This window comes from Tenrec ecaudatus, chromosome 4, assembly GCF_050624435.1.
Source record: "Tenrec ecaudatus isolate mTenEca1 chromosome 4, mTenEca1.hap1, whole genome shotgun sequence".
Classification (NCBI taxonomy): domain Eukaryota; kingdom Metazoa; phylum Chordata; class Mammalia; order Afrosoricida; family Tenrecidae; genus Tenrec; species Tenrec ecaudatus.
Window position 1 is genome coordinate 165098384 of NC_134533.1, and position 72089 is coordinate 165170472.

Here is a 72089-nt window from a genome sequence, read left to right on the forward strand (position 1 = left end):
TCTTGGCTCAAAGCATAGAATAAACAGAATGATATTTACTTTGGGTTTTTTGTTTGTTTTGTTTTGTTTTTACTCTGCCAAGGCAGTTTTACTGAGTGGTCATGAAACTATGGATAGCCTTGAGAGGTATAACAATTCCAGAACACATCAATGTGCTCATGGGGAAATTGCACATGCATTAAGAGCAGTTGGGCAAACTGTACAGAGGAACATCACATGTTTTGAAATCAGGAAAGGTGTGTGTTACGGTGGTGTCCTCTAACCATACTGATTTAATATGTATACGGAGCAAATAATCAAAGAAACTGGCTAATGTGAAGAACGTGGCATCAGGATGGGAGGAGCGCTTATTTGATACATCCTTGCTTGGATTTTAGCCTTCCGTATGGAACCAACTCAATGTAAGGAAGCCACAAATCCTCACAACTGGACAAATAGGTAACATCATGATAAATGGAGAAAACGTTGAAGTTGCAATAGGTTTGTCTTGCTTGGATCCACAATCAATATTCATGGAGCCAGGCGTCAAGAGATCAAAAGACAGGTTGTATTAGCTAAGTCTGCTGAACAAGACCTCTTTGGAGTATTACAAAGCAAAGATGTTACTTTGAGGACTAGGCACGCCTACCGAGGCTATGGTATTTTCCATTGCCGCATAAGCATGTGAAAGTTGTACCTTCAATAAAGAATTCCAAAGTGGAATCAATGCATTTGAATTGTGCTTCAGGAAAACATTACAAGTACCATAGACCACTAAAAGAACAAACTGGTATGTCTTGGAATCAGTATGACCAGGATGCTCCTGAGTGCCAACGATGGTAAAACTTTGTCTTAAATACATTGGACATCTTGTCAGGAGAGACCAGACCCTGGAGAAGAACATGAATGGAAAAGCAGAAGGGCGGTGAACAAGAGGCATGTCTTTAAGGAAATGGACTGACACAGTGTCGCCAACCATGGGCTCAGGCGTAGGAACCACTGTTCCTAACCTTTGTTTAATTAGTGCAGGAACTAGAGGGTGTTTTGTTCTGTTGTGGAGAAGGTCGCTATAGGTTGGAACCAACTTGATGGCATCTAACAAGAGCAGTCTCTGTGGATGTCTATTAGCGATCCTGTAAGAAAAGACTATGACTTTAAAAAAAAAAAAAGACTATGACTGGAGTGTGTGTGACTTCATCGTTTTTAAAACATCGAGACGGATCTTTTTTCATGCTCAGTGACTTTGGTCTGATGTAAACAAAATTCAGATATTCTTTCTCCAGTCAAGTAGGCATGTAAAAGCTCTTTAAAAATTGTTGGTGAATAAGTCCTTGTGTGACTTCTCTGTGACCTCAATTTCCTGACATTTCATAGAAACTTTATTAGGAGTTATAATTCTAATTTTCTTATTCTTTGTTTGGGGGGCTTGGCTCTAAAGGTAGAAGTGACAGGTTTCAGTCCTCTGTATCACACAGGTGAAATCAGCCACCCTTGGGTCTATGGTTTTGTGTTTCCCTTTAAGTTTTAAAATAACAATTAATATTATTATTTTAATTAACCAAGTGTTTGCATGCCAGTATTGCTTATAACTGGAGAAGAGGATGGAGGAAAAACTTACAACACAGGCTTGTAATTTTGGTGGTGCTGTCTGTTCACTGATATCATATCAGTTCTATATTAAGGATGTTTCCTTTGTATTAATTTGTCAAACTGTGGCCTTAATGTCTAAGTATTTTTCTTACATGTATAACTTAAAAGTTAAAAAAAAGTCAAAAAAAAATCTAAGCCACTGAAGCCATTGGCCTAAATATATAAAATCTGTTAAATAGGACCATGTATTTAATTTGTGATATATATATATATATACTTTAAAGTAATAACCTTTAATATTTGTGTTCATGGTTCTCATGTACACTTTTTGTAATTTTCAGTCTTAGTTACCAGATAATATTTAATATTTAACCCCATTAAATAAACTTTTTTCCTTCTGTACACTTATTAACTATTATATAACAGAAGAAATATTTCTAGAAGTTTAATCTCTAGTAACTATTGTCATCTGCTAATATTCACATCACCATTGCCCTTTATTTACAGAAACAGATTACTTTAAGAAATTAACTAACTCTTGAATTTCAAAAACTTTCTGTATCTGAAGAGATATAGAAATGCCAACCTCTGCATTTTTAGTCAAAATCTTGACAGAATTAAAACTCTTATTTGCAAATCTTCAAACCCATTTTATAACTGTAGCTTACTAAATTGCTTTCTTGTCTCTTTTCCTATAAACACCTTTGGTTGCTTAGTGTTTGCATAAAAATGCACAGGCTAAAACAAAACTGGTATTCATGTTTTCAAACACTTGAGCATTCTAATCTCCATGTGTATTATAGAATCTCTAAGCAAAATGAGAACACTATTTTAGACAAAAATAGAATATCACATCTTTTATTTATTTAGGCAACCCTTATGTAAATTTCACTTACTAGTAAGAGCCAAGTCATCTCTGTTAGGATAGCATTTGAAATGTCAAAATCTGAATGATTATACTGGACAGAAGTAATTTATATTTCAAAAAAGCTATCCTATTCAGCAGTATCAACATCTATTATATACACTGTTGGTAAATATAGTTAAGCCTTTCTGATGCATAGGTTAATATTCCATGCCAGTCACATATGAGATAAATGACATCTTTTAAAATCTTGATAGTTGGAGAGTTCCTTAGTCTATATAAAAATATGCTGTCATAAATGGCCAGAAAATGGATTGTGTCCTCCAAATGTGTGCCTTGAAAATATATGTCCTCCCAAAAAATTTGGCCTGGCCATGATTCTCAGTATATGTATGAAGGTTCTCTTTTTTGTTATTAGATCTAATTATCTTTTGTAATGAGATATGTGCTATAAATCTTAACTTCTATAAAATAATGCAGCAGGATTAGGATGGGTTTTGTTTTTAGTCACAGTCTGTCAAGAGGCAGTGGCTAAAACCTCACCCTTACCCACATCAACATTGTTTTTCCAAGTACTCTATTCTAATGATACTCAATTGTGCTCCTACATAACCTGTGCATGAATCAAGGGGAGGCTGTGTTTTAAAAGCATAAAAGATGCGTGTCAGGTTTGTATTATCTGATCGTACTTATTCAATCTGCAGACTGAGCAACTAATCAAGACAATCTGGACTATGTGAAGAAGAATGTGACATCGGAATAGGAAGGAGGCTTATTAACATCATGTGATATTCAGGACACATCCTTGCTTGCTGAAAGTGAGGATTTGAAGTACTTGTTAATGAAGGTCAGGATTGCAGCTATCAGTATGGATTATAGCTCAATGTAAAAAAATAAAAAGTCCTCACAACTGGACAAGCAGGCAACCTCATGATAAAATCAGAAGTTGTCAAGAATTTTGTCTGCTGGGATCCACAGTCAACACATATGGAAGCAGCAGTCAAGAGGTCAAGTGATGCATTTCATTGGATAGATCTGCTGCACAAGACCACTTTAAAGTATTGAAACACAAGGATGTTACTTTAAGGACTTGGATAACCTGACCCAAGCCATAGTATTTTCAATCACCTCATAGGCACATGCAAGTTGCAACTTAGATAAGAAAGACCAAAGCAGAATAGCACTTTCATATTAGCAAAAATAATGAAAGTCCTATGAACTGCCAAGTACTATGAACAACAAACAGATCAGTCTTGGAAAGAGCACAACCTGAACACCCCTTAGAAGCACAGCTGGCAAGCTGCTGTCTCACGAACGATGGGCTTGTTATCGGGAGATACAGTCCATGGGAAAGGACATAGTGTTTGGTCAAGAAGAGGGGCAGGGGAAAAGAAGGTGACTCTCGAGAAGAAGTATTCATACTGTGGAGACGACAATGAGCTCAATCCTAACAACTGTGATGCTGACACAACTCTAGGCAGTGCTCTCTTCTGTTATACATCGGTCCCTACGCGTTGGAATTGACATGAGGGCACCCAAAACCACAGCCAGGCCTTTCCTCAGATCACACCTGCTTGGAGGATATCTTTTATCTTACTGGAGAGAAAATAAAATAGAGGGATCTGACTATCACTATGATAAAACACGTGGGTTTATAGCACATTGTTTGCAACTGGAGCCATGCACTTAGAACCCCCAGAGCCAGAAGAACATTGATTTCAAGACATGGCAGTCTTCGAGGAATATGAGGCTCACAGATGTTGAAAGATGCTGAAAGCTTCTCCCACAGCTGACAGAAATAACACGTCTTCTCCTGGAGCATGCGCACTAAATTTGGACTTCCAGACTGTGGAAAACTAAATTTTGTTTATTAAAAATTATCCACTTGCATACCTATTAGAGCAGCATTAGATAGCTAAGACAGACTTTGCCACCAGGATAGAAAAAAATGCTTCTTTAAAATATACATAAAATGTGGAAGTGATTTTGGAGCTGAGTAACGATCACAAATTGGAAAAGTATTAAGGTGTTTAGTAGTAAAAGCCTAGATAAGCGTTGGTGTTATCTAATGGTGCTGTATAATTGTGGTTAAAGGAAGTTAACTTTTCTATCGGTGTTTTTCTAACTCCCACTAAATGAGTGGGTGGGACCATGCAACTAGGGACTGTGGAGCACTAATAAGGGGGGGGGGGTATCAGTTTTGTCATTCCACTGATTATCAGTGAGTTGGTTCAGAAGCAGAACAAGAAAGAGAATCTCATGAACATCACAAAAGGACCACTGTGGAGCCTGTGTGACAAGTGGTGAGGCATCAGAAGTACCAGAGGTCATAGGATACTGACACTGTGAGGGGGAAGTAAGGGGGAAGAGCAACACAAAGACGATGAGGCAGAGGGGTGCTTCCAGGCCCATGAGACAAGGCAGAGGCCCAGGGGCGACACAACGGAGAGACTGAGGCCTACAGAGACGAATGTGGCTGCTGGTGTGACTTAGAAGACACACTATTATGGACAAGAGGGCTCTAACCTTAAGATTTTCTGATACTGATTTGTAAAAATAACCTCTTAACTTATCCCAATAAACTCCATAACCTCAAATTTTGTCTGTGAGTTTTGCGTTGCCATTGTAATGAATTATTAAACCCAGCAGAGAAGTCGACTGCTTCCAGAGGGACAGCGGGTAAGAGGCCACAGAAAAATGAAGGGGGCAGACGTTGCTGAATTCTGCCTTGTGGCAAGTGGCCGAGGGCTGGTGTGGAGCTGCATCATTCTATGTTTGACAATTGACTGTGTCCTCTGAGTCTAGCTCCTCTGTCCCAGGCCCAGGAATTCATTCCTTTAAGGTGTGGTTACATCGAAGGCATTTCCGTAACTTTTAAACGTGTATGCTCCACAACGGCCAGGGATCTATATACCACAACAGTAAATACACATATACAAATATCTTCTGTCAAACCTCTCTCTCTCTCTCTCTCTCTCTCTCTCTCTATATATATATATATATATATATATATATATATATATATATATATATATATATATATATATATATATATATATATATTTATTTATTCTATCTATCATCTATCTATCTTCTATCTATCTGTCTATCTATCGATATACACTCACTCTTGCTACCACCGATGTAGCATGTGTATTTTTCTATCTAAGCATCTACCCAGAGATCATCACTATTATAGGAGTGTGGATTTTTTTAATTGTAAGGAAAAATCTGTTTTAGTAAACCTGTACAAGTCTCCTTTACAATAGAACATGATGCAAATATATAATGGCTCGTGGTCTAAAGCAGAAAATAGCAAAATGATGCTTATCTGTCTTTTGTTGCCTACGTAAAGGCATAAGATTGAATGTAATGTAACGAAGTATGGATCACTTCATGAAGAATGGAAATCCCCAAACATTTAATTATATTTATGCAGTCAGTATACATAGATCAAGAAGCAATCATTAAATACTGCAAGGAAAAATGTCATGGTCTAAAATCAGGAAATGTATGCACCAGAATTTTATCCTTTCCCCATATTTAGTAATCTGATAAGGTGGGTTATGTTAAAAATAATACTCTATCAGGTTGGAGGAAGATTTATTACCAGCCTGTAATTTTCAGACAGCACAATGTACTTGATGAATTCAATGCAAGCAAGAACATAATAAAAAAGAAAATTTTAAGATTAATAATGTCAGGTTTAAACAACACTAATTCTTATAAGTCCTCTTAACTGCTGGTTTGTGAAATATTTGAAAGGATAAAGTTGAAAATTAAGTCAGAGACAAGGATGGTGTTATAGGCTTTTTTCTTTTCTTTTTTTCTTTTTGGAGCATGAAGAAACCCTTGAAAAGCTTGAACCTTATTCTAAAAAGTCATTAAACAATCATTAGATTATTGTGCCAGAGTGTTAAAATGAGAAGGGTTAGGGAAACAAAAACAGCCAGAAAATCGTTCCAATCTCTGTACTTTGTTCTCCTGCCATTCAAACCAGTGTTCTCGGTGTTGTGGCTGGGGCCATCCCGTTGATCGAGCCTCTCAGAAATCCTGTCACATGGAATGAACACTGCCCAACCCAGAGGCCCTCCTGTGAACGTTGCTATGTTTGACCACATTACTCGCATACTGTGTGAATTCTTCTTGTTGATGTGGTACGTGGTGGAGCTTCTGTTCTGCTAACTTCATCATGTGTGGTGTCTTCCCCCGGGACTTGTCCCTTCTGATAAGATGATCAAAGTACATTAAAAAAAATTTTCTTTTAATCTCACCATCCACCCTTTCATAAAGAGCGTCTGTATTCTTCCAAAGCTGATGTGTTTGTTCTTCTGGGAGTCAGTGTTGGCCAACAGTGTCATTCAATGCATCCAGTAATTAGTCGTTCTTATGTGTCAAAGTGATCCAAGATTTCATAACTTGGATCCTCAGTTTATAACCATGGAAGTAGCAGTTAAGAAATAGTTTTTAAAATGTACTGAATTCTTAATATTTGTTTCAATAAAAACCCCTTCTTTAAGGTGTAAAAAAGCAAACATGCCATTGTGAGGACTAAGTTAAACCGGGGGGTGGGGTGGGCGGATAAAATCCAAACTAAATAAAACAACAAAAACTTGCTGTGGAGTTCAATGCATATAAACTTGATAGGACAAAGAAAAGTCACCTGTTGGATTTCTAAATTTGTAGGAAGATTATAGGAAAAGTTGAATCTAATGATATAAGTTCTATGAAAGCAGAGAATTTGTTCCAGAAAGTCAGACAACTGGATGGGGTGTGCTATCCTGCTTCCAGCTTAGAGATAGACGGGACTACATTGGTACGGAATATTCAAAGTGCTGTGAACTTCCAGATGCACTGATAAATCTGTCTTGGAAAAATACAAGCAGAAGATTCCTTAGAAGAGCGGATGGCTAGACTTCATCTCACCTACTTTGAACATGTTTATCAAAAGAGAGCAGTCCTTGGAAGAAGACGTAATTCTTGTTAAAGTACAAATTATCTCTTTACATTGATTCCAACTTACAGCAATACTATAGGGCAGGGTAGAACTGACCTTGTGAGTTTCAGAGACGGTAGCTCTTTGGGGAGTAGAAATCCTCTTTCTCCTTCAGAGTAACTGGGAGTTTTCAACCGCTAACCGCTGCACCACCAGGGTTCTTTAAAGGAATTATAGCATCACTGAAAAAGAGGAAGACCCTCAATGGATTGGTACAGTGGCTCACGAAGAACCAGAGTGAGCACTGCACTTGACCGGGCAGAGATTTGATCTGTTGTGTGCAGGGTCACTATGAAAAAAATGGTGCATTTGTATTACAGTGTCAGGATAGAATATTAAATATAACATGGCTGCCAGAAGATTGAAGAAGGTCAGCAAGAATGTTCCCCAGAAGTCAGGGTGGACATTGCAGAAGTAACTCATGCTTAGGGAAGCAGAAGGTTCAAAAGAAGGGAACACCCTCAACACAATGGATTGACACCGGGTTGTAGCGATGGGTTCAAGTTTAGCCTAGATTTGGATGGTGCCGGACCACGCAGTGTTTGCCCTATTTTACACAGGGTCGCTATTTGTAGGAACTGACCAGGTGCCAGCCAAGTCGAAATGTAGAGCCCGGGTTATTGTTTAATGTTGTACTGTGAGTGACAATTCTATAGAGAGATAGCTATCTAAACATCATCAGAATGTGGGCCATTGGTTGTGTTGATTGACCTCAAGTTGATTTCTACTCATAGTGCTTCTGTATGCCAGAGAGGAACTTCCCCATTTCACATAGTAGGCTATAACCTTGTGGAATTAGATGACCAGAATGTTTCTCTCATTGATCCCCCTATCGGTTTAGTAGCCAAGCCCTTAACAATGATACCCCCATGCCTCCTCACATAAAACCAAGTTTAGTGATTGACATGCAACTGCTTTGACCAATAAAAATGAAAATTTCTTATGGTTTAAGCTATTATAGAAAGAGGCCTAAGAATACACTAAATTATACAACAAAGTTTTCCATTACATACAATTGGGTTTACATTGACAATGCTAAATATCCTAAAGTTCACCTTTTTAACAACATAATCCATCTACTCTATAGCCGTTTCTGTTAACAAAGTTAACATCAATAGGAATTTTCCACTAAGTAAATATTCTCATTGGATGGAGAATATGTCGTATTTAAGATTAGGAGTTAATTCATTGGATTCTAAACATATTCAATGGACATCGATAAAGGATGTAATAGAAGATATGGGTATAGTATTGAGGGAAACAACAGGCATAAGCATCATATAAAAATTGAGAATTTATAGTGATTTTCAAAATGATTCCAAGCATGTCATTATTTCACTATGTAAGTAGAAATATGTAGAGGAGATCCTCATTTCAAGAAGGATTTGCACATTTCAAATAAAACACGTTTAGTTAAAAGTTCATTGAGTTACAAAATTGAGGGGGGAAACATCTGAGTTATCAAATCAAACTTGGCTTATGATGCTCTTTCAGGAAAATGAGACTGTTAAGTGCACAGTTTAAAAAAGTACATGGTCAGACTTGGCCTTTTGAAAGGTCAAAAAATAATGAGCAGGTCTTTACTAATTGATATCGGTGTGCTTGTTGTAGTGGCTGAGCATGGGTGAAAGAATCAATGATGAGCAGTCTGGGGGAAACTCCCCAGACATATCAAAAGAGATGTCAACTTTCAGTGAGCATTGAAAGCAATGCACAGGTGGAATAAGAGTAGGCGAGCTCTGGCTGTTTGCTCAGTAGGGAGATGTTTGCGGAGACCGTGCAAATGTACAAAGAGGGGATAAAGCAGATTTTGTTTGTAGACAGTGTAGAGCATTAGCATAAAGTTCTTTAGTTGTAATTTTAAAAATATATACTACTTCCAAATAAGACTCAAAGCAGATTTCAATATTCAAATCTATATGCGAAACAAGGAGGAGCATGAATATAAATTGTAGGTAACAAATCCCTGAACTAGACAATTCCTGAAGTTGAACAATCAGTGCCTTTAGAGTCTGTTAGTTCCAGCTATGAGTCACTCACAACTTAGAGCTTTTAAAAAATGAGGTAGCTTAATAAAAATATTATATGTTGTAATTTCTTCTAAAATAATGAATCCAGTTTACCAGTAGTGTTAAATGAAGTCGGAAGTAATTGATTCAATGGAGATGACTAAGTATTTAATACTTTTTTTTGAGGAATCAAAGGAATAAGAGAAGGGAGTTTCTATTGAATAAGAAAACTTAAAAACAAACAGATAAACTTACTGTACTTTCATTAAGAAGTATCACTAGGTTTGTTAACACCACTTCCTTACCCCCCCTAACCCCCCACCCCAAGTCCCCCCGGAACTGTCGGTCCCGTTGTTTTTCATCCAGATAGTTCATCTAGCCTGTCCTATTCAGACAGACCTGTGGAGTCACTAACATGCACGAAAACTAGACAGAGGAAAACAAAGCAACAGTGTACAACCAGACAACAAAACAACAAAAACAAACCACTGAAAAAGAACAGAACAAAACAGTTCACAAGAGAAAAGCTTGTAGTTAGTTCAGGGATCATTTGCTGGCCCTTAGGAGCGTTTTCCAGTCCAGTCTGTTGGGGCACCACGCCCTGGCCCCAAAGTCCACTTTCAGCATTCCCTGGGGACCTTGCCACTCCATGCCCTTGCTGTTCCGCTGCACTCCCCCAGTGATTTGCCTCGGTGTGGTGGGATCAGGTCAGGTGCAATTCCCACACTGTGTCTCCGGTGCTGTCCCCTGTATCGCCCTTAGTCACTGAGGGGCATCATGTCTCATAGTAGGGCCAGCCATGTTGTTCTCTCTGTGGACTGGCTGCTCTACTCAGGAACATCATCATCACGGCCTGGTGGGCCAGGCTGTGCTCCACTCTCTCCTCCTGCCCCTTCATCTGCTCCCGTGTGCTCTGATCAAATATGTCCAGATATAAGTGTGTGTATGTATGTGTATATATGTGTATATGTATGTGTATATATGTATATATATCATATTAAATGAAGGGGGAAGTGCAGAGTGGAGACCCAAGGCCCAAGTGTCGGCCAATGGAGATCCCCTCATAGAGGGGTTTAGGAGAGGAGATGGGTTAATTAGGGTGTGAGGTAGTATCGATGAAGAACACAGCTTTCCCCCAGATCCTGGATGCTTCCTCCCCCCAACTACCATGATCCGAATTCTACCTTGCAGGGCTGGATAGGACAGAGGCTGTACACTGGTACATATGAGGGTTGGAGGTACAGGGAATCCAGGGTGGATAATACCTTCAGGACCAAGGGTGTGAGGGACGATGCTGGGAGAGTGGAGGGTGAGTGGGTTGGGAAGGGGGAACTGATTACAAGGATCCACATGTGACCTCTTCCCTGGGAGAGGGACAGCAGAGAAGGGGGGAAGGGAGACTCCAGATAGGGCAAGATATGACAAAATAACGATGTATAAATTACCAAGGGCATATGAGGGAGGGGGGAATGGGGAGGGAGGGGGGGGAAAAAGAGGACCTGATGCAAGGGGCTTAAGTGGAGAGCAAATGCCTTGAGAATGATTGGGGCAGGGAATGTATGGATGTGCTTTATACAATTGATGTATGTATATGTATGGATTGTGGTAAGAGTTGTTTGAGTCCCTAATAAAATGTAAAAGAAGAAACGAGAAAAAAATGATTAGGGCAAAGACTGTACAGATGTGCTTTATACAACTGATGTATGTATATGTATGAACTGTGAAAAGAATTGTATCAGCCCCAATAAATTGTTAAAAAAAAAAAGAAGTATCACTAGTCTTGAAGTATTACCTTTTCTGCTTTGACTGTTAAAGTATAATAATAGAAAAGAGATCATTGCATGGTTCCTCAATTGTGGAGAGCCTCCAAGTTAGTAATGACAAAGACTAGTATTGATAACTAGCATTGAGTGTTTCCTATGGGATGACATATTTTCCTGATTAATCTGTACAGTTATCTCTGTTAGATAACTCTACTATAACTGACATATATATCTAACATGTTATACAGTACAAATAATACTAATTCCCTCACTGGAGAGAGAAGACTAGTCACATGTATTTTCTACCACATCCTCCAATGGTTTTGAAACAAATAAAAAGTTTAAAAGTGGTATAAATAATATTTTGTGTTAAAAAGACAAATATTTGTCTTTAAACTAGTATTGTGTGTACATACTTTGTCTGAATACATGAAACTTTGTGATTATTTGGTGTTATGAGTTTATTCAGTCAATTCATTCTATTGTAATTTCACCCATTCATTGACTGTTATAAAGTTACTAATATATTCTCCAGCTTTCTAGAAATAAAAATTATTTTAGAGAGTAAAGGCTCTAATAAGAAAACTCCAGGAATCATTTTACCTTCAAATATTTTCCCAGTGACTTAAGCACAGCTTTATATATGGTACATAATTGTATCTAAAGTTCCATCTACAATGTAATTCTTCTTTATAATTAATATGTCTGGCCGTTACATAATCTGTCAACTTGCAACGGGGTAGAGTCTAGCCGGTCAATCAGGCCACAGCCAGTGCGGCCTCTGTGTAGGCATGGCCTTTTCCTGAGGATTCTGGGAACTCCTGTTTTCCTCGCTGGACGTGGGAAACACTTGCTGCTACATTTTCCTGCTGACAAGCCACATGGAGCTATGATGCTGGAGCCAGAGCCTTGGAGCTGGGGGAGCCACATGGAGGCACACACCACTGCTGACATGTTTCCACAGCCACTAAGGCCACAAGGTTTTCCACCCACTGGCCTATGATCTTCCTGCATTCAGCGTCACTGTATGTGTTGTGTGAGTCTAAAGAGGGATTTAGAGACTGGTATCAGGCATGTGTGCTAATATCAGATTTATGTGCTTGATCTGGCCTGAGATGTTTTCTCAATGTACAATTGATTTTGAATATAAAGCTCTTTCTTATACACATATGGGTGTCTCTGGATTTTTTTCTCTAGTTGACCCAGACTAACACAGTATGTGAAATGTTTAACTTTCACTCTGATTTTAAACCATGTCAACGTGCCATTAATAAACGTAAATGCCCACCAATACAAAATATTATGTAGTTAATTAAAGTCAATAAAGCAAACGTGGCTAAATTTCTGCCCCACTAGATTTATTTAAATCAAAATGATGACAATCTTACACTTTGAGTGCTTTGAAAGCCTTACTGCTTCTCCTAACAGTTTAAAATAAGTGAAAAACTATTTTTTGTTTTTAGTTTTAAATCCCTGACTATTTCCTTTCTGATACACACAAATCTCCAATATCAACTTAAAGAGTGGTTCAGTGGCAGCTATGTAAGCATTCAAGAAGAAATGCAAAATGTAAGCAAGTAAACATAAAATTAGAAATCATTTTCATTTCCTATTGTCTACCTACAGACAGGTGTCATCAATATACACGAAAGCAACAATGAACTGTGTATATATATGTGGTCCCATAAAGTTGTTTTTTTTATGTTTCAAAGGGAAAGTAATCCTCTTACTATTTTCCCTAAAGGCTTACACCCAAACGAAGACTCTTCTTGAAGAACTAACCACAGATGGGGTATAGGCAGGAGACACAGACGTCATGTCTTTAGCCACAGCTGTGGGTCACTGCAAGGTCAGCAGTTCAAAAGCTGCTTGGTGGAAGAAAGATGAGCCTCTATATTTCCATAAAGATTTGCAGTCTCGGGATTGACCTGGGTGTTCCTACTCTGTCCCATTGGTGCACTGTGAGTTGAATTTGACTGGAGGCCAGTCGTTTTGTGTTGGTAGCCTTTCATATGGCAGGCAGGTGGACTCCAGGACCTTGGTGGTTCCAGCGAATCAGGCAGCCAGAAAGGTGACCAAGGCTAGACAACCTTACCTATCTTCCTGTTCATTTCCTACAATTCTGTCCCCATTACTATCCTTTACCCTGTCACTGCTGTCATTCATTACTCCAGTTTCTGCTGGAAGCTGTAGCAGCAGAAGTGGAAATAGTAGCAACAATGATGATCTGTAAGGAAATACCATATTTTAATATGACCAAATCACATATGTCCTATTTTACATAACATATCCTGAAATTTCAACACACCTATATACAGGTATACAGATCTATTTATCCACCTATTTACAGATATCTATCTTCTGTCTATCTATCCATCCATCTATCCATCCATTAATCCATTCATCTATCAAAAAGATTGTGAAAAAAATTAAAGAAAAAATCGTGGGATTATAGTTGACAAATGGTGTCAAATTAGATTCCAGCTCCTGGCAATGTTATGTGTTGTAGAGAACTGTGTTCTACAGCACTTTCAATGACGATGGATTTGCCGAAGTAGATTATCAGATTTTTCTTCTGAATTGCCCTAGGCATATTTAAACTGACAACTTTTTGGTAAACACTGTGCACTAAAAGAGGTGTGCTTCCAGGAATTCTGTAATATGAATGGTAATTCTGTTAGACTGGGTTGATTCGCAAAACAAATCCAGTGACACTCATATAGGTATTAGAAAATATATAGCAAGAAGTAATTATATATCAAGGAAGTGTCTCAGTCCAGTCCGTCTCAAGTCTATAAATCCACCACTAGTTCACACGTCCCTTATAGACTCCCTCAGCCACACACAATGATGCAGAATGCAGGAAGATCACAGGCCAGTCGGTGCAGTGTTGTGTCTATCCCAGGTCAGGAGTCCTAGGACTCTAGCAGTTCTCAGGATCAGTAGCCAAGAGTCCCAGCAGGGGTGAGACAAAGTAGCAGAGAGTAAGGAAGTTCCTAAGGTCTTCCTTATGAGAAGTTCACAGCCCCATAGCATCTGACTGTGAACCAATTGATGAGTTTGACTCCACCTCTAGGCAGGTATCACCCCCTGTTCGCTTCTGTCTCTTTTATACATTCTTGATTGTACAGCTGTTCCTGAGAACCCAATCAGTGTTGGAGACTGGTTCCTCTCACAATGTGGATCACAATGTGGATCACAGCCCAAGTATAATCATTATACCACCAGACATGTCTAGTTGACATAAATTAATCTAACCATTGATAAAAATGAAAAATACTCAGAAATTTGAGGCTTAAATTTAGAAGTGACCAGTAAAATAAAATAACATAGAATTGTATTTTATCTATTTTTCATTATTGATTGAGTTATATAACACTGATTAATATATTAATGGCACTGAATAAAATTCAAACGATTGGTAGACATATTATTTTCATTCCAGAACCATTTCAGTATTCCATACAAATAAATGACATGTTAAGTGATACAAAAATCATTTCACATTTGATTGACATAGTAAAACCTATGAAAACCAGAAGCTGTATCAGTTAAAAACTTAGACAAGGAACATTCAGATATTTTCCACAATCATGAGCAATAGAAAAGGTGATAAGACTGTACCTTTCTAGTCTTCTATGTGAACAATATAAATTTTAGGAGATATTAACTTTGAAGAAATGGCTATTTTATGAAATTTGAATAGAGTATGTTTTTTAATGTATTTTTATATGGAATTGGGCAGAAGGTTTATATTTCAGACAATCAGCCCTGAGTTCATTATTTAAAACCTGTTTCACCCCTCATCCTGTATTCTATCCCACACCTGATTTTTCTTCTCTCATCTGTGACTGCCATCTACCCTTTCATTCAAGTCAGTGCCTGTCAACCATCCCATCCTCTACTTCATCTTCCCACTGTTGCACTCTTTACCTGGGGAACCTCCAAAATTGATTCCCTTGGTATGCAAGCCTTTGTCTAGGTTTTCATCTTTGTAACAGTGGTTTTATAAGATAGTTGTTCTTTTATGATCGATTAACTTCACTCAGCATAGTGTTGTCCAGGTCCATTGAGCGCTTTGTAGTTTCACTATTGCTTTTTAGCATGCAGAGTATTCCATTACATAAGAGTGCCAAAGTTTCTTTACCCACTTTACTACTGATGGGTTTTGGAGCTGTTTCCAAATTCTTGCTATTGTGAACTAACAGGAGAGTATATATGTTATGGCTCTTACATTTTTAGGATACATGCCAAGCAGAAATATGGCTGGATCATATGGGATTTCTATTCACAGACGCTTTATATCACTTCATTTTGGTTTCCACTATGCTGGTACATATCACAGACCAACCAGCAGTGTATGAGAGTTCTAAATCTCCACACCCTCTGCAGCATTTGTTGTTTTTCGTATTTGTTAATTGGGTTGTCATTGTGTGTGTAAGGTGATGTCCTATAGTTGTTTGATTTCGATCTCTAGGATAGTTAATGATTGTAGGAATTTATTCATATGTCTGTACGTCATCTGAATGTCACTTTTCACCAAAACTGTCTGTTCTTGTTTTTTGCTTGCTTTTAAACTGGATTTGTGTGTTGTTGTTTTCTTATCGAGGTATTACAGTTTTTCATTGATTTTAGGGATTAGTCCCTCATGTTGCTCCACTATTTAAAATTTTTATTCAGCCCATGGATTCTCTTTTACTCTATTGATGAAGTCTTTCGATGCACTTTAGTGTCATATTTTTAGTAGGTCCTAATCTGTTCATGTCATCCATTTTGTTTTCTACCGTGTGTGCTTTCTTTTTTCTGTTGTGTAGGATGTGCATGCCCTAATTAAGGGCCTTAAATTTCCCCCTCTCCGTCATTGATGATCTTTGTAGCTCTGGGATTTACATTTAGGTCTTTGGCCCATCTTGGTTTCATTTTTGTTACATGAGATGAATTATAGATCCTATTTCTTCTGCTACAATGGAAATCTAATTTTTCTAGAACCATTTGTTGAAGAGACATTCCAACTTACTATCTTTGCCTGCCCTCACCCTCACCTGCTTTGTTGAAGATCAGTAGTCGGTACCTGGTTGACTTTATTTCAGGTTGTCTATTCTGTTCCATTGATCAATATATGTATTATCGTACCAGTTCTAGCCTGTCGTGGCTACCCTGGTTGCATAATATGTTTCAGTGTCAGGTAGAAAGAGGTCTCCCATTTTGTTCTTCTTCTTGAGAAGTTCTTTGTCCTGGGTCTCTTCCTATCTGTACACAGTTAGCGATTTGTTTTGCCCATTTCTTTGAAGAATTAAGTTAGGATCTGGAGTGTTTTCTGTATAATAGTGTAATTATAAATCTGATTCATCTGTAGCTACTTGTAGTATGTCTACCTGCTCCCATGAAGTCAATTCAGACTTACAGTGACCCAATAAGCACAGAGCAGAACCGCTCTGTAGAGTTTCCGAAGCAATAAAACTTTAAGGAAGAAACCTTTCATACCATTCTAACCTGGAAAGAAACTCTTGGGTCAAAATCTCCCATTTTGGTTAGCAGACAAGTGCTTTAAGCACTCTGCCACCATGTAGCTTTACATTGCAAAGTGCATATTTTTAAATTATCTTTTATTTAGTTGCATTTTTCTATTATTTTAAAAGTGATTCTAAAGTTTATTTCCTCTTTGATATCATATATATGTATATAAAGAGAGTAGTTTACTAATGTATTCTAATCAATAATGAGTGTTTTCTAAATATAATATTTGTTTACTTTTAAAACACCATTTTAATAATAGTTATTTTATTAGTAACTCATACATGCTGTTTTTCTATTGAGCTCATACACACCTAACATAATACTTGTAATCTTGTGTCATTTCACCTTAAAGTTTGCCAATTACAAAAACCTTGGTATAACTTGATAATATACATATTCAGTATCCATTGTTGGAAAAATTGTTGTTAAAGAAGATTTATGGATATGATTTTCTTTTTCCTAATTTCACTTGATTTGACACATTTTCCAGACACGATAAACCCCGGTGGTACAAACATAGGCACTCAAATGCAAATTGAAAAGGTAAAGGTTTACACTCACCTAACGGTTCTATGGGACCAAGAATTAGCAGCCTAGCAAGGCCTGGTGATTAGTCCTATTTATCATACGTTGTTGCTCCAAGTCAAAAACAAGTTGAGGACACAGAAAAATAGCAAAAACCGTAAGGTTAATAATCTGAGCAAAACAATAAAAATTTAAAAAATAGAAAAGCAGTTAATTCGTGAATGTGAGTGAATGCCTTGGGGATCTGAATGGCCGTCAGAACTGCTCACTCATTGCATGGTCCTCAGCACGTGACTTCAATTCCCCGACTCTCCTTTTTAGTGTTGTAAGCCGAAAATGTCTGAGTTAATAATGATCTTCTGATGCCATCACTTTCTTTACAGATAAGTGGAACTTTATGGTAAATAGAATTCAGCTGGAATGTATTTTAAAGGAATTATATATCAGGATAGTTATTGTTTTATTACAATGTTATTGTGGGTATTTTGAAGTTAAAATTATGATACATGTCTAAATTGTTAAATAATTCTTCTAATGATTCTGTGGAAAAAAAAGCATCTGCAGAAATCCAGTAGTAGTAATTAGTGTGAAGTGGCTCATTAACAGTATTTCTAAGTGCTACAGCTTTCTAACTCCATATCCCTTTTAGAATTAACCCACAAAACAGAATACTTAAAAAATTAGTGAGACTATATTTTGACTCTTGAAAATATTATCATTTTCAATATGATGTACCAAATTCTCTCACCTTTGTAATAAATATCTGGGTGGAAAATGACAAGTTAAAATTCTTACAAGTAAACAGTTTCATGAATCTATTCCAGTCTTGATTGACAGAGAAAAACTGTAAGAGAATTACATCTTAAGTTTTGGTGTCTCTGTCTTTCTGATAAACACGGCAAATAACAAGGTTAACTGAATAGATCTTTCTTTCACCAGCAAAAGTAATGGCAAAATATAAACAAGTAAATGTAAAATAATAGCACTTTGTTTCATCTCTTCAATTTCTTACATGCAGGCAATTATATAATATATATAATATAAACCATCTTTGTTTTTAGAAACTATTGTTGTAACTTGAATTACTTGAGAAGAAGTGTTTTACTAGACTTTGCCATGAGTTGCATATGAATTGAAGAGTTACTTACTTGTACATTTCACTATGTATTTTATTTTTAATGACTGAGTGGTGGAATAATCACTCAAACATTTTAATCTCCCTTAACACATTATATTAACATTCATATTGCAAAGCATACGATTCACAGATATTACAGTTTGTCCAAAACATCACACACATACCCCCAAAAGTCTGTACCAGACTTGGTCATTTGAATAAATCATTAAAATAATAAGAGTAATAAAAACATTATAATAATTCTCTTAAAGCAAGAAAGGTCTGAGGCACTCTGGGAAAGATGTTCTCTTACAAGTCTCTGTCAGCAGTATCAGATTATTTTACAAGAAAGGCATTAGTCAGCCGGTAATCATCTCCATGCTCATGAAAATGAATGTAGCCTGATATGCCTTCATCAGAGACTCTCTTTGGACTGGAAGCAGAAGTCACTGCTCGTGAGGTTCCCAACCACGTAAAGGAGGTGTGTTTTCTGCACACTGCTGCCTCATCACTGCCAACAACAGTCCCATAGTTTCTTCCCGTCAGTGTGTGGTGTACTGTGTGTGAGGGAAGAAAGGGGCTTCCCCCTTTCCATTTCTCACAGCCAGGGGTCTGGAATGGCACAATCTTATCCCTGCCACAGCCAGACCCCACTTGGAGTGTGGCAATTTTTGCCACAAATGATATTCGAGGGGAGGCAAAAGACTGTTAACTTTTCTTTAAAGTGAATATTGCCACAGTCACTCATAATGCACTCAGTGCCCACACTGTGGAGAAAGTCTCATTGCCCGAGTGCTTCCTTCAGCACATGTACAATGGTCAATAATCAGCATGGAATGGGGTAGGGGCCCACAATTCCCAACTGGGATTCAATCATTGCAACTGTGGGACCATTTATGACAGCACCTAGCCCTGCTAGAGCAGAGTCCACACAAAGCACACGTCTCAGAGTGCTCAGTCATAGTGTCTATGGAATTTAAAATGTATATAGATATATTTCCATATAATAACATTTTTTTTAAATTCCAGAGCAACGTGTTTGCTGAAGTTTTAAGGATTCTCATCTTCAACACTGACCCGGAGAGCAGCTGGCTCTTGCCCGCCAGTTGTGGCAGTGGAAACGCAACTTGAAGTAGGCTGAAGTCAAAGTGCTCCAAGGGCAAGTGAGGAAAGAGGGTGCGGATGTTACTTAGGGAAAAGGGGGCTCTCAAAGGACCTGAAGAATATTTCCTTTATTCTTCTTGGTTTTTCCAGAATCAAGGTGAGTTCTTGAGGATACACATCAAATGCTGTAGTCCTTTCTTAATCCAAGGAAAAAGGATGCTAACAACGTGAATGATAAACTTTAGATAATAAAACTTAGTAAATTGATATTCTTAGTTCCTTATGGAAAAGCCAAAGTGATGAAATTATGCATTAGCTTAGTAAAGTTTACTAATCAACATTGGACGTTTCCTGAAATTGGAACTTTTGAGGAAGAAAGGGTCTCCTAATTTCCTGAGCTAGAGAACTCTAACTCAAGGTTGGCTGCCTCTGCCCCTGCCTCTTGGGCAGAGACAAAAGAAAGCAAAGAGAGTATACACTGGAAAATTTCCCAAGAAACTAGTTTAGCTCGTCTCCCTTCATGTTCAGTTCACAATTCATAATGTGCGAAATATTCAATTTAAAAACCACACCATACAAAGGTATATGAAATGTCTGAAAGACAGGATTAAATATAATTTCACCTCAGTAGAATAGGAAAAAAAGATAATAAACTAAATATCATCACTTGCTCCACTGTCCTCATTTTATATAGTATAACATAAAATGTGTTTGGATTATTATTTTTAGTGATACTGCATTTTATATATTATAAATTTTGTTTCCCTTTTATATCTTTGATACAGTAATTTTAAAATATTTAAATTTCAACAATAATTAATTGATAGTACATACAGTAAGAATAACATTTTTCAGAGGGAGAGGCAGTATTATAAATTAGTTTGTGGAACTGATTTTTAAATTTATTATAAATATGTAAATTTTTAAAGTAATTCCCACCAAATGCTAAAGAAGATAATAACATAAGTGTTATTAGAAGGGTTAGGAAAATGCACTGTAAAAAGACTTTTCTACTGAGAAATTAGTCTTACTTTTTATGCTAAAATCTATGTGCACTGGAGGGGACATAATAGTGTGATATCTTTCTAGAGAAGGATGATTTGTCTTTGTATATTATTGTTCTAAAATGGAAACTCCATATCTATAATTCTATTTACATCTATTGCTATATTTACAGCTAACTCTAGACAGCTGCCTCTGAGTTAACTTCTACACCTCATCTTGTTCCTCATCTATAACAGAACAAAACAGTGCTAGGTCCTGTGTCACTCTCCCAATTGTTGGCATACTGTGGCTATTATGCTGATTCATCTCCAAAGAAGCTCCTCTGAATTTGCAGGTTCTTCTGGTGATAGGTCCAAAGTAAACTGTCAGACAGCCTTCTACTGTAGTTCATCAGCTTTGCGCTGGCTAATTTTCAGAAGCAGGCTGCAAGGTCTTTACTTCGTGTCGGTCTTAGTCTAGCAGCTTCCCTGGGACGTGTGCACTGGGTGACCCTGTGTGTCTGTAGATCCCCCTGGCATAGCTGACGGTATCACAGCAGCCTTCCAGTCACAAAGCACAGAGGACTGCACAGAATGGCGGCACTTCTACATCAATCTATTGTTATGTCTGCATACATGTATCACTGTGCACATAAACACATCGGCACACAATTAATTTTAAAGCATGATATTCAATCACTCAGTGTGTATATATCCATATTTGGCTCCCTTTGAATTATATGCCTTGAGCTAAAATAACAAACATTTTTAGAACATAATCATTAGCCAAGGAATTTCAAAAATTGTTATTAAAGTTCTTATTTTGTTACTTTAAAGCAGTCACTAATGTCGACATTTTAACAATGGTTTTAAGATGATGACTCATTAAGAAATAGTGTACAGTATATATAAGCACCTAATTATTTTACTCACAAAGCACTACTTTATTCTATACACGAGTGCTTAATTAATTTATGTAAATAATTCCTTTTCATTTAGAGTGTCTTTTAAGATCAAGCTTCTTTTCCTATATTTTTTTCCGCTCTGCCATATGACCTCTTTATTTCACAACAATGAGGGTGATTAATATGTAGATGTCAAGATTCCTTATATTCATGCTGCGCTGGGGATTGTATTCCTATCAGCTAAGCTGCTGCGTATAGTCCATGATTCGTCAGTTAATTAAAGGGGCGCTCACATGGCTTCTCAGCCTTTTGGCTAAGATCGAGTGAAGGAAAGAAGCGCTCACTACAACCTGTGTTTGAGAGAAGCCAATTATAGTTCTTGAAAATCCTGATCACCTGCTGTTTTGCATTATTGGAAAACACTCTCAAAAATGATTATGCTACTTTGTAAATTAACCTCAAATAACTATGAAGCCTTAACCCATTATTATAGGAAAACACAACAGTGTTTCCCAATACCAGAGGCAGCATGAAACAGGATGGGTTCTTCTGAGCTATAATCCTAAGAAGCTGCTTTGTATTCCCTGCCCTGACTATGCCATCCCTGTCAGCTGGTAAAAGATAGCTCACACGCTTGTTAACATTAGGAGAAAAATACATGAAACTTTTTCAGACATAGGTTGCAGAAGAAAAAGTCCACATTGAGTGGAGAGATAGAAAAGATTGGCCATTTGGACAATAATGAAAATGCAGACAGTGGATAGGAAGTGGGAACATAAAAGCATTAATAAGAAGTGCTTCTCTAAAGAGAAGAGAAGAAAAGAAGGCGTTTTGCCTGCCATTGTATAAGATTACATATTCATTTCTATGTATGTATCTGTGCTCAGTTGTGATATGTTAACCTAATTTCATATAGATGTAGTCCAGCAAAGAACTTCTGAGCATTCAAATGTTAAAATTACATCTATGGAAGCAAAGTTTATATAAAATAAACCACTAATTTTAAATGACAAGTTAGACGAGAAGTACAATGTCATGTCAGTCACTATTTTCAGGCAATAACAAAAACAACACAATTCACTGCCATCAAGTTGATGCTGACCCATGATGACCCGATAGGACAGGATAGGTCTGCCTCTGGGAGTTTGGAGTTTCTAGTCCACAAGAGAAGAGAGACTCCCCTTTTGCACGCAAAACCACTGGTGGTTTAGAACGCCAGTTAGTAGGGCAATGCTTACCCATTACGCCACTGGGAGCCAACTGGTCCCTACCTGTGGGGTAGAAAAAGCGCATCATCCAAAATTGTCCTCTGTATTTGCAGTTGCTTAGCTCCACGCCCTATCTCACTGTCTTCAACTATTGTTCCGTTTTCTATCACTACAATTTTAATCACTAGTAGACTAATCATATAAATTAAATAATACAGTATGGAGATCTCTTGTGTTTGTGTTTTGTCACTAAGTAAACTGCTTGAAGTTTGTGCTGTTATATTTGTAAGCAGCTTGTCCCTTTGTGTTGCTGAGTGTTATTCACAATCGGGTCAATAGATCACTTTATGATAAAATAAAACCATACTTATTGCCACTGAGTCGCTTCTGATGCACAGGAGACCTATGGGAATGGGTGGCAGAGCTCCCGTGGGTTTCTGAGGCGGACTGTATGGCTAGCTAGCAGCCCGATGTGTAACAACTATGCCGCAGACCCTTCGACTTCATGATACATGGAGAAAAGATTCAAGTTGTGAAGGGTTTCATTTCCTTGTATCTACTACGAATGCTGATGGAAACGACAGTCAAGAAATCAAACAACATGTGGCACTGGGAAAATCTGCTGTACAACGTGTTCACCAAAAAAACCGGGAAAACACCGATGTCACTTTGGGTACTACGGTGAGCCTGACTAAAGCCATCGGAGTTTCAATGGCCTCCTATGCATGTGCTGGCTGAACAACAAAGAAGGAAGACTGGTGAAGAATTGATGCCTCCGCATGATGGGGCCGCAAACGATTAGTGAAGGCCCTGCCAGAACAAAGAAGTCTGTCCTGGAAAAAGTACAGCCAGGATGTTTCCCACAAGCAAGAATGGAGAGACTTTGTCTCACTTGCTTGGGACACGTCAGGAGGAGAGACAGGTCCCTGGGAAAGGATATAAATCTTGATAAAGCAGAGGATTAGCGAAAAAGAGGAAGACGCTCTGAGATGACACAGTGGCTGCAACAACGGATCCAAGCACAGCAACAATTGAGTAGATTCTTAGGACTGCGTAGTGTTTTATTTATTTATACATGGATCAGAGTAGACTCTCACTTGAATCGGAATAGACTTGGGGGCACCTAGCAACACATTATTTCACTGCATAAATACTGTTAGTTTAGCGATCTGTGTTTGCTTTATTTTTTCCCCTTCTTTCTTCCTGTTATGACATGCGTCCTCCGGTCTTGGATTTTATTATTTACAATCTCAGAATCTCACAGGATGGTGTGCTTCTTCTATGTCGACTGAGTTGAGACCTCACTTAGATAGCTGTTTGTTTTAAGATAATCCTTTAATACCATAGACATTATTCTTTGATAATGTGTTCACCAAAATACTTTACATTTCATGAGTATTTAATCTATTATTGGATTGTAGACAGTTTTATATATTCTGAACACAATAGTTATGAGATGTTTGTTTTGCAAAATTTTCTCTCAATCTGCACCTTGCTATTTAATTTCCCTTGCAGTAAAAATGTTTTAGAGCTGACACTTACAAAGTAATTTTTTTTCTTAAAAAGTTTATGCTTCTTTGTCTTCAATCTTAGAAGTCTTGCCCAAACTAAGACACAGAGATTTTGATTTATTTTTTCTTCCGTATTTTATAAAGTGAGGGTGCATCAAAAAGCTTGTGAAAAGAAGCAGTGACAACATAGTGGTTGTAATTTGTATAGCCAACCCCAAAACGTTGTGAAAAATTCCATTTACAGTCAATGTTATTTTCCCACAAATATTAAAATATCTCATTGCTATCTGTCCTTAGATTTGACTATAAACCATTTTTAATGAGGTTAAGGCATATTGTTCGTGTTAGGGGCCATTGGATGAATTCTAACTCATAATGGCCCCATCTATACAGAAAGAAACATATCCCTCTTCTTCACCACCTTCACAGTCATTTTCATCTCTGGACCAAGTGCCACGGCCACTGCATCAATTCATCTTGTTAAGGGCCTTCTCCTTCTCTCTGCTCCTCTACTTTGCCAGTAAAATGTCCTTTTCCAGGCCAGCAGGTCTCTTCTGAGAACATGTCAGAAGAATAGGAGACTAAATATTGCCATCATTGCCTCCAAAGAGCGCTCCTGGACTTCTTCCAAGACAGATTTGAAAGTCTTTTGACAGTCCGCAGTATGTTCAATATTCTTTGCCAGGACCATGATTCAAATACATCAATTCTTCTGTGGTCTTCCTGTCAGTGATCAGCTTGCTCGTGGGTATGAGGTGATTAAAATGATCATGGCTTGGGTCAGGCTCACCTTAATCCTCAAAGTAATTAAGATATAGGTTCCTCGTCTTTAGATACCCCCCTCTTTGTTTAGATACCTGTACAAATCGGCGTAGGCATCCACTTGTCCCAACACCACATGCTCAAGAGATTATCATTCTCCCTACTATCTTGTCAAATACCAGGAGACAAAGGATCTGCTAGTTATTTTACAGTCATTGTTATCTTAGTCTTTCTAACTCTTTTATAGAGGTGACAAACAGCAGCTATTACGTTGAACAGTTGAGATTCAAACTTTGAGTTGCCACACTCTGAAGTTGACAACTTTTATAATATCACAGGCACAAATGACAATAACAAGTAAAAAAAGATGTTCTTACTTTTGTTAAAAGAATTATTGTGCTATAGATACAAAGATGGATGGTGAAATTTTGTTTAATTTAGACAAGTTCAATGGGATATACTTTTGGGTTGGAATGCGTCTGGAGGTGACTGGCAATTCTTAATTCAATGGCTGCTTTTTTAAAGATAAGTCTCTAAGGCCCTAGACACTATTCATTGATGATGTGTTCACTCAAATACTTTCCATTTCTTGAGTATTTCAATCTATAATTGGATTGTAGGAATGACTCATATATTCTGAACAAATTTTGGTTTGTTTTCTAAAAAATTTTTCTCCAACTATGACTTGCTACTTAATTTCCGTTAGAATAAAAAATGTCTTATGCGATATTTGTATACAAACATATAAGGTAGTCCAAGGACATTTCAGGTCTGAAAGTTTTGTAATATCGACTACATTTAGTACCATTATTTTAAATTATTATTTCTAATGTTTTTAAGTGACCAATACCAGTCTGCTTTAGCTCGCTAACGCCTAAAATGGCGAGTTTTATGTGTTCCAGTTCATATTTTGCAACTTCAAATTTTCTTCGATTTAAATTTAGTACATTCCAAGTTCCTATTAATTAATGTTTGCAACTGTTTCTTCTCATTTTGGGTCATGCCCTTCAGCAAATGAAGGCGCCAAAAGCTTGGTGCCCACAGGCTTCGCTGACTGCGTCCATGTCCCTCCTCGGGTCTACTTCCCTTTGAGAAGGCTGCTCTTCCTCAGGGGCCTTTTGAGCACCTTCTGACTGGAGGGGCTCACCTTCTGGCTCTTTCTCTCACCGTGTTCTGCATATCTTCGTAGGTTTTCAGTATCTGACAGTGCTTTGATTCTCCCTCCACAATGGGTTTGTGGCTAAGTGCGCAGAAGAGCAGAGCACATTCTTCGTGGTGGTTGCTGTCAGTTGTTGTCTGTTCTTAGTCTGGAAGCCCTGCTGACAAGCTGTTAACTCTGGGTGACCTGCCGCCGTTGGTACTTCTGATGGCATATAGCTTCTAGCCTCCCAACAGCACTCAAGCCCCAGTGAGGCGAACTGACAGACACATGGTTGGGAGTTGGCATCAGCTCGGGGGAAAGGTTTTGAAATTCTTTGTTAGGAAAGCCTACACAAAGGTTAACTTTGAAGAGGAGCAAGCATTTGCATTGCACTATGAATAAATAATTAATCCATGACCACAAAGCAAGAAAGTAAAGGATCTGAGAGAGAAAATTTTAAGTTGCAGTGCCTGACTCAAGCTGTGGCAAAAGAAGAAGAGAGGTTTCGATTGATGGATTGACACAGTGGCTGCAACAATGGACTCCGGCCAAGGAACAGTTGTGAGGTTGGGGCAGGATCGTGCATAGCTTCGTTCTGTTGGGCATAAGTTTGCTAAGGGTAAGAACAGGCTTAATGACACCTAATAACAACAAACAGAGTTAACCTAACTGAACAGATTGCGTAAATTTCTATTTTTCCACTCACTTTATTTCCCTTTATGGGAGAAAATCTCTTCTTTAATTTTTTGCTTTATTTAATTGGTCTTTTTTCCCTTGTGATCTTGTGCTTTATCACTTTCTATTGAATTTATGCTATTCTAATACTTTTTTGTTTTGTTTAAAATATACTTTCTTGATTTGAAGCAAAAAAAAGAGTCTGCCCCTCCCCCTTGCTTTACTCTTACATCATGGTGCTCTGGCTCCGACGGTCAGCAATTTGAAACCAGCCACTCTGAGGACATAATATGGAGCAGCTTGCTTCTGTAGATTTGCAAACTCAGGAACACCATGGAATAGGGTTGCTCTCTTCTACAGAGTCACTATGCAGGGAGCCGGGAGCTTAGTGGGTTACACACTGGGCTGCCATTGGCAAACCCCCAGGTCACAAGCATCTGCTGGTATTTTGGGGGAAAAAGATGATGATTTGTACTCTCATAAAGTGTGCCAGGGTCAGTTCTACCTGGTCCTATGAGACAGAATCGTCTATCCAGTCGATTATGAGATGGGTTCACTAAGAGTTGGAATCTACTGGGATCTACAGTGACTTCAGAGGGGGTCCGAAATCTTTTTTTTATTTTTCAGTGTGGATTCAGGAGCTCTTGGTGCTTGTTTCCTGAAGTGAAATAGGCCCGAATGTGGGCTCTTAGTTGGAAGCAATTCTTGCTTGAAGCAATAGTGTCTCTGGGTTTCCCAGAACAAATAATGGAGTGCTGTGGGTCTTTTCCACAGGGGCCTTCTAAAACAGGCTCTACCACAGTGTCTCGGCATGCATAGAGCGTCAGCCACTTCTCCCTATTATCCACCTGGATCTCACAGCCATCGAGTCAACTTTGAGTCATGGTGGCCCTATAGGACAGGGTAGAACTTCCCCTGTGAGTTTCCAAGACGGTAAACTGTTTACCGGAGTAGGAAGCCTCGTCTTTCTCCTGCAGAGCAGCTGGTGATTCTGAACTGCTGAGCTTGCATTTAGACCAACCTGTCACCACTAAACCACCTGACCTCCTCTCCAGCACCAGGGCTCAGTCTAGAGTAGCCCTTAATCCTGATGGCTTTGGGGTTCTTTGGCTTATGAGCCTATCAATTGGGCAAGGTTCAACAAGCCCGACTTTCAGCACCACAATCTCTCCTGGCTTACTTTTGACATGAGGCAGTCCCTAAGTTTGGCTCCCATTCTGTGATTTTTGCTCAGAGTGTATCGCAGACCCATCCCAAATTGGCTGCTGTGAACAAGTGCTCCAGACATAGGGGAGTAGAGCCTTCCAAGGGACCTGTTTCCCTGGCTCCTCCTCTCTTCTCTTTTGTACTCATCTATGTTCTGTGCCGCTGCAGCTGCCGTCCAGTTAGGTCGTCTCAGTCTGCCTCTGCTTTTATACATTGTTCATAGGGATATTTGCTCAAATTATTATTAGTGCCCACTTGAATATATTCCCCCAGTGTCCTAAGGAGTGCCCGCCTAAGAGACTTCCTGGTCATTCTGTGGAGAAGGCTCTGGATGCCTTCCAGCTGCCAGCTTTTCATTACATACTGAGTGCAGCCCCCTGTGTGCCCATTCAAGGACTCCTACGCATTGTTGAGAACCTGAGCAAGAAAAGCTTCCCTCCAGGAGTCTAGAGCATGGCCATCCTCTAAAACAATAGTGGGCAATTCTAGCAATCCTAAACCTGCAATTTATTAGCGTGCCTAGGAATTATCTGCATAATACAGGGTTAAGTAAGCATTAATTTTGTACATATATTATCCATCTTGTTTTAACATCAAATATTTTAAGTTTTATTAGTCTCATGTATAAACCAAGGTGCAAAGTTAGTTAAAGATAAGAGCATGGGAAACTCATTTAAGTTGAGAAAAGTCTCAAATAACTGCATTTTGAACTGATAATACAACTTGGAACTACATGTAATTGATATATAGAAAACCAAATTGTGGAATTTTAGTTTACAGGTTATGAATTTATGAATGCATTGTCTCCCTTGAATCTATATTCTTTTAAAATATTTTACTAAAATTATCACTTTATGATACACATATGACTTTGCTGTATGAATCGTGCTCCCAAGGTGTTCTACTAGTACAATACAGGCTATAATTATAAGTAGGGAAATATAATTATTGTTCTTTCTTTAACAGTCCTTGAAGTGGAGAATGCTTTGCTTGGAAAGCAAAGACTGAAGTGTTTTTAAATTATAGTAACCAACTTATCAGTTATATAACATAATACAGTCTTTTTCTACTTAATGATATGGTAAATTAGATGGGGATTCTTGTATCCCTAGAGTTCAATTAAACCAGATGGTTTGTTTTGGGCTTTTAAATTATAAGGTAATTTTTGTCTAGCAACATTAAAGCACATTTTCCAAATAAACCATTGAATATTTTATCTGAGACTCTAAGTGTTGGGAGATGAAATTTTCTTTGTTCATTATCATCCTCAAAATGACTTAATTGAAGAATAAAGTTGCATTCTGTTCTAGGAACAAAATTATAGAATAAAGTGAAACTCTTTATATTAAAAACACTCAAGTTATATCACAACATTGTATAAAGCAGGGAGGGATGGGGAGGGAAAAAAAGGAAAATGAGCTGATTCCAGGAACCCAAGTGGAGGGCGAATTTTGGGAATGACGAGGGCAACAAATGTATAAGGGTGCTTTGCTCAATTGATGTATGTGTAGATTGTGACAAGAGTTGTATGATCCCCAATAAAAACAATTTATTAAATTAAAAAATAAATAATTATAAACATGTCTATATTTAGACAAAATGCATAGTTTTATGCAATTAATATATAGAGGTGGCATAGAGTAAAACACACATGTGCAAGTATGCACACGCTCACACACACATGAAGAGACCAACATTTCATGGAGACAACCATTATATTTTTGTAATTTATATGAATTTTTGAAGCTCCCTCGTGTAAGGAGTCCCTGGGTAAGGCAAAGCTTATGTGCTTACTACTAGCTGAATGGTTTGTGGTTCATATCACTGAGAAGTAACTCAGAAACATCCTGCTTCCCCAAACTCAAATACCTGCAAACCTTATGAAGCAGTTTACTTTCCGCTCATGTGTTCCCATGAGTCAGAAGTACTCAGATGGCAACTAAACTATACACACACACACACGCACACGCATACTATGGGTTCAGACATAGGAATGACTGTGAGGAACGTGCTGGATGGGACAGTGGTGTGTTATGTAGCGCATATGGACATATGGTTGCTGTAAGTGATACTTGAGAGCAGGCTTGAAGAAATAAAAAAAAATCATGCACACACATGTATACAAGACAGCTTCAAACCATTCCTGAAAAAAATCCCATTACCTTTGCCATTTTATATGAATGTTTGTACACAGCAGAATGAAACACTGCCTGATTCTGTCTCAACTGCATAACTGTTACTGCCCATTGTGACAGTCATTGTCTTTATCCTATCTTGAGGAACTTTCTCCTTGTCATTGCTCCTCTACTTTACCAAGCGCAATAGCTTTTCCCAGAGCTAGATCTCTCTCTAATAACATGATCAAAGTACTTGAGACAAAGTCTCACCATTCTCTCATTTAAGAAGCATTATGAATGTATTTCTTCCAAGTTTCATACGTGTAGAGCTGCTAACTGCAAGCTCAACAATTTGAAAAGCCAACCTTTCTACTCTTGTAAAGAGTTACAGTCTTGGGAACCCACTGGTTCAGGTCTACCCTATCTTATAGAGTTACTGTATTAGATGGAATATCAATTGAACTGTTTCAATAAGCTGATGAAACACTGGAAACACTCCTCTATGACAGGAAATTTTAAAGACAGCCTCTGGTGCACTCATTTTGGAAGCGATCCATATTTGAACCCATTCCAAATCAAGGTGACCAAATAGAATATCACATGCAATTAAAACGTTGCTGAATATCCTACAACAATGGTTGCAGCAGAACATTGACTGGGAGCTGCCAGAGATAAAGACTGGACTCAGGAAAGGACTTGGAACAAGGTACATCATTGTCAATGTCAGATAGATCTTAGCTGAAAGCAGATGATAACAGAAAAAGCTTACTTGTGTTTTATTGAATATATAAAGACTTTTCACTGTCCAGATCATAACAAACTATGAACAGCCTTGAGAAGAATGGGAATTCCAGAGCACTACATTGTGCTCATGGAGAACCTATCCATAGATCAGGAGGCAGTTGTGTGAGCAGAATAAGAGAACATTGCATAGCTTAAAATCAGGATAGCCATGCCTCAGGTTTGTATTCTCTCGCCATCCATATTCAATCTGTATACAAAGCACATCACAGAGAAGCTGACTTATATGAAAAAGAATGTGGAATAAGGATTGGAGGATGGTTTATTAACAATGACACAAACTTGCTTGCTGAAAATTGAGAGGATGTGAAACACTTACTGATAAAGAACATGAATTGCGACCTGCAGCATAGATGGCAATGCAGGGAAAAGAAAAATATAATTCTCCCTACTGGGCAAAGCGGTCACATCATGATCAGTGGAGAAAAGATTAGAGTTGTCAAGGAGCTCCTCCTACCTGGATCCACAGGCACAGTCAATGATCATGCATGCAGCAGGCAAGTGATCCAAGGGCATCTAAGATTGGGTAGATCTTTTGCACAAAACCTATTTAAAGTTTTGAAAACCCAAGAAGGTTATCAGGAGAACTAACGTGCCCTTGACTCGGGCAACAGTATTCTTTCCAATTGCCTCATCTGCATTTGAAAGTTGGACATTGAATGAGACAGATTGAAGAAGAATCAATGCATTGAATTATTGGCAATGAATATTGAATGTATCATGGACTGTGAAAAGAAACATTTGATTGGAGGAAGTACAGCCAGAATGTTCTTTATAGGCAACAGTGCAAGATTTTGTCTCAAGTACTTTGGACGTGTTGTCAAGAGAGACCAATCTCAGGACAAGGACATACCATTTGGTAAAATAGAGGGATGGAGAAAAAGAGGAAGGCTCTCGACAAAACGAACTGACAGAGTGGCTGTAACAATGGGTCAAACATAAACACAGCTTTGGTGACGGCATAGGACTGTACAGGGTTTCACTCTGCTTTGCCTGTGGTCACTATGGGTTGGCACTGACTTGATAGCACCTAACAACAACACTACAGGGTTGCTATGAATCAGAATCAACTCAATGGCACTGAGTTTGCATTTGGGATTTTGGTTATGTGTCTATACATACACAAAGATGCATGATATATACATTCTCTTTAATGTAACTATATTGCAAAATGATTTAGAGTGAGATGCCAATACTTTCTAAAATGTTTACACATAAAAAAATGAGCCTAAAAGAAAGTGTGATGGTTAGCTATTATGGCAACTTGATGGTGCCTGGGGGAATGTAGGGGGGCAGTCCAATGTATGAATCGGGTAAGAGCTTTCTGATGCCTTCTTGGGGTTGTGGTCTTTTAATAAGAGATGCTGAGAGCTTCGCTCCCTCTTGTACCTCTTCACCCCCCTGCTCTTTGGGATTCTGTATCTGGTTCCCCGGGAAATCGATGTAGCTTGCCACCCTGGGAGCTGCAGGAAACCTGCTATATTACTCTAGGCCTGGCTACATGGGACTCTGCACCCAGTAGCCTGTGATCGTCCCGCTTCCTGCTTCACCTTCTTTTTCATCAGTCAGCATTTGCAGGAGTCTGAAGAGGGTCCTGCTACCATCAGACTCGCCTATTTGACATGGACAGGGCTGAGCTACCAACTTTATATAAAATTATTTCTTGATATATTTTAATACATCTTTGAGTGTCACTGGTTTTGTGTTTCTAGAAGCCACAGCCTAACACAGGATGTCAGTTCGTCCTAAGATAGTATTTAGTTTGCAGCAGAGCAAAATCTAAAATCAGGCACCCCAGTTCCTCTCACAGCAGTATCTTTTTCTATTTCTTTTATAGTGAGTTACTTTCTCTTCTGGCTCTTCACCAGGTCTGATTGACCTATAATTTTAAAATTGTTTAAAAGACAGACAGATGCTACCAATAAAATATTTGCTCATCTTATTGGGAAACAATCCAATACATTTTTGCATTGTCCTTTGCTTTTAACAGCCCAGCGGGATTCAATCTGCCACTTTCTTATCCAAAGTAATAAGTGTCTCAATTGCATGTGAAATGTTACACTGCATTAGCATGAAGGCACAATCAATAAATGGCCGCTTCATTCAGTATTTTGAAGACTCTGCAGGACGAAAGGTCACGCCTGATGAGAATACAATAGCAAAAGTGTCACCAAGTGATTACGGTGACTTGGCAGTAATTACAGCCTTACTTTTACTTGGACACAGTATTTAACTTGGTAACTACCTAACCTGAAATTTAATATAGAACACTTCTTGCTTTAGATAGCTTAACAACAATGCAACTCCAATGGGAAACATAAGATTGGTACTTAACTATAAAAGTCCTTGAAGCTACTTTATCTTTATGACTGTACCTAGAGCAATGATTTTACACCTATCAACAAGAGATATTAAAAACACATGTTAATAGCATAGAGTCAAATGGTGCAAAGTTTGTTTCAACTAATAGTTATTCTTGTTCTGCAGAGAACACTAGATTTAATACAGCAGAGGCAGGGGATGATTTTAAAGAGATACTTTTTAAGTAGACAAATAACAGTATTGAAAATCAATTTAGGCAGAAGAACCAGAAAAAAAAAAAGGACCACCAGGCCTGCGCTTGCGCAGACACGGCATCGGCATGGAGGTCATGAGCGACAGTAAAATGGTGTCCTCCGATTTCAGCGCAGGGCCTGCGGAAAGAGCCGCCAAGCCTTTGCAGTTTAAGGATCCCAACTTTGTGCATTCTGGCCATGGAGGTGCAGTGGCTGGCAAGAAGAACAGAACCTGGAAGAACCTGAAACAGATTCTCGCTTCGGAAAGGGCATTGCCGTGGCAACTGAACGACCCTAACTACTTCAGTATTGATGCTCCTCCATCCTTTAAACCAGCCAAGAAGTACTCCGACGTCTCTGGTCTCCTTGCCTCCTACACAGACCCCCAGAGCAAGCTGCGGTTCAGCTCCATCGAAGAGTTCTCCTACATCCGGAGGCTGCCGTCCGATGTTGTCACCGGCTACCTGGCCCTGAGAAAGGCCACGAGCATTGTCCCCTGAGCCCCTAGGGCTGCCACCACATGGAAAATATGGCTTCAAAGACAGACTTCAGCCTCAGAGTTTTGTTTTTTTCCCGTGTTTGCCCTTCAACTATGATGTTAAATTATATTTCACCTGTTGCCTCAAGTAAAGTTGTTTGACAAGAAAAAAAAAGAAAATCAATTTAATGTTATAGTTTAATTATTGTAAAAAAAATCCCTCTATTTCTAAAGTACTATAACCCAAAATTTACAAATACACAAATTGAGACAGAGACATTTAGAGTACCTGTTTAGTTCCAGAAAACTAAATGTTTTCATGATATGAATTCAGTGTACTGGGAATAAAACTACAACATAAAATTTGAAAACAATTAGTACTTGTTCCCAAAGACTCATAACACAGTAACACATTTTTATTTTTAGAAAAGTACATATCTGATAACAAGATTAGATAGATTGTAATGAAATATATAAAGATATCATTTTAACATGAATAAGGTTCTACATGGTTATTTAAATCTCACTTTGGCAAATGTGAAATTATATCCAGAACTCTAGAATGATATTTTATCCTGGAATTGCAAATTAGGCTTATATTGGATGAACTAAAAGTTCAAAAACTTTTAGTAAAAGGGGCCATTGGTGTTGCTAATGGTTCAATGCATGATTATTGACCAAAATATTGATGATTTAAACACACCCTGCCATGCCTGAAATGAATGTCATAGCCATTTCCCTGTGAATTTTCACAGCTTTGAAAACCCTTTGGAACATATTTCAAGGCTGTATAACATGGGGTCTTAATAAATTCTAATCACCTCTATGACAACTGAAATGTCAGCACTATTCAAAGTAGTGTGCAAAGCTAAGGAGTCCTGAGGGACTGACATGCTAGCACTCGCGCCAACAGTGATTTGCTACTGTTTCTTGTTGTTCAGGACCATCGGGTTAGTCTCACACAGAGCGACGCATGCCTAACAGACAGACACTCTGCCCGGTCCCGTGCCTTCATCACAAATGTTTATACGCCTCAGATCACAGTTGCAGCTACAGTGTCAATTCATCTGGACACAGCACTTGTTCTCTGTCTCTCCATTTTACCAAGGGAGATATCCTTCTCCAGGGACTATTCTCTCCTCAAAAAATGTCCAAAGGATGTCAGACGAAGTATTTACATCCATGCATTGAACGAATACTCTGACCATACTTCCTTCTAGACACACATGTTTGTACCTTGAGTAGTCCGTGGCACTTTCACTATTCTTTTCTAGCACCCAAGTTCAAATGCATCTATTCTTCCTTGATGTTCCTTATTCATTGTCCACCTTTCACATGCATATGAGGCAATTGAAAATACCATGACTTGCCCAGCTATCAAAAGATATAGTGTCTGGGGTTTTAAAAGCTTGAGGGTAAACAAGCAGCCATCTAGCTCAGAAGCAACAAAGCCCACATGGAAGAAGCACACCAGTCTGTGTAATCATGAGGTGCTAAAGGGATCAGTTATCAGGCATCAAAGAACAAAATATCATATAATTGGGTGCACACCTCCATGATACGATTGCTGAAGATGAATGGGGGCATAAGAAAATATGACGAAGAAAGCTGATGGTGCCCGGCTATCAAAAGGTATAGTGTCTGGGATCTGAAAGGCTTGAAGGTAAACAAGCGGCCATCTAGCTCAGAAGCAACAACGCCCACATGGAGGAAGCACACCAGCCTGTGCCATAACGAGGTGTCCAAGGGATCAGGTAAAACATCATCAGAACAAAAAAATCTTGCCATAGTGAATGAATGGGGAAGTGCAGAGTGGAGACCCAAAGACCATTTGTCAGCAACTGGAGATCCCCTTGCAGAAGGGTCTAGGGGAGGAGACAAGCCAGTCAAGGTGCGATGTAGCAACAATGAAAAATACAACTTTCCTCTAGTTCCTAAATGCTGACTACCACCCCACACCCCACTATCATGATCTGAATTCTACCTTGCAAGTCTGGCTAGACCAGAGGATAGACATTGGTACACATAGGAACTGTAAACACAGGGGATTCAGGGCGGATGATACCTTCAGGATCAGCGGTGTGAGCGGTGATACTAGGAGGGTAGAGGGAGAGTGGGTTGGAAAGAGGGAACCGATTATAAGGATCTACATGTGACTTCCGCCCTGGGGAACAGACAACAGAAAAGTGGGTGAAGGGAGATGTTGGACAGGGAAAGATATGACAAAATAATAATTTATAAATTATCAAGGGTTCAAGCAGAGAGGGAGGGGTAAAAATGAGGAGCTGATGCCAAAGGCTTAAGGGGAGAGCAAATGTTTTGAGAATGATGAGGGCAATGAATGTACAGATGTGTTTTACACAATTGATGTATGTATGGATTATGATAAGAGTTGTATGAGCCCCTAATAAAATGATTATATATATAAATAATCTTACACAATCTCATTTACATAAAAGTGTAACTTTAATTCATTATGTTAATTGAATGTTGTTAATTATTTTTAAATATAAACATTAAACCCTCAAAATATTTATTTATTTATTCATTTGCATTTTATTAGGGGCTCATACAACTCTTATCACAATCCATATATATACATACATCCATTGTATAAAGCACATTCATACATTCTTTGCCCTAATCATTTTCAAAGCATTTTCTCTCCACTTAAGCCCTTTACATCAGGACCTCTTTTTTTCCCCTCCCTCCCCACTCCCCTCTCCCTCATAAGCCCTTGATAATTTCTAGATTGTTATTTTGTCATGTCTTGCCCTATCCAGAGTCTCCCTTCACCCCCTTCTCTGCCGTCCGTCTCCCAGGGAGGAGGTCACATGTGGATCCTTGTAATCGGTTCCCCCTTTCCAACCCACTCACCCTCTACTCTCCCAGTATCGCCCCTCACACCCCTGGTCCTGAAGGTATCATCCACCCCGGATTCCCTGTGCCTACAGCTCCCCTATGCACCAGTCAGTGTACAACCTCTGCCCTATCCAGTCCTGCAAGGTAGAATTCAGATCATGGTAGCTGGGGGGAGAAACCATCCAGGATCTGGGGTAAAGCTGTGTTCTTCATCGGTACTACATAACACCCTGACTGACCCATCTCCTCCCCTAAACCCCTCAGTGAGGGGATCTCCAGTGGTCGACAAATGGGCTTTGGGTTTCCACTCGGCACTTCCCCCTTCATTCACTATGGTATATATATATATATTTGGATGATGCCTTATACCTAGTCCCCTTGGCACCTCGTGATTGCACAGGCTGGTGTGCTTCTTCGATGTGGGCTTTGTTGCTTCTGAGCTAGATGGCTGCTTGTTCACCTTCAAGCCTTTAAGACCCCAGACACTATGACACTATCTCTTTTGATAGCCGGGCACCATCAGCTTTCTTCACCACATTTACTTGTTCACCTGCTTTGGCTTCAGCAGTTGTGTTGGGAGGGTGAGCATCGTAGAGTGCCGAGTTAATAAAAGAAAGTATTCATGCATTGAGTTAGTGCTTGAGTAGAGGCCCAAGGTCCTTCTGCCACCTTAATAATAAACCTATAAATATCTATTTCCCCATACTCATATATATATTTGCATGTACATGTCTTTGTCTAGACCTCTATAAATTCCCTTTAACTCCTAGCTCTTTCCTCCATCTCCCTTGACTTTCCTCCTGCCCTGCTACCATGCCCTGTCCCCACCTGGGTTACAGTTATACCTCTTCTTTACGTAACCTTACCCTTGATCATTCCCTAAAGAAAGAAAGAAAATACCATGGCTTATGTCAGGTGAACTTTTGTCCTCAAGGTAGCATCCTAGGTTTTCAATACTCTGAAGATTTCTACCTAATGCAATTTACCTAATGCAATCTATCTTTTAGTCTCTTGACTGCTGCTTCCTTGAGCATTGATTTTGGATACAAACAAGAAAAAATCCTTCACAATTTCACTCCTTTATCCTTTTATATTCATCATACCTATTGGTCCAGTTGTGAGGATTTCTATCTTTTTTGCATTGACTTATACTCCATACTGAAGCTGAATCATTGACCTTCACCAGCAATTGCTTCAAGTCCTCCTCATTTTCAGAAAATCTGTCATCTTCATATCGCAGGTTGTTGGTAAGCCCTCCTCCAATCCTGATGCCACGTTCTTCTTCTTCATATAATCAATTTTTTCTCATTATTTGCTACTGGCACAAACCAAAAGATAAAACAAGCAGCAAAATAATGCATAATAGGTAGAAATGGGATAATGTAAAATATTAATAAATATCTCATTTGTCATGTTAGACACCTTTTTCTACAGTACTTTAAAAACAAAAATGATTCGAAAAAATAGTCTGGAAGTGTTCTTAATTGGATTTGTATTCAGAGGCTGAAAGCATGGTCGTTGCTTAGGAGAATATAATGAAGACTAAATTGTGGTCAGTTGTATCTCTGTATCCTATGTATCTATATAATACATAGATTGTTGATAAAATTAATTAAGACATGAAATACATGTGGACATAAATTCATACCCTTCATTTATGTTTTACCATTACTTCTGGATTTTGAAGGTATGAAGATGGCATTATAGATTCTTTTTCAGCATTTTGTAGATAAGATATTTATATCAGAAAAAGTAAGATATCTCTTCAGGGTTGTAAATTAATTGAAGGATGAAAAATGAGAACTTGGAACTGCTCATTCTTATCTCCATGTACTGTACCATGCCTTAAACTTCAAGTAAGACACACACAATTTTTCATATTCCTTTACAAATCAGTACTCATACTTTTTTATCTGCTTCAGAAACATTACATAGGTGCTTCGTTAGTTAACTAAGTATCTTCATGAATGCTTACTTATTTAAACATACTATCTAAGTGCCCTGTGGTTGTGCTATTTTCAACTCATAGTGATTCCACAGGGCCCTTTATGAAGCCAAGCTGACACCTCTTTCTCCTGTTCAGTGGTGGTTGGGTGAGCAGTAAAGTGCTTAAATGCTATGACTTTTACTCCTTTAAAATCACATGCAAAAATTAATTTAACAAAAAGGCATTGAGCACATACAAGCACATAAGTATCACTAATGAGGAAAGGAACACAATTGATTCAGTATGAAATACATATCTTATCAGAGGAGACAACATTAATATATAAATTAACAATTTTTTAATTGCCTATTAATTTTTAAAATCTTTTATATTTTCACTTTTCTTCAATGCATTGCCCAACAGGATATGTTGACGCAATATCGCTTTGAATTTTAAAAGCTACTGAAAATCTCATCAGAATTTTTAGGCTAGTGCTTTCCTTATAATCGTTTTGGGATGTGGTCTGCAGGCAAGAGTTCTGGAAAGATACTTCAAAAGATCTGAAATCAAAGTTTTACGGAGAAGTAGAAACGGCTTATGAAAGAACACGAAAAGGATGAAGGATTTATATCTCAGCTTTTCCCACATAACCTCACAAAAGAAAATCAAGGATATTTTTCTGTCAAAGTGTATATATGGGGTTCAATCATGATAAAGCTTTAAAAGTATCTCTAGACACATCCAGCTCAAAATAACATGTGGATAAGCACCACAGGCCTAGACTCCCCAATACTTACGAACTCAAAATTACTTTGTAAGAAACACCAGGAAAACAAGCAGATAGTTACTTTATTTTTATATAACCCACAATCCACTGAACGAGGACTCACTCAGAATAGCTGGTAGCCATTTCTTTCCTTCTCTGGAGAATCGACCAATAACTAAAGATCACCATTTTCATCAACCTCTGAGGTCCCATGGTTCCCATAATAACAGTTTGTTTTCACTGGCAGGAGAATTGTAAGTATCATGAACCAAAAGCTAAAATTAGAGGCTGATTCATTGTGTTATGTGCATTTAGACAAATCTTGTCACTGACATGAGGTGGATGTGGACGGCAACTCTCTAGAGCAGAGAGTTTCAAACATAAAACCACAGAAAGTGAATAAAACAAAGACAAATTTAACAGCTTGCTACTTCATTAGACTAGTCAGACATACAGCAACGAGACAGAGGATGTTCCAAGGTTGTAAATCTTTATGAGAGCAGACAGTGAATAGTTGTGTTATTTGTGCTAGGTGCTATGGAGTTCATTTCCAAGTGTAGCCTCTGTATAACAGAATATAACACTGACCAGTGCTTCATAATCTTCAAAATTTTGTTTTGTTTGAGGGCATCTTTGCAGCCACTGTGTCAATCCATGTTGTGCTGCCCCTCTACATTATAAAGCACGTCATGTTCTAGGGCCTGGCTCCTCTAGAAAACCTCACCAAAGTGCAAAGATGTCTCCTCCTACTTGCATCTAAGAAGCATGCTTGGCCGGGCTACAAAATCCTAGAAAAAATTATTAAACAAACATATCAAATGTGAAGCTATTATTTCTCAATCCATCTTCCATCTATATCTATATATTCCTGAAAGTGTGATTCTCTCTCTCTAACCCTTGGATACTGAAAGAAAAAAAAAAATTAAGCCTCCTCAAGGAACTAAAAGTGTGTTACTTGGGGTACTTTAGAGAAACAAATCCACAGAAACTCATATGTATAAGAGAGAATTGTATCTAAAGGGTAAGTGTACATCAAAAAAAATCCCAACCCAGTGCTGCCCAAGTCTATAAGTCCAACACTAACCCATATGTCCAACACCAATCCACAAAGTCCTCCTCCATCTCACAAAGCACATGCATTGATGCCGACTGCAGGAGGAAATCCGAATCAGTGAAAGTATAAGCATCTCAGCACTGGCAGGGGTCTCCACATGGCTGCTCTAGCAGCCTGGGCTGCATCAGGGTAGATCCATGTGGCTACTCCTCAGGGATGTCTTGTAGGAAGTGAGCCTTGCCAGCTGAATCAGTGAACTGGCTAAGGGAGCGCCACCCTAGTATGAACATCAGAAAGCAAGAGACCTGAGAACTAGAAAGGCGAGGCTTACCACCAGGCCATTTATCTCTCAGCCCTTCAATTAACCCCATATGTGTTTATCACCCAGGTTGGCACAATGAACTTTCACTATCTCAAAAAAAAAGCATGTTCCTTCTAAGTGTTCTTGGAGTGTGGAGATCAGAAGGATGTTGGAATTGTGAGGATCAGAACTATAAGGTCAGTTGGGGTACCCCAACAAAGGCATGGGAGGCTGCATTATTATGAAAAAATCATGCAGGGCCACTTTTCTAGCATTTCTCTAATCAATCCATATTTTACTTTCCATAAACCGTGTTCATGATAGTTGCCTATGATCATCCTGTGTCTGTTAAGAAAATATATCATGACTTGGAATTCCAAATCCAATTGCCATAACCTTGTTAGTTGACTTTTGTGCCTTAGAAAGCATTTCTATGACTGAACAATTTCTAAACATTCTAAAGAGACCATTATGTAATGCTGAGAGGTGACACCATCTACTGATCACAGAGACAGGTTTCAAGCAATTTGGTTTGGAATAATTTCATACACATATGAACTGATGTTAGAGTAGCACACTTTTTACTTGCCCTCTTAAGGGGGAAGAAATAATGAGGTAGTTAGTTAATTGTGTCTACCTGGCTGAAAAACACATGTGGGGTTAATTGAAGGGCAGAGGGATAAATGGCTCGGTGAGCCGTGCCTTTCTAGTTCTCTGGTATTTTGCTTTGTGATGATCAGACCAGGGTGCAGCTGCCTTAGCCAGTTCTCTGCTTCAGATTTCAAGGTTCACTTCCTACAAGACATCCCTGAAGAGAAGCCAAATGGACCTACCCCATAGCTGGATGCTACAATGGGTGCTGGAGCAGCTGTGTGGAGGCCCCTGCCAGTGCTGAGATGCTTACAGACTCACGGACTCAGCTGTCCTCCTGTAGTCAGCCTCATTGCATCTGTTTTGTAAGATGGAGGAGGACTTTGTTGATTGGTGTCGGGCATAAGGGCTAATGATGGACTTCTTGGCTTGGGCAGCACTGGGCTGGGATGTTCTCTTGATGTGCACTTATCCTTTATATAAAACTCCCTCTTGTACATACGAGTCTCTGTGGGTTTGTTTCTCTAAAGTACCCAGACTAACACAAATAACAAGCTGAAAACCAAACCTACTTAGGTTCAGGAAGTGTCATAGAAAGCCAGGCTAAAGCAACAAGTGAACAAAACATGAGCAGAAACATATTGAATCTGGTTTCAGGCAGCTACTCTATTGGCCAGCCCTTGGAAGGATAAAACATAATTCCAATTTGTAGGAAATATTATTTAGATTGCCTAGCTTAAATAAGAAATTTTAAAAATGAAGAAAATACAGGGGGGAATTTCCTATATTCAAGGAGCCATTACACACTGTTGGGTAAGCATCGGGCTGTTAATAGCAAGGGGAGATATTCAAACCATGCTCCTGGCAGAAAGATGAGGATATTTGCTCCCCAAGTTGTACAGTCTTGGGAACTCTACAAAGATTGTCTGTGCATCAGAATTGACGAATGGGAGTGGGATATGCTCCATATTCAGAGGGGGGAAATCAAGACATTGAATTCAAGATCACACATTAGACTTGGCAGCAAGAAACCTTAAAGGATCATGTGTAAATTTACTGGTAGAAATATTACAATAAGACATGAAAGGCACATAAAATATATGTAACTGTGTTTCTTTGAGATCTGTATTAGTTACTATCATAACTTTATTTATAAATAAAGTACCACAGTGCTGCTGTTGTTGTTGTTAGGTGTATTTGAGCTGTTTATAACTCCTAATGACTGTATGTACAGTGGAACAAAACATTGCCTGGTTCTGTCCCACCATAAATTGTTGATATTCTGAACTCATTGCTGAGTGCCTTCCATCTTCAGGGTCTCATCTTTGGACACTGTAGCTGACAATACTTCAGTGCTATCCATAAGGCTTTCAATCACTAATCTTTCAGAAATGGGCAACCTATTTCTTTTTAATAGTCTGTTCATAGTCTGGAGTCTACTCAACCCTGGTGACCCTAAGTGATTTTGTTTGAAATACTAGTGACATTGCTTCCATCAACATAGCAAGCCTATATCATACAATAAACAGACAGACACATGGAGAAAAGCACTGCTAGAACTCATTGAGTGTATTTAGCTAATTTAAGGATAAAAGCTAATTTATGAAAAAGCAAATTATATTCCAGGATATTGCTCATATATACAGAAGTGCATGCCCATGTTCAAGACCCCAAATGGCACATTCTATTTACGTTAGTGGTGGATGTCCACACCCATCAGCTGCTCCTGGATTAACGATGAAGCTGTCTGCCCCAATAAAAAGGTACAACCTTGTGAACGAAGCCTATTAAGATTGTCTCTGACTCAGAATTGACACATGTCAGTGGAGTATGCTCCATATTCAGATGGGGTAAATCCAAACATATTAAATTCAAGGTGTCTCTGATAGCGGATTTGTACTAACATGTACTACCAGTGGGCAATTCAAATATTAATCTTTAAAATTTCATTTCCAATTCATAAAAAATGAAAAAGTAATTTTTAAAATGAAGAAATAAAGCAAGATATATATAAAAATATATATGCATACATGCATACACACACACACACACACACCCAAAACTCCAGGGCCAGACAGCTTCTCCAGGGATATCAATGAAGCATTGAAAGAAGAGTTGACATTAACCCTACTCAAACTACTTTAGGACATAGAAATCCCCAAATTCATTTCATAAGAAAAGCATTACCCTGATACACAAACCAGGCAAAGACATGACTAGAATTGAGAATTATAGACCAAGATCTCTTATAACATACTTGTAGAAATTTTCAAAAATTTCTAGTCATGTTAATCCAGCAAAATATCAAATCAAGCAAACAAAATTTTTTCTTAAAAAACAACATTATGAACTGATGGGATTTATACCAGGCTATGCACTGATGGTGAAACGTGAGAAAAATAGATCAATGTAGCTCAGCCCACAAGGAGAACAAAGGGAAACGACATGATCATCTCTTTTGATGTCAGGTAGGCATTTCACCAAATTTAACACCCCTCCCAGTTACAAAAGCTCTGCAAAATAGGAAGAGAATGGAAATTCCTCCACAGAGTAAAGGCCACAAAACAAAGCCAACAGCCTGAAATGCCACTCAGTGATGGGAAAATGTAAGCACGCCCTCTAGTGAACCAGAAACAGGCAAGGACACCATTTATTATGATTGTGATTCAAGATTGTATTGGAAGTCTAACCTTGAGCTGCTAGACAGCAAAAAAGATAAAAAACACAAAGATTGGTAAAGATGATATGATTTTATATGTAATAAATGCCAAAGACTTGACATGAAAATTCTATAACATGGTAGGGTAGAATTTTAACACAAAAATCAAGTGTTTCCTAAATAATAATGAAGAAAATACTCAAGAAAATAATACCATTTACAATAGTTTCCTAAAATAGGAATTGTTTAGGAATAACCTAACCAGAGGGCAGGGTGGGGGGCAGGCAAGAAAAACTACAAAATACTGCTACAAGAAACCAGAAGAGACATCTATATCTATTTCTATTTCTATCTCTATCTACATCTACATCTATATCTGTCCCTATATCTTGTTTGTCTGTCCTATGGTGGTCACTTGTGTGTTGCTCTGAGGCTGGAAGCTATGTCACTGGTATCTCAAATGCTAGCAGCGTCACCCAAAGTGAACAGGTTTGTGGTAGTTACATAATTTCATGTGAAATTAAGGATTCAAAAGCTGGTATTCAACCTGTCAATCAGGTCACAGCCTGCCTCCTGGTGCCTCCTTGTGGGCTTGGTCTTCTCACAGGGAATGGCCAGGGAACCGCCCCCACTCTCTGCCTGGACCACACTGTGAGCTGTTGGAGCCTGCTATGTTTTCCACTGACTCTAGAACCCCACTTAGCACACCTGTGAGATCCTTGCATCCTGAGTCATTGCATGTGGTTACATGAGTCTGAAGAAAGACTTAAGGACTATTTTCAGTCTTATGGAGTTGAGCAGGACTGGGACGGGATGTATTCTTGATATAGAAGTACTTCTATCAAGCCGGTTCTTACATATATAAGTGTGTCACTAGATTTCTTTCTGTAGTCAATGTGAACTAACACAGGTTTCCGCAGAGCTATCAGACTAAGAACAGACTAAGAAGGAATCAACCACCCTATTTTGAGGAAGTAGGTGCTTAAAACTGAGTAACATTTTGAGTGCCTTACCATCAAGGGGCCCATTTCAAGTACTATCTGACAATATCCTGGTTCCTTTCATTAGAACTTGGATTATGAAAAGATTTCCATGCTGTGCATAAGGTTTTCACAGGTACTTTCTCTGAAGTGTGCATATCATTTTCCACAACGGCTATACATATTTACACGTCCCCAAGCAGTATATGAGTTCCAATCGCTCCCTGCATTCTCCAGCTTTCGTTGTCCTGTTTTTTTTGAATTCTTTCTCTGTTGTTTGGAACTGTTTTCTTTGAACCTCCCTGTTGTTTTGATTTGCATGTATGTCCCATATGGCTAGCGAGCGTGAGCATTTCCTCTTGTGTTTCCTAGTGATGCAGGTGTCCTCTTTGCGAATTGTCTATCCTTCCCTTTGCCAAGCTTCTGATTGGATTATTTGCTTCTGCTTTTTCTTTTTTGAGGTGTTTCAGATTCTATAGACTTCAGTAATTCGTCACTTGTCCATTGTGTAATTACTAAAGATTTTTTTCCCAACCCCTGGGCTCTTATTTTACTATTTGGATGAAGTGTTTTGATGGGCATCAATGTTTTAATTTTAATAGGTTTTAGTCATTTTTCTTGCCTTCCACTAGGCGTGCTTCATTTATTATAAAGAAGCAAAAAATTCCTGGGATTACCAACCAATTAGGAATCCAGCATTTTGTTTGTAGGATTTAAGAAAACAAATGGCTGTTCTTTAAAGCTATCTGCTTACTTTTAAAACAGTTGTACTATGGAATTTAAAACAGAGCATTCAAAGCATTAGCAATTTTTTCCCCAAATAACACAAACCGTGTACATTTGTTTGCCAATTGCAGCTTGCCCCCAGGAAATACCTTTATAAATGTGTTAATGCATTTTTTTTCATTTGTCTTTAAAATGGCATAGTTGCAATATAAAATTACTTCCCAGGTGGCAAAAGTCATTTGCAAGCAAACATCGAAGGGACATGCTATTTCTGACTGAAAACAGTACTTTCAAATCAGTGAATTCTCTAAAATCATATGCTTTGTAACTAAAGTAAAATGGATGATCTAGTGCTAAAGGCTAACTTGATCTTTGAAATTTTAGCCCCATACTCATAAACTTTTGTGTTGATTTAACCATCTGCCCTAGCAGAAATATTGGTGTGGTCAGAAGACATGGGATGTCAAAAACATGTTTCCAGAAGGCCTTGACACACAGCAGTACTTAAAATCTCCTTTAAAATAACCCTCCAGGAGTACACAAGTGACCATCTAGTGGGAAGCAACAAAGCCCACTTGGAAGAAGCACACCAGCCTGTGTGATCATGAGATTACAGCAGGAAAAGGTATAGGAAGTTCAAAAACAAGCAACCAAATTGGTGTGAATGCAGTGGACCCCAAAGCCCACCTGTAAGAGAACTGGACAGACCCTTTCAGAAGGGCCATACAGAAGGAATGATACATCCAGGGACTGTTGAAACACAAACTATACTCTAGTTCTTTAATGCTTCCTACCTTTATTTTATGTTTTTTTTATTTTGACACATGAATCATGTTATATTTGCATAGGTTCATTTGCATAGTTAAGATTGTTCCTTACATAAAAGCCAAGATAGAGAACCCTTCAGAAAGAGTAACAGGAGTAATAGTTCCCTTATGTCACAAGAAGAGAGGGCAGACATGGTGGTGAAGGGGGAAATAGGGAGCTGAAAGCTTTGATGACTGTATAACCCCAACTTGATGGGATCAAACAATAGAATTGTATATGAATGGATATATTGGAGGTATAAGATATGACAAAGAAAAATAAAAATAAGGTTTCCTGGGGGATCTAGTGGTGGTGGAGGGAATAAAAGGGAACTGATATCACAGTGTTCAAGAAGAAATAATATATTTTGAAACTGATTGTGGTAGCAATTTCACAATACTGCTTGAGGTAATGGGCCATTGGGATGCTATACTATCTGGAAATGTTCCCAATGAAAGGATTAAAGAAAAATAACAAACAAACAAACAAATGAAACAGTCCCCCAGGGAAAGTCAAGGTTTCAAAACCAGTATTGATAGCATGTTTTCAGCAAAGTATGCCCTATGATAGGTTTGTGTGCATCACATAATTACCTGAAAGGTTGGTATGCTTGCGTGACGTACCCTTCATCATTTGTGTAATAACATAAATGCATCATCAAAAAATTCCAGGAAAAATTCTGTTTTGAGATGTTCCACCTTTAAACATATTATCTTCCAATCAATCATAATATTGTAGTTTATTTCCTGGCTCTATTTTATAATCTTGTTGTCTCTTTGTTGCTCCCATAATTCACTTTGTCCCAGGATTAAACTGTTGCATTCTGTAGAAATTTTGTTTAGGAGTAAAATAATCTATTTTTCATACATTGGTACAGCCTACTGAAAATTGGTTAAGACCATCACAATTTTAAAATAATTTAAAATATTTCAAAGTTTTGGTAAAAGAAGGAAGGAGATAAATTCATTGGATATATATATATATATATATACATATATGAATGAAAATGCAAAAAATGTCACTGAGTTTCTTGGTAATTCAATACCCCAATGTAATAATTTTCACATTTTAGATATTATTTATGAATATCAATATATTTGACCACCAATGTAATGTTTATGATCATCTTTTAAGAATCCATAATAATTATTATTACTTATTTCTAATTTAGTCACTTGGTAGATTAAAATTTCTCTCTGCTTTTCACATAAAGATATGGCCCCTGTATATGCTTTTCCAATATGGGAATTCAATCATAGTTTACAGCAACAGGTCATAATATGAGGTAATAACTTCTTTTAGAAAAATTACTAGCAGAGTAGTCCCAATTAGCCAACTGTTAAAGATGTGTCAAGTGCCCAAACTTTACAAGATATCTTACTTGTCCATGCCCACCTCACTCTTCCTCTCGATATATTCCCTCATGTCTCTGGGTTCTCCAGTTCACTGCAGTATCTCACAGAAAGTCACAATATCTTAAGGCAGCAGTTCTCAATCGTCCTAATGCCATGACACTTTAATACCATTCCTCTTGTTGTGGTGACCCCCAACCATAAAATTATTTTCATTGCTACTTCATAACTCTCATTTTTCTACTGTTATCAATTATAATGTAAATATCTGATATGCAAGATGCATTTTCATTGTTACAAATTGTACATAAATTAAAACATAGTGATTAATCACTAAATGATATGCAATTATATGTTGTGAAATATTTATGCATTTTACAATGATCTTAAGCTACCCAAAGGGGTCGTGACCCACAGTTTTAAGGAACTCTCTCCCTTGGTTGTGGGTGCTGGTAAGTCCCGATCCAAACAGCAAGCAGATGCAAGCCAAATGTAAGGTTCAGAACCAATGGCGGAAAATGTGCAAAACTCAAAGTAGATTTTTTTTTGCTTCTACCAAAGCTCAATCAGGAAACGGATGTCACAAAAAGGGAAGCCTTGTTGGGGTATGTTTTTAAACTTTCAGCAGACCATACCTGCAAGGAGAATTAATTTATACCCACTAGTAGGAGAGAAACAAGAGATGCATTTTACCTTAATCTTGTAACAAATAGCTTGGTACAATGGCATTATAATAATAGGTGCAGAAGCAATAATTTATAATGCATTACAAAAGGGATTATGGAAAAAGGTCCTTATCACGCAAATGACTACATATCATAAGATAAAACTGCATCTGAACTAGCCCCCTTTCCATTTTGTCTACTGCATCAGAACAGTAGGGGATTCATACATATCATGTGATTAGCATTACTACCTTATGTTTACTAACAGATTGAGATTTGTTGGTATTTAAAATTTGTACATTGCTGTGACCAGTTAGTTCTGACCAAAACAAAATTTGTTAAGAGTCATTGCTTGAGAAACAGCGCATATTTAAAACAAAATGTTGTAGAGAAATATTGATGGGGCTTAAGATATTTGCTTTGACTCTCCATCCCACACCCCAAAAAATAGGAATAAAGGAAACTATCAACCAAAGCCAAATTCCACTTTCAAAATTAAATGTATTTTATATGTTGTCCTGTTTCTATGTGTGTGCATGCCTGTGTATCAAATACATAGAGTGACCTCATTAGCAACCACCTAAAATAGAGCACACATATGACTGAGATGATTGGAAAGCGGTTTTAAATCGTGCTCTTTGAGTAATGTCATGCGAGTGTGAAAACCCAGATTTCCACGAACTTAGAAAATAATAGAAATATTCCACTCCACCATTACCAGACTAACAAAACTGTCATTAAATTTACAGTATAATATAGATTTAAGAGAATCTAAATGCAAATTATCTCTCGGCATAGTGAAATTGAAGATGCCAAGACAAGTGGTTAGCAAGGACTGAGATAATAAGCTCCATGAAGCTAGTCCTTGCACAAAACACAAGTTTATCACTAGAGTAATTTCAACCTGGGGTGCACTGATGGTGACCAAAGGAACACAATCTTCAAACCTAGTTAATAGATGAACCCAAATCATCACACCAAGCACGTAGCAGAACAAACATCATGCTTATCTGTATGGATAATGAATATATAGCTCAGTATCTCCTATACCACTCAAGATGTCAGCATTTAAAAATATTGTGAAGCCCATGAAAAGGTAAAATAAACAAAAACAAAGCAACAATCTGCATTTATATTTGTCTCAAGTGTTGGAACAATCAGACAAAGAATTTTAGGTATCTAGAATTGATGTTTAACTTAAATTGATATTTTAAGTTCTACACCATATAGGTTACATAGGGAAAAAATAATCAGAAATGTAGAAACTATTAAAAATGTTGTAAATGAAGAATATAATAACCGAGGTAAAAAATATTTTTGAGAGGCTCATGAGTAGATTTAAAACACAAGATAGAAGGAAACCCACCAGTTAAAATACCCAAAGAATAAAAGCAAGCAAAATGGTTATACAAATTATGAGATTATATCAAGTGATCTAATATATATAAATTGTAAATCTCAAAAGTAGAAGAAAAAAGAGGAGAGCCCCAATAAAAAGATTTATTAATAAAAAAAGAAAGAATAGCAGAAATAAATGACAGAAAACAACCAACCAATCCAAAACTGTTCAAAGAACTTGAAGGTGATCAATACAAAACAAAAACCACCAAATGCATATCCTATTTGAGTTGATGAAAATGAGAGGGAAAAAGTTAAAGTTAGTTATATAAAGAATTTTGTAAGACATAATCAAAACATAAAGAAAAACCTAGATCAGTTGATTTGTACTATAGCTATAAAAGGAATTTAATTTAAAATGTAAAACTTTAGCAAATTGTGAACTCCAGTCACAAATTATTTCATGGATGAGGTCTAGGAAAATAATAATTAAAGAAAGAATGATCATTTTAAGTGAACTCCTCCAGAAATATTATAAACTTAAGTTTTATATGCACTAAAAAACACAAACAAAACATACTGTGACTCACTTTATTACATTGTTCTCATTTTTGCAATGATCTGGAATCAAACCTGCAACATGGTCCAATCTAAACATCCTCAGCCTTTTACCCGTTGGATACATTCTTTTTTGTTTGTTTGTTCTTAATTGTCCTTGCTGACCTATTCCTTCTTTACTTTTCTTGTCGTACTTGTTAGATTTCCACCTACATTAATGTAAAAATAATGACAATTTTTTCCTGAACTTCCTTAGAGTTTATAGTGTTTGCATTTTGGTGAATAAAATTAATCCCTGACTTTTCTAGTTCTTTCAACTGCTTCGAATGACTTCTAAACGGATACTTAGTATCCTGTTTGAGTTAGCTCTTTAAACTATCTTATGAAGTTGCTAAGCCATTCCAGAATATTTCACATCTTGCCAGAGAATATTCAAGTGGGACTTCATTAACAGCAGCACATCTGTCCGGATTCCATTGGAGAGCTGCCTTTTCTTTCTTCGCGTGCCATCTCTGGGCCTTATGATCCTTGTGGTCAGCCAAATTGGTGTGAAACAAGTTTGACCTTTCACCTCCATGTCTAAGTCTCCTTTTGCCCAGCTCCTGGGAAATCACTACAGTTTATAATGTCACTCAGCCTTCACAAGAGGTAAATGCATTGTCATACATGCGCTGGGCAGTGGAATCACCCACCATCACCACATGCACGCTGAATACAGTGTCACATGATGACTATGGCCTCACCCTCTCCGTATCTGGTTATTTCTTCCCTTTATTCCTGGTAAGGCTGTGGTATAGAATGAGACTATCTCCTCCCATGAGGATTTGTAATCTCTGAAACTACACACGGGTTCGCTTTGCTTAGGATTTATCTCAAGGGCAGTGGGCTGCCGTTTAGTTTTGGTAATCAGATTCTGTGATGTTTGGATATCATAGAATTAGTTCATACTCAGGTGACTTGGTGGAACTGCCCTAGAAAGTTGAGATAGTTAGTTTATTGTGCCAACCTGGCCGATAAACACATGTGGGATTAATTGAAGGGCAGAGAGATAAATGGCTCCATGAGCCTCGCCTTTCTTGCCTCTTGCTCTTTGATCATCAGACCAGTGTGCAGCTGCCTTGCTTGTTCTGTGCCTCAATTTGCAAGCTACACTACCTGTGGGACACCTAATCTGAGAACTGTGTCACTGTAATTTGAGGTCCCTTGAAGACTTGCCTCACCAGATAATTGGAATGTACATCTCTGGAGCTGGAGACTGACAGGTGGTGAACTGGCTGACTGTTGGTGACCTGCCTTGCTGTTTGATACCTGTGCCAGGATAGCCTAGCTCTCTCTACAGAGGACTACCTGGCGGCCCTCAAGACTTGAAGGACCACCAGTGTCTCACAACTTTCTCATGGGAGTGAGTTGCACTGAGTCATTTGTACTGCTTTATAATTTAACCATTCATTTCTTGTATTATAGATCTGTATATAATTTAACAGTTCATTTATTGTGTTATCTACCTATCTACCTTTATAAATTTATGTATAAAATTATCAGCAATCTGGTTTTATCTCTCTAAAGAAGCCTGTGTAATACAAAAGTATTCTTGGCTGTAATCTTACAGGTGAGAATCTCTAGGTCTTTTCTCCCACTGAGCAGTTGGTAGGTTTAAACCATTGTTTTTCTGCTAATAGTCCATCAATTGAAATTCCAAGGTTCCTTCAACCGCATACTGGCTGCAGACTGCAAGAAGATCAGGAGACTTGGCACACATAAGTCTTCCCTGTGGGGCTAGCATCTAACCCAGGGTGGGGCACTTCTGTATAAGGCTCATAGCATAATTTCAGCTTGCCTGCCAAGGCAACTGCCTTTGGGAATTGAAATTCAATGAATGTGGGTATTTCTTGTCATTACAACATATATTAATATTACTTGAATCACAGTAATGTGGTAAATTTTAAGGGAGAGGTAAGCAATGCCAATTATGGAATAGATAGGGTACATATGAGCACTGACTGGATGGATATGTATACTTCTTATTGGTTGCCTGTGGCCCATCTACCTGCATTGCGGTGACTCAGAAGACAGGCAGCGTCAGGAAATGAAAGTGTTAGCACCCCGTGGTGAAACTACAGGGTTGATGATGATGAAATGAGATGTGATTAGATGATTCTTTGCAATTTGTTGACGTTTCTTCTGATAATAAATGATGGTCTACTTGTTTGTTGATACAGGAAATAACTCAAATCTAACCTTTCTCCACAGGTCCATGATCAACAATCCTTGCAAAAGATGAATCTCAGATGAAGATTCAAGAAATTGCTTTTCATAGGAAAGCCTCAAGAGTTGTTATGAACATTGAATACATTTCAAAACCAGATTCAATACACAGGATTTGAAGAGCAATCAAAGCAAAATAAGTTGTTTCCCTGGCAAAGGAGGCACCCAATAGTTACCAAAACTTAAGTGGAGTGATCTTACAAATGGCTACTACAGAGAGAAGTTGATACAAAGCATCTATCTTTCCAAGATAAATAGATAAATGGCTATTTTGTTGTTCTTAAAGTCAAAGTGTGTCTATTTTGTGGTGATGCATTAGCAATAAAAGGGGGAAAAAGGCAATCTGGATGATATTACAGCTCAAAGCATGCTAAACTCAATGAATCAGGAGGTTCTGGATAAAATCAATGATCATCAGGGCAGATGGGAGTGACAAGCTGCTTTCACTAGGCCTCATGGGACCAAGACATTATTCAGATAAATTATGTAGTGGGCCAGCAATCACGAAGAAGCTGAAGCCTCATGTTGAGACCGAGGATTTGAAAGAGTGCATGGTGGCTGCTAGGGCGTTGTGAGCACCAGACAAAGTACAATGGTCTCAGAGTACTGGTTGGTCTCTGTCAAATGTCTCAGATTGGATCACGGATGTCATAGAATATATGGAAAAAAACACTAAGAAATTCTGCAGGAGATTTCCAGGTTTTATCTGATGAGTCAAAGGCCTTAACATATATTCCTCAAGTGGCTGTTTTCTTTTGTTTGTTTTTTAATCATTTTATTAGGGGATCATACAACTCTTAGCACAATCCATGCATACATCAATTGTGTAAAGCATATTTAAACATTCATTGCCCTCATCATTCTCAAACCATTTCCTCTCCAGTTAAGCCCCTGGCATCAGGTCCTCATTTTTTCCCATCCCTCCCCCACCCCCCATCCCTCATGAACCCTTCATAATTTATAAATTATTGTTTTGTCATATCTTTCCTTGTCCAACATCTACCCTCACCCACTTTTCTGTTGTCTGTCCTCCAGGGAGGAGGTCACATGTAGATCCTTAAACCAGTTCCCCCTTTCCAACCCACCCTCTCTATCCCCTCCCAGTATCGCCACTCACACCACTAGTCCTGAGGGGATCATCTGCCCTGGATTCCCTGTGTTTCCAGTTCCCATCTGTACCAGTGTACATCCTCTGGTCAAGCCAGATTTGCACGGTAGGATTCAGATCATTATAGTGGGGGGTGGGGGATAGAAGCATTTAGGAACTGGAGGAAAGTTGTGTTTTTCATCATTGCTACATCACACTTTGATTGGCTCATCTTCTCCCCAAGACCCTTCTGTAAGCGAGTGTCCAGTGGCCTACAAATGGGCTTTGGGCTCCACTCGACCCTCCCCTCCTCATTCACTATAGTAAGATTTTTTATTCTGATGATGCCTGATACCTGATCCCTTTGACACCTTGTGATTGCACAGGCTGGTGTGCTTCTCCCATTTGGGCCTTGTTGCTTCTGAGCTAGATGGCCATTTGTTTACGTTCAAGCCTTTAAGCCCAGATGGTATATCTTTCAGTACTCGGGCACCATCAGCTTTCTTCGCCACATTTGCTTATGCACCCATTTGTATTCAGTGGTAGTATCAGGGAGGTGAGCACACAATGATATGAATTTTTGTTATTTGATGCCTGATAACTGATCTCTTTGGCACCTTGTAATCACAGAGGCTGGTGTGCTTCTTCCATGTGGGCTTTGTTACTTCTGAGTCAGATGGCTGCCTGTTTACCTTCAAGCCTTTAAGACCCCAGGTGCTATATCTTTTGGTAGTCGGGAACCATCAGCTTTCTTCATCACATTTGATTGTCTTCAGAGGTTGTGTCAGGAAGGTGAGCATCATAGAATACCAATTTAATAGATGAACGTATTCTTGCATTGAGGGAATACTTGAGTGGAGGCCCAATATTCTTCTGGCACCTTAATACTAAGCCTATAAATATATGCACAAATCTATTTCCCCATCTTCATATATAAATATATTTGCATATGTGCATGTCTGTCTTGTTTTTGTGCATGCTATTATCTCTGAAGGTCTGTCTAAATAAGATAGGCCAGATGAACAATTGGAGGAGAAAACACTGGGACCAACAGTTCCCAGGGAGAGGGGGGAGGGAGGGAAAGGTAGTGGTGTTAATAAACCCAGGGACAAGGGAAAAACAAGTGATCCAAATTGGTGGTAAGGAGGGTGTGGCTGGGCATGATCAAGGGTAATGTAACCATTTTGCTGAATTGCTGAAACCCTGGTGGGGACTGAGCATGATAGTGGAACAGGAGGAAAGTCAAAGGAAATATTGGAAAGAGCTGGAAGGCAAAGGACATTTATAGATGTCTAGATAAAGTAGCTGTTTAGATTTGTGGTATAACTGCAGAGTTTGACCATTGAGAGGGGCTGCTGTCACTGGAAGTCAAGCATGGTACGATAAGAGGGGAGGACATGTTTGAAAGAATTGTTTTATACATGAAAATAAGCTTACTATGCTAGTCTGGGTACTTTAAAGAAACATATCCACAGAAACTCAAGCATAAGAGAGTTTTATATAAAGATTAAGTGTGCATCAAGAAAACATCCCAATCCAGTGCTGCCCAATTCCACAAGTCGAACATTAACCGATAGGTCCAACACCAATCCACAAAGTCCTCCTCTCACAAAACACGCAATGATACGGACTGCAAGAGGAAAGCCGAGTCAGTGAATGTGTAAGCATCTCAGCGGTGGCAGGGGTCTTCACCTGGGTGCTCCAGCACCAAGGACTGCATCAGGGTAGGTCCAAGCAGCCTCTTCTTGGGGATGTCTTGCAGGAAGTAAGCCTTGAAAGCTGAAGCAGGGTACTGGCTAAGTCAGCTGCACCCTGATCAGATCATCAGAAAGCAAGAAACCTGAGAACTAGAAAGGCGAGGCTCACTCAGCCATTTATCCCTCTGCCCTTCAATTAACCCCACGTGTATATCATCCAGGTTGAAACAATAAACTAACTACCTCACTTTTGTTAATAATTGAAAAGTTAAGTAACCTTATTACAGACAGAGCTCCAGCCATGGTTGGTGATCTGGTGTCAATTTGAGGATTCAGAGTGAAGGGGTGGAGTCTAGCTTGTCACTCAGGAGTAGCTTGATGACCTCATTTGAAGGTGCTAGATTAATAGTTCACTGGAGGTAGCACACAGTTTCACTCCCTGGGAGACATTCCTCTGGAGAAGACACATGGAGAGAGGGTGATGGGACAGATCTCTGGATCCAGAAGAAGCCACATAGAAACACCTGCCATCGCTGAGGTGCTTACACCGTCACTGGATCCACAAGGCTATCCACCCACTGGCCTGTGATCTGTCTGCATTCGGCTTCATTGCATGTGTTTCGTGAATCTGAAGAGGATTTTATAGATTGGTATCAGACATATGGGTTAATATCAAACATATGGGCTGGATATGGCCTGGGCTGGAATGTTTCCTCAATATTCAATTGTTTTTGTGTATAAAGTTCTTTCTTATACACATATTAGTGTCTCAATGAACTTGTTTCTCTGGTCTCCCCAGGCTAGCACAGTTGGCTCACAAAAAGTGTTCATTGCATTTCTCATGAGAGAACTGAATTATCTCAGTCAAGATCCTAGTGATTTAATTATATGCGAATGCATCAAGCACCAAAAAAAGTGTCTGTGTACCATTGTTGTGACTCAACAATGTAGTTTCAATAGTAGTGTCACAAATACATGATGCCAAAAAATCTAATTGAATATTAGATATTGGACTGGATTATGTGGCTGCTAAGTCAAAGCCATACATATCATAGGCTCATTCAACTGCAAAAGGATGATGAGCTGAAAGCTAGGTACAAGAATTGGCCATTGCTTGAACTCTATAAATGTTACATAAGCAATAGGGAAAGTCTCACTTTGAGGAGACATTCATTGAAATATACATCTGTGTTCTTAACTATTTAATTTTATGAGCAGTTATTATCAAATTTTATCATCACAAAGAGTTGACCACCCTTCACACTAGCCAACGCAAACCCGAAAAAACAGTTGTGAGTAACAACTTCATCAATACCAACTAACATCACATTCCTCACCAAAAAGAAGCACTTCCAACCATCGCACTAGGGGTGAATTCATTAATACAGCAGGTTAATTTTTAAGTTGATAATGATATTTTGAATATCCAAAAGTCCTATTGAAGAAAGAAAAAAAAAGTTAGTGAAACACGCAGTACTCATGTTGTCCTTTTCCCAATGAGATTAACAGTTTCAAAAAGGGACTCAAACATAGCGACAATGGGATGATGTCACAGGACCTGGCAGTTTTTCATCATGTTTAAAAAGATGGCTCCCTTGAGTATTACCTATTCTACCACACCAAGTAACAACAATTGCTAGATAAAAAAAGATTGCTTGAATTCTTGTTCACACACACATGGGTTTATTAATCAAACGTCTCGCTAATGAATGAGAGCCTGATGATTGGAAAACTGTTTTCTCTGTGTTGTACTAGGCTCAATCTCATTAGAGTACTTTCAAAAAAGATGTTTTTCATGCCATGGGAAAAATTATTTTGAACTTAGCTAAACTCAAGTGGACAAATTTTCAAATTATTAAATTTTTCAACAATTCACAAGAATACTGCTGCACATGAAACATTGATATTAAATGGCTCAGGTGTTTTGAGAATGCCTCATAGCTCAGCCATAAGAGGGAAGACCAGCAACCTAGACAAATGGTGGAAGAAGATTATAGAATTACTGGTTCCGTGATAACTATTGATTTTAAGATATTGCATGGCTCAGCATTTTCAATCTTAAGTGAATGTCTTAGACTTGGACATCTTTGCACTGCATAGTTGTCACAAAAGCGTTCAGAAGTTTCTTCCTGAGCTTTTCGTCGCTTTTTGCATAAGATCAAAGCTAGTAAACATATATTTAAGGAAGTAGTTGTTGCTGGGAATGACTCTTGGATTTCTATTATGATCAACAGAGTAAGGTCCAATCAACATCATGGCTTCCAAGGAGATCTGAGAGGCCAGTTATAGAAAAGGCCTTGAGTTCAGCTCAGCAGGTTATGACAATGGTTTGGGGGACTTAAAAGGGGTAATTTTTATCAATGGTAATGGATGGATCATAAAATTTTCTTAAGATGGAGTTAAAATATTAGAAATTGATATGTGCACTGAGGAGAAAATGCCAAAATTTGTCCCAAGGACAGTAGACCTGATCATTATTTGCAGATTGTGAGAATGGTCTTCTGACAATCACATGGAGAAACCTCAGCTTTCTTAATCTGTATCGCTGATCTTGTTGCTGGAGACTTCCATTTGTTCTCCAAAAGCAAATTCAATTTTAAAGGAGCAGAATTGGAGTCCCTTGAGGATAACTGCAGCTGTTCGGATGTGGCGCCACTCGACGGGTACTGAATTCTTCAGCAAAGGGTTAGAAAGATCGCCTTCAGCAATGCTGAGACCTAGATGTGGGAAAATTGAGAAGCAATAGCATCACGTTTCGATATTTTTGCTTAGGAAAAATTTATATGAATTTGTAGCAATAAATTTTACTTATTCTTGTGTGTACATATTGTGTGTATGTATGTGTGCTTATTTGTGTGATTCTATCTATACATACACACACATATTTACATATGTTATATAGGTAAAATCAGAGAGATATGGATCATCAAAATCTTAGGAGTGTGTTTTCTGTGTGATCATCTCTAGATAAATTCAATTTTTGTGTATTTTGTCCCTAGATAGATTATACGCTTTATGGAATTTATTTTTAAAATAACTTTACAGTCTTTGAACAGTAGCCATACAGAATTTACTGCAGGATAAGTAATTACCCATCTAAAAACTTGATAAAACTGAGTAACTGTATGCAGTGCCTACTGAAAACAAAACAGGAGAGATGTCAGGATATCCAATACATTTTTACAAAGAAATTTGTTGGATATTAGTAAGCAATCACGATATTTAAGAGCCTACAATTCTTTCTCATTACAGAATTGAAAACAAGCCCAGCATGATATTTATAATAATGTAGAGTAATCAAGCAAAATTTCACATGAGTTTCTTTTAATTTCAGAAGACATACATCTTAATGATCACAATTTTAAACTGAATTCTTACAGAGTAGTGATATTTTATAATACAAGTGTTTTTGACTAATTTTATTGTTTGAATTAACAGTAGAGTTTTATATTCTCAAAACAATCCTCCTTACACCATATCACTGTTAGTAATTATAAAGAAAAAATGTATGAAACTCTATTTTTAATCTTAGTTTTAGTTTAAATCAATTTAGCTACTTTAGATATGAAATCTGCCTTAGGAAAGAAAATACTGACAAATGAAGGTATACTATTTTGATTTTTCCTCTTCTGATCTTTTAATAGCTTTCTACTCCAGCAAATGTTATAGTCTCAGCAACCTATGGGGGCACCTACTCTATCATTTAGGGTCGCTATGAATTGGTATGTCTACTCCATGGCAGAGAGTGAGGGAGTGATCTATTAATATTTAGTGAAATTCCCATATACTAAGATTGTATTGCAACTGCGCCTCATTTAGAAGAGCAGCTATTTCTAGAAACATATGTGTACATATAATTTTTGAAAATGTCAACATTTCCATATAGTTTACATGATTTCTAGTTAAAGTATTCTGGGGTGAATCAAGAAGTACAGAATAATTAAAAATTTGAATGATCTCCTATGTTACATCATACATACTGAATTAATAAGTCAATGTCATGATATGCTAACCGACTCAAGGCTTATGGCATCATTGCTGTTATTTTTAGGTTCCACGGAGACAAAGTCGATTCATACCAATACAACAGGACAGAATGGGACAGGGTGTCTGGTGGTGGCATCATGTTTCACCACAACAGATGATCCGACCTGCTCCTCTCTGGAGCCACTGGTGGATTCAAACCATAGACCTTTCATTTAGCAGCAAAGTGTTTCAAAACTGGGCCTTGGTGCTCCCTTCACGGCTTCGACGTCTAAGTACCGGAGGTCTGCATCACGGCACAGGATGCCCATGGTTCAAGTGCTCTGCTGTTTAAACTCAGAGGAGAAGATACAGCAATCTGCTTCTGTAAAGATGTGCAGCCTTGGAATCTCTATTAAACACTTCTATGTTGTTCTATTGGATTGCTAAGAGTAGAATCAACTCGATGTTGCGGCATGAGTTTGACTTGAACATGAAGTTCTTTTGGACTTACTCGTACTTACCTGACCAAAAGTGTGTTCACGTTACCCAAAGTGACTAAGATTCTCAGTACTCTTATCTCTGTGTTTTCATTAAACAGCAACTAGAGTCACTTATCATGTTAGACTTACAAATGTTTATTCTCGGTACGTGATTTAAACATATTCTGTACTCTACTTTAACCCAGGTGGCCAAGGTCACAGACCCATTTGTCTTTTATTGAAGAAACTCCTATACTTGTGCTGGACAGAGAAAGAAGTTAATTGGCTCATCTGGAAAGAAGATAGAAAGGCATGTACTTTATAAAAGAAAAACCCCAAAATAACCGTTAAAGTATCTTGTTTAATATAAATAACGTAGACTGCACATTTTGGAAAACCATGCAACAACCTCACATGTTAGTTTCCCTGAATACTATGATACTGCGCAAGTTTTATGAGCATGCACATTGTATGCAAAAAATCAAATTAATTAATTAATCCAGTAATTCTCCTATTTAAGACATCTATCGACACTCTCATTTTCTAGTGGCAGTTGCAGCCATTCTCTGAAATTTTGAAGACTTGCATGGTAGAAACTGAGCTGATTTTCATCTTCCTTGGGGAGCTCAGGTTGCACAGTGGTTATGCATAGGACTCCCAAGCACCAGGTAAGCCAGTCAAAACTGTCATTCCCATTCAGAAAAAGACAGGGCGATTTCTACTGCTTTTGAGATTTACAGTCTCAAACACTCCCTGGGGCAGGTCTACTCTGTTCTATAGGGTTTCTATGAGCAGGAATCAACTTGGTGACAATGAATTTGTTCATCTTAGTTAATTGTCCACTTAAATGTTAGATCATACAACCATTCTCCACTATTACATATCCTCTAAGTGTTTTACTACTAAATCCACTTTACAGCTTCCAAAATAGTTTTACAAAAATTCTATTCCTCAAATCCTATGCTTTTATATTTTATAATAATCAAGCCAAACAAAAATAATTTTAATCCAAGAAAGCACTAAACAATAACACTTCATAAAAATATATGAGGAAATTTAATATGCCACCTTTGAATTTTAATAACTGAGTAGAATATATTTTGACAAAGTATTGCCTTTTTATTAATTTTACCTGGTACAATTTAGTACTGACCTTCAGATTATTTTTTCAGTTTGAATAAATATTTTATACTCCTGTATTGTTAAAGATTGCCCCAGATTCTCAGTTCTTCCCTGAATAATAATTATGATGTTCATTATATATTGTGCTTTCTTTTTGCATATAAAAATAAAAAGAATAATAATTTCATTTAACTCTTGAAGCTATTTTAAATGTTATTCTTAATATATGCATCTATAATGTGAAATGTCTAACATTGTTTGAAAATTAAATAATTATTTAAAAATCTCTTTAATTCTTATGTGAAGCTATAAACTATGGCCTTATATTTTAAATGGCAGACTTTCATAAAATGTGGATACTACCTTCAAAAATATAATGTAACTTCAGTTTTGTTTTATAATTATTTGATATGCACTAAATAATATTTTGTCAGTATTTTGGGGGATAGAGGAAATATTATTTAATCTGAAATAAAATAACTAAATGCTTATTAATATTTGATATATTTAATTTAAAGCTAGACCACTGCATATAATAATCTAGCTTTTTCATCTTCTTAAAATCCCCCTTTAAGTATTTTGTTTAGTTTAATATGGTGTGTGCTGCATTAAAATAACATTAAATTATGTTGTAGTCTTATTAGGTATTTATATATGTGAGGGAACCCCCCCAAAACCAGATATTTTTCAAAGCTATGTATTTAATATTTTTATAAATAAACATTGTCACCTTCAAAGTACTCTCCATTCCACTTACATATTTGTCAAATCTGGGATTCCAATTTTGATAGTATTTTTCAAACTCATCTGTTTGGATGGCTGACAGCACCTCCCTCATTTTTTTTCTTCAGGTTGTCTATGTCATCAAATTGCTGACCTTTCATGTCTTTATTCATTCTCAGAAACAAAAAGAAGTCACACAGAAAGGATGTCTAGAGTAAGGTCTGACATCAATCAACATTACACCTTTTTTGAAATGATAAAACAACTCGCACACTTGAGTTTTTCTGATATTGCTGTTCTTGTAAGCTGCATTTCACATCAATAGTTTCTGTGGCATTTTCCCAGAGCAGGAAATAGAGTTTCAAAGCTGCATGCTGTTCTCTTAAATCAACCCTCACAGAGAATTGAGGTTCAAGTGAAACTTCTTTTATGAAAGAAAAAAAAATCAATGTGACCTGAGAGAACCTTCCCAGGCAATGCCACTGGGTGCACTAACTCAGACAGACTTACTTGATGCTCTGCTAGTGGGAAAATTACATGCTACAAAAGTTCCACCCAGAAGAGCTTTATTCTGTTTTGTATTGTTCGGGGTGAGATGGGGGTATACACACTCATTTGTGTTTGTGTTTCTAGCAAGACACAAATATTATTGCTATTGCTAAGTGCCATGGAGTTGTTTCTAACCTCCAGTGACCTGGTGCACAACAGAACAAAAAACTGCCTAGTTTTGCACTGTGGAGCTCTGGTGATGGAGTGGTTATGCCTTAGGCTGCAATATGCTAGTCAACAGTTCAAAACCACCAGCAGCTCCACAGGCAAAAGATGACTTGGATATCTACTCCCTTAAGCCATTATATTCTCTAAAACCCACAAGGGATCACTATGAGTCAGTATTGACTTGGTGTCAGTGAGTTGCGTTTTTGAGAGTCCTGCATCATCCTCCTCACACCCATTCCTGGGCTGGGAGCCATTGTTGCATACACTGTGTCAATCCATCTTGTCAAAGGCCTTCTGCTTTTTCACTATGCATCTATTTTACCAAATATAATGTACTTCCCCAGAGACTGGTCTCTCCTGACACGTCCAATTTATCTAAGACAGTTGCACCATGCTTGTCACTAAGGAGCACTCTGGCCATACATCTTCCAGGAAGGTGGGTTTCACCTTTTGGTATTCTATGTTACTTTCAATGCTCTTCACCAGTTTCTTGATTCAAACTCAACACTCCTTTTCAATCTTCCGTATCCAATATCCAACTTTCACATGTATATGAGGTATGTTAGGGTTCTCTAAAGAAACAAAACCAGGACACTTATGATTACAAAAATAAATATATATGAATATATATATAAGAATATATATGATTATTATTACACACACACAACATGAAGGAATATGAGAGCTAATTAGCCCACACAGCAATACAGAGGACTCAGTTCAACTCACTTCTGTAGAACAGTTAATATACTGTCAGTCCTTCAACTTATGAAAGCCACTGGGTCCAAGGTCAAGGGAACAGACAACTGACTCTTCCCTTGAGCAATGCAGGCAGTCCAGTCACAGGCAACACACAGCAGGGTGGGTAACCAACGGTCAGCAAAACAATAAGATCCACAGTCCCAAACTCAAGCAATGCTTACACCAGCAGTGTGGCGAAGCAGGCCTCAAAGGAACCTCAAGCTAGTGACACAATCCATGGGTTTGCAGTCCCACAGTTAGTGTAGCTCACAAGTTGAGGCTGAGAACTATCAGCTGCATGCTGGTCAAATCATCAGAAAGCAAGAGAGAGAGAGAGGCACAGTTTGCCGGGCCATTTATCTCTTTGCCCTCCAATCAAACTGTGACCTATTAATCTCACATGTTCCTATTGGCAAAGTCGACACAATAAACCTACCTATTACAGTATACCCCTTGCTAACTTGGAACGTGTACACAATTCTTCAACCATATAAAAATTCCAGGCATTAATGAAATCACACTTAGACCTAACAGCAAACATCTATCATACATATAAATGAAAACACACTAAATTTAATTGGATTTGGTACATCATAGGTGAACAAAGGAAAGATACTCAATAAGTACATATAAAGAAGATAAACTACCAATCACAAACCTCACTTTTGCAATTGATAACGTAGTCGTAACTGATAGGTAAAGCTACCTTCTTCTACTACCCATTCCGTATTACTTTGTCCTTGGCCAAAACCTCAGCTGGGTGTGGTTCTTTGCCTGGTGGGGTGACCCAGACCTTCATTCCTGAGGGTTCTGGGTCATTAGAAGTCCTGACAGTATTAGGTTGCTCTACCTTACCATTTGCTTTAATCACAGGGCATGGTAGCACTAAGAGTCGGCCTACGGAACTCCAGGATTCCAGACATAGCCTTCTTTACCGCCATTATGCAGCACCACTCCACTTTCTCCTTAATAATCAGGACCAATCACACCACTCACCACAATGACACCCTTCCTGACCTATTGATTCAAAAGCATAGGACGCCCAAAGTGACCAGGGGACATTTTCAGCTGCCAATTCAGTAGAACCCATGCTGTTTTTCCACATGGGAGACTTCCTTCCTTCAGGTCCAGGCCCTCCAGGCCTAAATCACATAGGGTTGCTGAGACAGGGAACAAAAATGCTGCAAGTGGATCACTAGGAGTAATAGTGAGTGGTGCCACTCTAACTTCCATCTCTTGGTTCCTGTACTCAAGAATCCCGGCTATTGGAGACAAAGCACTATATATTGGCCGCTGGTTTAGAGCATATAGAGCCTCCTGTACAACATTGGCTCAGCCCCACAAGTTGTTGTTACCTAACTGGTGCCATAATTGTTTCTTTGGGACCCAATCTATTGTTCTATCAAGCCATTTGCTACAGGATGATGAGGAACATGATACCCCCTAGTTGATTCCATGATCATGGGCCCATTGCCGCACTGCATTTGCTGTAAAGTGAGTTCCTTGATCAAAAGCAATGCTGTGTGGGTTGCCATACCAGTGGTTAAGGCATTCTGTAAGTCTGTGAATGGAAGCTTTGGCAGAAGCATTGTGTGCAGGGAAGACACTTCCATATTCAGAGTAGGTTTCTATTCTAGCAAGAACAAAATGCTGTACCCTCCATGATGGAAGTGGTCCTATGTAATCAAACTGCCACCAGATTTCTGCTTGATCTCCCTGTGAAACAGTCCCATATCTTGGACTCAATCTTGGCTTCTGCTGCTGGCAGATGGGACACTCAGCAGTGGCAGTGGCCAAGTCAGCTTTGGTGAGTGGAAATCCATGTTGCTGTGCCCATACATAAACTCCATCCCTGCCGCCATATCCACTTTGTTCATGTGCCCATTGGACAATGACAAGAGTGGCAGTGGAAAGAGGAGAACTAGTCTCCACCATGCAAGTCATCTTATCCACTTGATTGTTAAAGACCTCCTCTTCAGAGGTGACCCTTTAGTGAGTGTTCACACGAGACACGATTATATTTACTTTCTTGGCCCATTCAGAGAAGTCTATCCACGTATCTCTTACCCACACCTCCTTGTCACCAATTTTCCATTCTTGTACCTTCCAATTCCCTGATAATCAGCAAGCCATTAGCCATAGTCTATGAATCATTATACAATCTCACATTTTGCAATTTATTCTTCCAGGCAAACTGAACAGCCAGTTGCACTGCTCAGAGTTCTGACCATTGGGAGGATTTCCCTCCACCGCTGTCCTTTATGGAAATCCCAGAAAGGGGCTATAATGATGTTGCTGTCCACTTACAAGTGTCATCTGCTTGTTGCCCAGATCCATCAGTAATCCGAGCATGCATTTTCTAATCCAGAAGCCCATAGGTACAGACTGGGAGAAGGAAGGTTCTGTGACGGGAGTGGAGACTTTGGGTATTTGAGCCACTTCTTCATGCAGCTTATTTGTACCTTCAGGTACTCCTGTAGCCCAATCTAGTATATACTACTTCCATTTAACAATGGAGTGTTGCTGTGCACATCCAACTTTATGACTTTGAGGGTTAGACAATACCCAATACATGATGGGCAGCTGAGGCCTCATGGTGACTTTGTGGCCCATGGTGAGAAGTTCAGTCTCCACTAATGCCCAATAATAGGCCAAAAGCTATTTTTTAAAAGGTGAGTAGTTGTGTGCCAAGGATGGCAGGACTTTACGCCCAAATCCCAAAATCCAAATCTACACTGTGATTCACCCATAAGGGTCTGCCAAAGACACCACACTGTATCTAAATCTCCAACTGACATTCCTAGCACCATTAGGTCTACTGGATCCTATGGCCCCAGTGACAAAGCAGATTTCACGGCAGCCTGAACCCGTTGAAGAGCCTTTTCTTGCTCTGGGCCCCACTCAAACTTTGAAGCCTTTCATGTCACTTGATAAATAGGTCAAATTAGAACACCAAAATGCAGGATATATTGCCTCCAAGATCCGGAAGCCCACTAGGTGTTGTGCCTCCTATTTAGTTGTTAGCGATGGGGGCACGGGGGGTTGGGGGGTGGGGGGGTGGGAATGGTGAGAGAGAAAATGCAATAGCTTTTTCTTCACTTTAGTAGCAATGTCTCGACATGCCCCACACCCCTGAAGCCCTAGAAATTTTACTGAGGTGGAGGATTCCTGAATCTTCATGGGGTTGATTTCCCAACCTCTTGCACACTCAGATGTACCAATGAATTTAGAGTATTTGAAACAACCTCCTCAGTGGGTCCAATCAGCATAATGTTATCAATATAATGGATGAGTGTGGTATTTTGTTGAATAGACCAGTGATCAAGGTTCTATCAGACTAAATTATGGTACAGGGTATAAGTGTTGTTGTACCCCTGGGGGAGAGTTGTGAAAGCGTATTGTTGCCCCTGCCAGCTGAAGGCAAAGTGCTTCTGGTGGTCCTTTGAGACTGGTATTGAGAAGAAGGCATTAGCCAGATCAATTGCTGCATACCAAGTACCAAGAGAAGTATTAATTTGCTCAAGCAATGAAATTACATCTGGAATGGCAGCTGCAATTGGATTCTCCACCTGGTTAAATTTACAATAATCCACTGTCATTCTACAAGATCCATCTGTCTTTTCTGCAGGCCAAATAGATAAGTTAAACGGGGATGTGGTAGGAATCACTACCCCTGTATTTTTCAAGTCTTTGATGGTGGCACTGCTTTTGGTTTATTATTTTTTTATTATTATTTTTGGTTTATTATTTTCCTAGGCACTGGCAGTTCTAATGGTGTCCACTTGGCCTTTCCTCCAAAAATAGCCCCCATTCCACATTACAGGGATCCAATGTGGGGATTCTGCCAGTTACTAAGTATGTCTGTTACAATGATGCATTCTAGAAATGAGGAAATAACTACTGGTTGGGTTCAGGGGCCCACTGGACCCATGGGAAGTATACTTGAGCTAAAATTCCATTGAAAACTTGACCCCATATGCCCAACTCTGACTGGCAGGCCTTTGAAATATTTTGCATCTTCTGGAATTAGTGTTAGTTCAGAGTCAGTACCCAGTAATCCTGCAAAAGTTTGATTATTTCCTGTCCCCCAATGAACAATCACTCTATTGAACCAGGAGTGGGGTACTGGAGAAGTAAATCATAATGATGGAGAGCAGATGTTTGTTTGACTTCTGCCTCATGGTAGTGTGTCTTCTTTGGCTAGCCAGAAGTCAGATGTTTCCATGCAGTTTACTGGGTTGTTTTCTGCAAAGAATATAGGAAGTTATCATTTTGATTATTTTGTTTGGTTGCAGTCTTTGGTTATTTCTCTTTGAAATGGTGTAAATGAATGTAATTAATGTTTATTTTGAGCAGAGGGGTAGAAATCGCCATTTGAATTTCTTAGAACCCATGCTGCTTAGAGAAAATGCCTGACAGAAGGTCACAAGGTTCCAACTAGAATGAAGATTCTTCCCATCAAAGGATATGATCGTCTTCTCAGAGCACTGGGTGGATGTAAGTGGACAGTACAGAAATTGAATACCCGAAATTGAGAGGATAAAGGCATGAAATGGTTAGCTTACAAACTTTCATAAATGGGGGAAATATATTCATAGGATTATAGAATTAAAGTGTAGGTATTACTTAACTGCAATTGTTAGGCATAAGATATTTTTGTTTTGTCACTTATAGAATATTATGTTTACATGAGGGTGGCACATATTGAATTATAATCATTTCAGTTTTATGCTGTTAGGTACAGATGTGATTTTATTATTGTTGGTTTGAAAATTATATTTGGTTAAAGAATTTTGTGAAAGTGTAAAATTGACAAAGCAGGGGTCTGTGTTAGTTACATTATCTGGTGTCACTTTGGGACTTGAGAGGATTAAGGGGTAGAGCCTAGTTTGTCAATCGGTTCATAGACAATGAGTCTTCAGTGTGGGCATGGCCCTCCCTTGAGGATTTGGGGAATTTCTGGATTTCCTCCTTGGAGGTAGGAGAGACACTCTATCACTACTCACTCCCTGAGAGATGCTCTATTGAGAAGACACATGACCCTACACTAATAGACCCTGTGTCCTAGGAACTGGAGAAGCTATGTGGAGACCGCTGCCATAGCTGAGATGCTTACAATACCATTGGATCCACAAGACTTCCCACCCACTGACCTATGATCTTCCTGTATTCGGCATCATTGACTGTGTTTCATGGGTCTGAAGAGGACTTTATAGATTGATATCAGCCATATTGACTAATATCAGACATAAGGACTTGATCTGTACTGGACAGGGATGTTTTCTCAACATTCAACTGCTCTTATATATAAAGCTCTTTCTTATACCCATATGAGTCTCTTGATGAATTTGTTTCTCTACTCTACCCAGACTAACACACGAGGTCATTCAAAATATCATATGAGACTTAGATCAGGCACACTTAGTCCTCAAAGCAAACTTGAAAGAAGAACCTGGCATCAGGATTGGAGCAAGGCTCATTAATAGCATGCAGATGACACAGCCTTGCTTGCTGAAAGTAAGGAGGACTTGAAGCCCTTGCTGATGAAATGAAGGATTTTAGTTTTCAGTATTAACTCAATGTCAAGAAAACCAAAATCCTCCCAACTGGACCAATAGTGAACACCATGTTAAATAGAGAAAATATTGAATTGGTCATTGATTTCATTTTGGTTGAATCCATAGTCAATGCTCCTGGGAACAGCAGTCAGGGACTCAAAGGAAGCATTTCACTAGGCAAGGCTGTCGCACAAGACGTGAAAAGCTAGGGTGTTACTTTGATGACTAAGTAGTGCCTGACGCAAGACAATGTTTTCAATGGCCTGATGCGTATGTGAATGTTGGACATGCAATACGGAAGAATGAAAAAGAATCAGTGCATTTGAATTATGATACTGAAAACAATATTGAAAGTACCATGGACTGTAAAAAGATCAAATAAACCTGTCTTAGAAGAAATGCAGCCAGAAGGCTCCCTAGAAACAAGAATGGTGAGACTGCATCTTCTATAGTTTGAACATATTATCAGCAGAGACTGATTTCAGGAAATATATACTATGGTTGGTAAAGTAGAGTGTCAGGACAAAAGAGGAGGGCTGTGAAAAGATGAAATGACACAGTGGCTGCAACAATAGGCTCAACCACAGCAACAATTGTGAGGTCGGCACAGGACAGGCTCCTTTCCATAGGGCTATTGGGCTGCTGCTAGTAGAAATGGCCTGGGGCTGCCCAACAGCAGCAGCCGGCACCCTCTTCACACTCATTGCTATGTTTGAGCCCGCGGGTCAGAAGTGGCTGGCCAATACTTAGCACGCACTATTTCCCGAGAGGTGCTCTGGCATAGGTTCTGACCCAGAGGGACTCTGTATAAAACACTGCTCATCTCTGTTCCTTCCTCGTCTCCATGTAGACATCACGGCCCCTGTTGCAGACACTTTTTCAATCCATCTCATTGAGAGGCTTCCTGGTTTTCACTGATCTCACACTTTACGATCCATGATTTCTTTTTCCAGAGACTAATCCCTCCTGACAGCATGTCTAAAGTGCTTAAGATAAATATTTTGCATCCTCAATCCTAAGGAGGAGCTTTGGTGTCCTCTTTCCAAGACAGATTTATTTGTTCTATGGAATATCCTTTGATAATATTATATTTCAAATACATCAGTTCTTCCTCAGACTTCATTACTTATTGCCTAGTTTTCGCAGTGAAAGAGAATGAAGTGGTAGTCTCCTCCCATCAAGATGTAGCGTCTTGGAAACCCTATATAATGACTCTGTCCTCATAGGTCACTTTAAGTTTGAATCTTTTACGCATGCCTGTTTGCATCGGGTTGTTACAGAGGTTAATGATATACAACAGTTGAGACCTTAAATTAAAATAAAATCATGGAATAGTGATCAAAGTAATTTAAAAGACTTCTTAGGATTAATTTAATGATCTTATTTTCAATATGTTATCAAACAGGTTAATTTACAGCTAAAGGTGCCAGGTTTTTAGATATATATTTAAAAGTATAACAATCATAATTTTTCAAAGATTTCTATTATCAAGATCAGTAGTTATCTAGTTGACTCTCAATCATGGTTACCCTCTGGGTTTGAGAATATGCCTGCATTCCAGGGAAATTTGAATTAATGTGATGTCTTAGAAATGATGAATCATTTTGTCTCAGGATTGGAAGCACCAATGTTTCAGTAAGTATCCATACACTTAACACTTTGAGCCACTAAGGAGATGGCATGGAGATCATATCTTACCTCTGTTCTCACTGAGAGTGAGAATCCAACTCCACACCAACCGTAGACTGATTCTTCCAACTTAAAGATGAGACATGCCTCTACTTTACAACTTTCTTAAGGCTATTCTGACACCAAATATCCCTCCCATCATACTCTAATTCTTTGTTAAGTTTGTTAATACTTTGCAATGGCCACACACAGCTCACAGACACTACTCAGGATTATTGGAATTCAGTAGGGAAGGTAACAGGTCACAGCAATTCAACCTCAGAAAGTGTTAAGGTTACATACAGTCCCTTTGTTTGCAGCACCTTCTCCAGGCCATGCTGATAGGTAAGTCTCCCCTCTGGTCCTTAGCTTTTCAGCCTCTGCCCTCTTAGGACAGGTGCTACAAATCTCTTTTAGATTGGCCAAAGTCAAAAAGCACACGGCTTTACTCCATCCATGAGCCAGGAAAGCCTGTTATTCTGTCTTCAGATTTCTGCAGCTGCCAGCATTACTCCATGCTTTCTACTACCATTGCTTCTTCGCACAGGGATCTTTGCACAAGCTTCACTTGTGACTTTCTTTCTGCTCCTTGAAGGAATCCCTTCCCGTGTCCGGTGATGGCTCACTTTATACCCAGAGAGAAATGGTGAAATGGACCAATCCCCTCCCTAGAATCCTTTACATCTTATTTGCATGGTCACACCCAGTCATTTTGTGGGAATGACAAAGGCTGTGGTTAGAATAGCCTTGCCAATTGATTTTCCTTTATTGAAGTTACCCCAGGACTGATTTTTCTTACCTAAAGTCTTGGACTTAAGGTTAGGGCTTTGTTTTACTTACTTTCAAGGTCTTTTACAATATTGATTCCAAGTATCTGTGTTCTCCTTTTTAATTGTATTTGTATAAGGTCCTTGTGCATGAGAATAATATAGCATTTTTAAGTTTCTCTATTCTTGAAATATTTTATTATTTATGTATTGTCTCTCTTTTTAGTTATTTTGCTATATTTACCATTTATAACTCTAGTCAATTTGATATTTAATTTTGTGTAATCAGCATCTACCTTCAATTTCTAACTCCAATTACCAACATTGCTTGTGAAAGCTATTTGCCTGGTGTTCAAAAAGTAAGTAAAAAGTATATAATTTTTAGAATATGTTAAGAATACATCTGAATAGAATTTTGGTACTCTTTGCTTTTATTCCTCTTGTTAATCTATTTCTTTGAGATCTTTTTCCCCTCATTTTCATTTCTTAGGAAGAGTGTTAATGTCAAATACTACTTAAAGTTCGTCCTTGAAAAAAGCCACGCCAGATGTTCTGTGAAATCTGCCAATCTCGTCAGAGATTCTAATCAAGCTTTTGTACACTAGGAGGAACTTGCTTCCTGACCCTGGTTGCTGATTAACACACATAGACAAGAGGATTGACAATCTTAGTCAACCAAAGCAACGTGAACACAGCTGTTAGCCATGTATAAGTATTTTCTTTTTATGACTCTTATATGAAGAAGTAGTTCAGATTTTAATATTTAAGGTCAATTTTTAATATTTTGGACATGCTCCATTTTAGTTGTATTTTTTCTAACATGCCAAGTAGATTCCAATTTGTTTGTTTTTCTTTACCAGGATTCAAAATAAACAAATATACAAGAATGAATTGTATTATTTTAAT

General features: G+C 38.5%; 1 protein-coding gene across 1 annotated transcript; it reads left to right on the forward strand.

The window, feature by feature from the left end:
- The first annotated feature begins 33372 nt into the window (after positions 1-33372).
- LOC142447201 (INO80 complex subunit C) lies at positions 33373-33895 on the forward strand. The gene has a single exon (XM_075548889.1). The coding sequence runs from the start codon at positions 33416-33418 to the stop codon at positions 33827-33829; it is 414 nt and encodes a 137-aa protein (XP_075405004.1). The 5' UTR covers positions 33373-33415; the 3' UTR covers positions 33830-33895.
- The last annotated feature ends 38194 nt before the right edge of the window (positions 33896-72089 follow it).

Coding starts and splice junctions, on each gene's coding strand:
- LOC142447201 (XM_075548889.1), top strand. CDS start 33,416: ATGGAGGTCATGAGCGACAGTAAAATGGTGTCCTCCGATTTCAGCGCA.